We start from the raw sequence: 72,089 nt of genomic DNA on the forward strand, positions 1-72,089 counted from the left end.
CAGGATCGTCAAAAGATTATTTCTACAAAGTTTCAACAATGTACTCAAAATGTGATTTAAACGTGACAGTGGCGCCCCCTTTAGGACGTTCTTAAATGTGTTTTGCACCAAATCCGTCACTTAAGAATTACATATCGGTAATCAGTGCCAAAATTAAACTCTTGCACCAGTTTGATTCATGTACTCAAAATGTAATTTAAACGGATTTTGGTGGCTACTTCAAGCAGCGCCCCCTACGTAATGCACCAATTGGAAAACTTAAGAATGCCCATTCGGAGGTCCCCACCCCACCATCTAATGACTTTAGCTCTCAAACCTTTTGTACTCGAGATGTAGTACAAATCTCTGTTAGCTCCTGCTCCGGCCATAACAAGAGGGGGAGCACTCGGTAGAGTGCAAAACCTCTGCCGCCAATACTGCTGGGTCACTTAAGTGAACCTGATATCCGATTCATTGTAGGTCAAAACGGATCAGACGCTACTGAACCACGATTGAATAAACTAAACTAGATCAACGCGCATGTAGAAATGCGAAAAAAAAATCGATTTTTTTTTGAAAAAAAAGTTGCAAAATTTGTTTTTTTTTCCTCTAACAAATTTTTTTTGGCGGTTGGAAATCACTAAAAACATGTAGAAATACAAAAAAAATTCAAATATTTTTCAAATAAAATCGAAATTTTTCTGAAAAAAAGTTGCAAAATTTTGTTTTTTTTCTCTAACAAATTTATTTATTTTTGGTTGGAAATCACTTAAAACATGTAGAAATGCAAAAACAAAAATTCAATTTTTTTTTCAAAATGGCCGCCATATTGGATTTTGGACCAATTCCAAAATCTAATGGCATGATCCTTGGACCATACCCAATCCTCCCAACAAGTTTCATCGAAATCCGTCCAGGAGTTTTTCCGTAATACTGTTCACAAACAAACAAACAAACAGACAGGGGTGAAAACGGTAACCTCCGTCCATCTTCGATGGCGGAGGTTACATATGTTGGCCCTTACCTGATTGATAAAAAAGTCAATAGACCGACTATATAGTCCAAATTCCTGATCGACGCAAACAGAGACAATTGCATCGTATCAATATGATAAAAGAATATCATGACAGAAAGCAACCAGAAAGTGTGGACTCGGTCTCACCTGCTTTACCTGTCGTCGGTTCACAGGAGCAAAACAATATTTGTGATGAGGTGAAGCTTCACCACATTAGTGACAACGCTTGCTTGAGGCTGACCAACTCTGAGGTGTTAGTACACTGAGATAAAAAAAATTAGGTAATTTGACGTCAGAACAGTTAAGTCTCAGACCTAATTTATGACTTTGGCCACCACTTGTTCATGAATGTTCCTGGCTGTACAAACTTAGTGTATCACGATGTAAAGTTCGGTGATGTCACACCAGTAAAACAGCACCCATACAGGATGAACCCAGTCAAGTTGGAACATCTTCAGAAGGAGGTTGAATACATGCTCAAGAATGACATCATCAAACCTAGTGACAGTAAATGGAGTTCACCCTGCATCCTGGCACCCAAGCCAGATGGCAGTGTCTACTGTTGCACTGATTTAAAAAGGGTCAATGCGGTGTCAAGAACTGACTCATCCAATCCCTTGGATTGATGATTGCATTGACAGGATTGCTCAAGCCAAGTTTGACATATTTAAGGGGTACTGGCAGATTCCTCTTACTGAACAAATAAAAGAAAATCTCTACTTTCGTGTCACCGAATGCACTTTACCAGCCTAAAGTCTTTTTCGGCCGAAAGAACGGCCCGATGCCATCATTCATTCGTGCATTGACGATGTCATCATTCATTCCATGACTTGGGACGATCACCTTGAGAGAATCCATGCTTTATTTACGAGACTTACAAATGCCAAACTAACCATAACTATGGTAAAATCTGAATTTGCTAAAGCACAGGTTATGTTCTTCGGTCATGTTGTGGGTCAAGGTCAGGTTCAGCCAGAAAAGCAAAAGGGGAAGCAATTGATAGCTTGGCAGCACCTAATGGTAAAGACCTGGTGTTGGTTTAATGGTTAAGGTGCTTGGCTTAAGATCCGTTGATCTTAAGTTCAAGCCCCTGTCAAGTTGTTGAATTAACATCAGGTCGGGTTGACTCAGCTTGTCATCCTTCTGAGATTGGCAAAATGAATACCAGCGTGCTGGTAATAGGGCATTGTATCAGCAGCACAACTGTGCCCCCATAAAAATAATGCAGCCAAGCAGCCACAGGCTGCATACAAATAATAATAATAAAAAAAACCTAACAGCAAGGAGGAATTCATGAGATTCCTGGGTATGGCTGCATGGTATCAGAGATTTTGCAAAAACTTTTGACGTTGTAGTCTCTGACTGATCTGCTCAAGAAAAAGGCAAATTAGTATGGGATGGCAAATGTCAGTTGATGCTTTAACCTTATCGGTATGGCTTCAACCTTATCAGCATTTGACAAAGTTAAAGCCATACTTATGAGTCCTCTCGTTCTTGTGACACCAATTTTCCAGAAAAACTTCAAATTAGCAGTAGATGCCAGTGATGTAGGAGCTGGAGCTGTTTTGTTGCAGGAAGATGTTGTAGGCATATATCACCTGGCCTGTATGCTATTATTCGAAGAAGTTTAACAAATGCCAAAATAACTATTCCATCATAGAAAAAGAGACCTTTGATCTTCTGATAGTTTTGCAACAGTTTGAGGTACACTTAGGTACAACTACTTTTCCAGTTGTCAGCCTGGTGTTGGCTTAACAGTTAAGGTAGCTGGCTTAAGATCCTAGCTTCTTGAGTTTGAGCCTGTCATGCCACTGAAATAACACCATGTTGGTTAACTCAGCCTGTCATCCTTCCGAGGTCGGCAAAATGAGTATCAGCTTAAGGGGCTGTCACACCTTGACGATTTAGCCAGCGTATGCCGACGCATGAAAAATTTGTCTAAAACGCTGGCACACGTCGAATACGTTATGGGTAAGTTTTGTATATGTTAAGAGCACGCTGGCATTTGTCGTAGTATGCTGGCATACGTTGTATTACGCCGAGCTCGTCGACAAATTTTAACATGCTTGAAATTTTTCGACGTATGCCAGCGTACGACTCACACGTTCCGCATACGCTGGCCATAAGTTGTAGGCACGTTACGCAATCGTTGACACACGTCGACAAACATTACTTGTAAGTTACTCATAAGTCGAAACACGTCGAAGTAATCTTTAGCATACCCGAAACTTATTTCTAACCTATGAGTAACGTGTTGGAGGCACGTTATGCGATCGTTGACACATGTTGCTTGTAAGTTACTCATAAGTCGAAACACGTTGAGGTAATGTTTAGCGTCAGTGTTCCAAACTCCATGGTTTTTTTTTTCTTCTTCGGCATGACGATGATGTTGACACTTCGATTTCTAGTGCGGTTATAATATAATATAACTAATAGGCTGCCGCTCAACGATTTAAATCATAACTGCACTAGAAATCAAAGTGTCAACATCATCGTCATGCCGAAGAAAAAAAAACAAAAAAAAAACATGGAGTCTGGAACACTGACGGGTTCCTCCTGTGTGAACCCCCATTTTTATATACCAATTCCCCTAAACGCTGCCAATACGCCATTATACGGTAGCTGTAAGTTAGGCCTGTCACATTTGCCACGGCGGCCGTGGGGTCTCCAAAATCTACGGCCACTAGCAATTATACGGCGGCCGCAGTATTTCCACGGTCACACAATGTAGCAGTCACATACGTTTTTATTTTTCGGGGAGCCGCACGGTGTATTTAGAAATTGTGGAGACTGAAAACGTGGGGTTGCCGCACGGTCTTTAATTTGATGTCGCACGGTGACCTTAAGGGGGCCCTGCGGCGGCCATAGAATTTTCAAGGCAGATGCAAGGAAGCCTCAAGGTGCCCGCAAGGCGACCACAGGGGGGCCCTAAGGTGAACGTGTGGCCAGACGGATGGTAACGAGTGGGTTCATTTTTTACCAGTTTTTTTTTTTTTCGGCTTGTCGAATTGCTACGGCGAACGCAGAAATGAAAAAAGTTATAACTCCGTGTTATAATTCCACGGCGACGCCTACGGCCTGTAAAAGATAGCCAAACGGTGTAGGGCCACCCTGAGGCCACCGCAGAAACTCTGCGGCCACGCACATTTCTGTCAATTCAGAGGGCGTATGGCCGCCGTATCCTCGCCGTAGAGCAAATGTGACTTAGGCCTTAGTAACACGTTCAGTAAGTTCTATAGTCGTCCGGAAGACATCAAATACTGCCCATGATTGTGCTCCTTCGCTTCCCAATTAGCATGCCTGGGTAACCCGACGTGCCTCAAGGCATGAAAGAAATGGTTATTGGATTTATTTTTTCAGTTGTAATTTTCACAGATCACAATGCTATAACTTCCATTCATAAAAAAAGGAAAAACAAAAATCAGATTGATGAAATGGAGCTTGTCTTTACAGGAATTCAACTTGGAAATTAGACACATAAAACAGTAAGACAATGTAATTGCAGATGCTCTGTCAAGATCTGAGTAACTCGGGTATTATTCCTGTACTCTGTTGGGAAGTATTAATGAGGGAAATGTGTTGTTTTTAATTTTGTATGTCTGAATGCTACTCATGGTTGTAAAAATGTTGTTTTTTGTTGTTTGTATTTCATGTAAAGGGTAAGAAAGTTCTCACTATTCAAACTTTCTTCTTTGAATGGGGAGAGTGTGACGGACCAGTATATTCATTTAATTGTGCTTTGAAATGGTTCTCTTTTCTGTTGTCACAACCATACCACCACCAAGAACAATACGAGGAGAAAAAGAAAAACGAGGTTTAAAATGGAGAGAGAGGACTAGGACGAGGGAGAGCAAGAAGGCGTAAGGCCATGTTCCTGTGGGGACTTTTCTCCAGCGCCATGCCCTGTTTCCAGTGGTGCAATTCAATTAAATTTGACATCCACAGAAAAGGAGATTGGGGGTCTTCAGTAAGTGAACCTGTGAAGGTTTCACGACGCATAGATTCCTTTGCCACGGTGGCTCCACTATAAACTGCTGGATGTTGGTTAGTTGAGGAGATTCAGCTTATGTTCTTATGTCTACCCATTGAACTCCCTCAACTATTCGTTGGAATAGTGGGGTGGCTTAGCTGATCAATTGTGCACTTTCCCTTAAAAGCATGAAACTTGGCACATGGTTAGAGTAATACAATACAAAGATTTTTAGTGCAGGGGCCACTGGAAATTGCACCCCATATGGTGGCAATCTTGGATTTCAAAATGGCCACCAGTGTGGACCTGTTTTGTTAAATATCTCCTTAACTCGTACAGATATCGAGACAGTTGAACCGCCTATACCTACATTTTACGGCTCAAGGAAGCCAATGGTGACATAAAATGTTTGAAAATTGTGGCTGCCATCTTGAAATCCAAGATGGCCGCCATTGACAAACTATTTTGCTCAATATCTCATTAGGGAGTGAAGATATCAATACAGTTTTAATGCCTATACCACATTTTAGGGGTCTAGGAATCCAATGGTGAGATTGAATATATGGCAGCTATCTTATAATCCAAGATAGCCACCATCCAAAGGCTAACATAAACTATCATCAGTTAGGCCTAAGTCACATTTGCTCTACGGCGGCCGTACGCCCTCTGAATTGACAGAAACGTGCGGCGGCTGCAGAGTTTCTGCGGTGGCCTCAGGGTGGCCCTACGCCGTTTGGCTATCTTTTACAGGCCGTAGGGGTCGCCGTGGAATTATAACGTGGAGTTATACCTTTTTTAATTTCTACGTTCGCCGTAGAAATTCAACAAGCCGAAAAAAAAAAAAACTGGTAAAAAAAATTAAAATAAATCCACTCGTTACCGTCCGTCTGGCCGCACGTTCACCTTCGGGACCCCCTGTGGTCGCCTTGCGGGCACCTTGAGGCTACCTTGCGTCTGCCTTGAAAATTCTATGGCTGCCGCAGGGCCCCCTTAAGGTCACTGTGCGACATCAAATCAAAGACCGTACGGCAACCCCACGTTTTCGGTCTCCACAATTTCTAAATACGCCGTGCGGCTCCCCCCCCCCCAAAAAAAACATGTGACTGCTACATTGTGTGACTGTAGAAATACTGCGGCAGCCGTTTAATTGCAAGTGGCCGTAGATTTTGGAGACCCCACGGCCGCCGTGGCAAATGTGACTTAGGCCTTAGCACAATATGTGAAGGAATGAACCATCAAGAAAACATCACAAGCAGTTGGCAAAAAACCACAGTGACCGTCACTTGACTTTTCTAGTCTCTGTTGCATTCCCCATCACAAGAACAAAGTGACGTGCATGGAAGTGCAGACTTCTTACACCTGCAGCGATCAGTGCATCCTTTTGTGCATCCACACCAGATAAGTTCATTGCAGATCTTTGCGGCTTCCGGTAGTGTTGTCCAAATCGGTTTAAACTGACCGTCGGATGTTTTTTCCCAACCCCACTCACTTGGACATGGGAGTTCAGGCTGTGCATGTAATGCCTGGCCCCAGCATAATGCTCCTTGGTACACTGCACGCCTAACATGCTGCACCAGAGCATGGTGTGTTGGCGGAATCGATTCCAGAGTTCTGCCTTTCTTTATAAACAGTTTCTTTCGTGCTGTATTGATGTCACCACAGGTACTTGTGCGATCATACATCAAAATGACGAATCTTGCAATAATGCCCATACAGGACTCGGTTATATCTGTTTGTTCATGGTTGACTTCCGATAGTGCATCTGTGAACTCTGGGAACGACTCCCATACAGCCCATGCAGTTCGCTTACCACGCCCAGCAAACGCTGACACTGTCACATCCTGTCAGTGCATGAAACATGGGGAGGGCCTTAGACTTCTCAGGGCCGAGAGCAGTGACTATGTCATGTGCAGGGAGGAATTGCAAGCTCTTCCCTGTTCCAAAGGCTAACCATATCTTCACAGAAAGTCTCCGAGTTGCCATAACTGCAAGTACGACAACATCTGTATCAACGGTTCGGATTAGGATCCTGTCATTCCCTCTCTGTGCCGCATCAGCTGCATGGAGGAACATGCAGCCATCTGCCTCTTCTTGGCTGCATGGAGCAAGTGATTCTGGATTTATGCATGGTGGAGCAGTAAGAACCTCTGTTTCCAGTGTGACTACAAACTCTTTGCTCAAGTCTTCAACTGACTTGATTATTTCATTGGACAGGAAACTGAAAAGTTCTGTCTTGTTTTGGTCGACACGAAGAAAATTCTGCCATTGTCCAGGAACTGCAACTGAGGTACCCACACGTCGCCGAACTCCCCTGCCATGCTTTTCTCGGGTCATGCTCTTCAGACTTTCAGGCAGGTAACGGTCACACATCAGGTCAAGTCGGGTTGCAGATTTGTACTGGGAGAGAACAAATGGGATGAATACCTCTTTGGCATATTCCCCAAAGGTCTTCGCTGTTCCAGGCTTTAGCACTTGAATCATCGCTGCCCCATCAAGTATTACGCATGTAACCTCTGGAGCCTGTGTACTTGCCGGTGCAATTTCCTCAAAGCATTGCAAAAGATCACTCTGTTCCAGTTCGAAGCTTCCCTGCCTGGGACAGGGATGGAGGGAAAAGCTGATTTTCATGACGGAAAAAATCATCAAGGTTTCCCTCACGTGTCTGACAAGCAATGTAAAGGCGGGAAAACAATTGCACATTGCTCTTTAATGAGGCTACCTTCTGTTTGTCTTTCGGCTGGGCTTTTCCTGATGAGCTGCCCAATAATGGCATCAAAGAGGACATCATTGAGAGGTTTTTTATGCTCAATGAGCCTTTCTTGCACAAATGATTCCAAAGCCTCCTTTCCCACCTTCTGCACATTTTGCACACTGTGAATAACTGATGAGCTTGCGATGTCTTTTGTGTCGAGGACCACAATGTCAGTGGTTTCTTCAAGAAATGGATTACCAAGCTCCTCGATAACTGACACAAGTGATCGAACATCTTTGTCGAAGGACTTCTGTATGCTTTTAGTTTGGTCGTCATGCAACGTTTGAGCTTTGCCGGCATGGTGCTCCTGGGCCATCTAAAACTCACCAATCACTCTTGCAACCTCTGGGCCAGCAACCTTCCATTTTTGCAGAGCACTGGGATTGTCCATCAGACCAACAGCTCCTCCATCTCCCTTGATGCATGCATTCTTCTGCTCATGTGCCTGGTCCGTGGCAATGGAGGAAAATATGCGCTTAGTCTTTTGCACTGTGAACATGCCAGCTCGGAATTCTTCCAACACCTCATGGTGTGTCCTATGAAGGCCTAGCATATCTCGCAAGTGGACTGGAATCCATCTTGCATAGTGCGTGTGGTCAAGAGCAAAGAACCACGGGAGAAGCTCCCAGAGAGCATCTAAGTACATATCAAAGTCAGCTTCCCTCAACGAGTGCACAAAGGTCAGGATGCTAACCTCTAATGCCAATGCAAGACTCCAGTACTGGAATTGTGGACATTCTTTGGTTCTTCTTTGACACCATTCCTTGAATGATAACTGTTGATCCTTGTCAGCTGCTCTTGCATAGTCATCGTATGTGTGATGCTGCAGTATGTTCAATGCTGCAGCTGTAACCTGATGTGCGTGACGTGTGCGTGCAACATGTGCAACTCACAGGAAGGAATCTGATGTTCCAGCTGAAGCAATGTCAGCTTGCACCAAGGCTTCGACCCAGCCACTTCCTGCTAACCAGTCACCTGCTGTCTTCAGTGCAGCCAGTTCAATGTGCAACCCTCCAAACAGAATAACAAATTTATCCTCTCCATATTTCTCAGGCCATTTCCACTGAATTTATTGTGCAATTGCGAATAATGGCTGATTAAAGGCGATGACAGGAGTTTGCCCAGGATTTATATGCTGCACAGCACTCAGAATGACATCCATTGAGTGTTTTATCATGGCCACAGTGTGAGCACTCATGAAACAGTGGTAGTAGAGCCGTTACGGACATTGGACGAGCTGATTGAGACAGGTTGTGAGCATGGTAAACTGCCCAAGAAATGTTATCAGCACGAGAGGTTGTGGTCTTGTTTTCTATGTGCTCTCTTACATGCTCGAGCCATCTATCGTCACCGGACGTCTTCTCCCGGGCCAAAGACTTAAGGTATATTTCTGGAACTGGTGTCCCCTTTATGCTTGCCTTAACAGGTGGTACATTGGTGTAGTAATTTGGCAAAGCATCGAGTATCTTCGTGAGTAAGTAGATTCGACCACGATCAGTGCCAACATCAGGTTGTCTTGGGTGCTGGAATAATGAGATGCCGGTTCCATGGAAAGAGTCTTTCGCTGTTGTAGAACTCGGGTTAACATCGATATTGTCAACAGCGGATGTAGTAAACAAGTTCTGCTTCAGATTTGGTGGACATACAACCTGTTCCAATCTGTAGAGTAGGCACACATACTATTTCCCATATCAGCAGAAATCTGAATAACTCTATCATACGTGATGCTGATACCAAGCTGGGAGAGCTTCTCCATCGATTCTCTCTTCCTGGTTTCTGCATGTAGTTTCAACCCAATATAAATTGCCAGTGGGTTTCCCATTCCAGACTGTGTCTCAAATTAGTGGGTTTGTCCTTTTGCTTTCGGGCATGCTTGACTACATTGAACTTAAGAAGCTGTGCCAAGCTTAGTGCAGCTGGGTTAGAAGGTTGGTCCACCTGGTCCTTAATCCTAGGACCCTCCAGTATCATGTTGACTAATGATATAAGTGAACTAGGCACAGATTCCTCCTGACATGTTGCACTAAACATGTTGCTATACCACAGAGCATGTTATCGAGATTCTCGGTGCCCTCTTGCTCAGTTTGGACCATGGATGCATGATAATAGAGAGAGGCTAAGCACTTTGCATGGTATTTTGCTTCAAGAGCAACCATATCTCCACCACTGAGACGTCTCAGAAAGTCATCGTCTTATAGAAGTGCAGCACACTCTCAAACACGTTTGTCTGTTTTGAAAGTAGAAACCTCATGAAGTTTCTCTTTTCCAGATGACCACCCACAGAAAAAGCAGAGATCTTGTGAAATTGATGATGCAGAACTTGACCGAGTGGCGAGTGCACTTAGAAACACCAGATGTACCTTCACCTGCATAATCAGCCGGTATATCTTTAGAACGCTTCCTTGCATGTTCCAGTTTCGTATTGTTGTACGTAAGCCTGCACGACCTATGCCAACGTGCATTATGAGCAATGAAAGCTGCCTCGACACCATGACCTTCGTCCAACGTGTCAATGTTTATCGTTCTAGGCAGCAGACCGAGGTTATTAAACTCGAGGAGATTATCGGCCAATGTTTTGTACCCTGCAAGTGTTGCTTCACCTTGTTCACCTTTTATTTTCGTTGACTGGGGAATTGAACCTTTTCAGTGTTGTTCTGTTGACAAAGAATGCAGAGCTCCCACTGAGTAACTCGACCCATTTCAGCATCTGGCTTTGATGGATCCACAAGTTTGATGCGCTTTGCCATCTCCAGTTGCAGATGAACGGGCCTATGTGGGGTTGATCACTTGTGCAGTCACCATAACAATGGATGATGTCCCTGAAATGAGTAGATGCATAACTACCACCAGTTTCATAGTTTGATCAATATTTTAAAGCATCAAAAATTTCTTTGTCTCTGAAATGTGAGCATAGACCTTCAGAGCAAAATAGCTGTGGATGGCAGGATTTCAAGATGGCAGCCACAATTTTCAAACATTTAATGTCACCATTGCATTCCCAGAGCCCTAAAATGTAGTGATAGGCGTTTCAACTGTCTCGATATCTGTACTAGTTTCGGAGATATTTAACAAAACAGGTCCACAGTGGCGGCCATTTTGAAACCAAAGATGGCCACCATACGGGGTGCAATTTCCAGTGGCCCCTGGACTAAAAATCATTGTATGGTGTGACTCGAACCATGTGCCAAGTTTCATGCTTTTAAGGGAAAGTGCACAATCGACCTGTTTTTTGAAGCGAAGCCGCCCCACTAGAAGTCTATCGGACATTGCGCTTCTCTTGTTATTTCGGCCAATATATCATTGCGACTCCTTGTATTACATCGTTGGCACCATTAGGGTGATTCACATGCCACTTCGAGAAGGCGATCGGGGTGTACACTGGTGCTTACTTTTGGAGCCTATCGTCCCTCAAACCCCTCCTGTTCTTCAACCAAGTTGTCCTTTTCAGCTTCGAGATCCCGTTTTCATCATCTCCAGTACAGCTGTAACGGCTGAAGTGGGCTATGCTCTATGCTTCAGTGATTCATCTTCTGAGGACTTATTGAACTGACTGCCTGTGGCGGCTTCACCATTTGTGTGTACCCTCTGGACTTTGACCATCCCAACGGTCTCACGACCGTTTCGCTGCATTGCCTTATGTAATGTTCAGGGTCAGGTCAGGTATGGGAGCATGTGCCAGAGCAATGCGCTGCTGCGTCCACTTTCCGCCTGTACTCGAGGGCCTCCGTCTGGCATTCCACCAGGCAGATGCCTGGCCCATCCCCATTTCCTTGAGATGCTGATCAATCTGCTGCAACCACGAGGCATGTGGTCGGCCCATTGGTCTCCACCCACGAGGTTTTCTCGCTGAGAGAATCTGGTGAGCAGAATCAGCATCAGGAAAACGAGCCACATGTCCCGACAGCCGCAGCTGATGCTCACGGACTATGCAGGTAACAAACCTCATTTGAGTCTCTCTCAGCAACCACTCGTTGGACACAAAGTCCGACCAACGATAGCCAAGGATTCTCGGAAGAGACCTGGTACCAAAGGAATTAAGTTTCCATTTCAGATCCCTGGTCAGAGTCCAAGTCTCACACCCACAGAGCAAGAATGGAAGCACCAAGGACCTGAAGACTCGTACTTTCGTCCTCCCGCACAGGTACTGATAGCACCACACCCTGTGATCCAGTGAATCCATGACTCCCCAGGCCCGACCCAGACGTCTGTTGACATCTGTCTCACAGTCAGCAGAGACATGAATATCACTGCCAAGGTAAGTGAATCTCTCCACGACCTCAACATCCTCACCACAAACAGGTACAGACAGGATAGCAGCATTCAAGATGTCATTGAAAGCCTGGATCTTAGTTTTGACCAAGGAAACCCGTAATCCCAGCGGTTCCGACTCCTCATTCAGCACCTCGAGGGCCCCCAAAAAGATATCTAGTCTCCGCAAAGATGACTGCATCATCTGCGAAATCAAGGTCAGAGATCTTGACATTCACAAACGATGCACGAAAGCTTGATCTCTCCGACATCCTCCCCAGAATCCAGTTCATACAAGTGCTGAAAAGTGTAGGGGCCAGTACACACCCCTGATGAACTCCAGTAACAATTGGAAATAAGTCAGAGATGGTACCACCACATCTCACAGCACTCTCAGTACCAGAGTATAGTTCAGATATCAGATCAATCCATTTTGGTGGCACCCCACAAAGACAAAGAATCCTCCAGAGGGCGTCCTGACTCCTTGAATCAAACATTTTATACAGATCAACATAGGTTGTAAGCAACCCCTGCAGAAACTCTCGTCTGCGTTCAGTGAGGACCCGAAGAGCAAGGATACGGTCAATCGTTGACCTCTTTGGTGTAAAGCCTGACTGCTCTGGATGCTAGTGCTCAAGCAGATGGTGGCGAACCCTCTCGAGAATTATCCAAGCAAAGACCTTGCCTGGCACTGAGAGTAGCGTCACCCCTCGGTCGTTGCAGTCTTGGCGATCACGCTTCCCTTTCCAGAGAGGGACAACAAGGCCCCTCTTCCAGTCAGTTGCGATGATGCCTGTGTTCCAGGCAGAGCACAGAACTGTATGCAACGACACGAGTGCAGCATTTCCACCAGCCTTGAGAAGTTCAACATGGATGCCACAGATCCCTGGAGCTTTTCCCCATTTCAATTGGTTCACCGCAGCCTGTGTTTCCACAAACGAAGGTGGACCACAGTTGATTGGAGGGTCAGCAACAGGGATTGTAACACCGCTGACATCAATCTCGACAGCCGGTGGATCAGCCTGGTACAACCGCTCAAAGTAACCGGCGAGCCTTCACTTCGGACTTCGGCCCAGCGAGCCTTCACTTTGGACTCCTGTCAAGAGCCCACCACCCTCTGCTCTAACTGCAGTACACCGATGGACGGGCTTGGACGAACGCAATACACAAATTCCCCTGTAAGCAGGATGAGAATCACTTGACCACAGGTGAGGCTCTACCCCCTCACAGATTCCTCACGCATAGGGCTCCTTGTCCACCCTGAGTGCACATCCAGTTTAATGCCTCAGCTCCCTGAACAGCTCAGCTCTGACATTGAGCCTGGCCCTGGGACTCTGGGTAATGGTATTCAGTGTCCCTTGAGAAAAAATTCTTCCTCGCACTTCAGTGAGTTCCAAGACATCTCTCGGCAACATCAAGGACGGTGGTCTCGAAGATGAGCCACAACTCTTCAGGATCCCCCAAAGCAGCCAGACCCCCCCAAATCTCCACTCAGCCTGTTCGCAAACCCCTCAGCTACCCTCTCAGCCTTGAGCTTACCAACATCCAGCCGAGGCTGGGATAGTACCATTTTCCTGGATTGAAGGTGCAACTTAAGAGTTGCTACAACAAGCCGGTGGTCAGTATTGAGGAACTGAAAACTCCAGTAGACCCTGCAGATCTGGATTATACTCCAGCGACCAAAAACAAGCACATGGTCAATCTCCTTTTCCACACTGCCAGCATTGGAATACCAAGTTCAGCAATGAGCTTGTGGGGACTGAAACCATGAACCAGCCACCCTAAGTCCATGACTTCTTGCAAAGTCAAGGAACTTAGTGCTCTTCTGGTTTACAGTTCCAGACCCATGGGGCCCAACACATGTCTCATAAACATCCCTATCAGTTCCAGTCGATGCATTGAAATCCCCCAAGACGAGAAGTGTATTTCGCCCGGGGCACTGAACAACCGCAGACTCGAGCGTAGCATAGAATGCGTCCTTCATGGTGAGATCACTCGCTTCAGTCGGAGCATATTCAGAGACCAGGCAAATGACACCCAAGGAGTGACGAATCCTTAGTCTCATCATACACTCGTTGACTGCTGTTATCTCAATGATCATTGGATTCAGCTTATTGGACACAGCAACAGCCACTCCTTGGGCATGGTAACCATCAGAGCGATCAGACCAATAGTAGGTGTAACCACCCGCCATGATCTCGCCGCAATCCGGTCTCCAAAACTCAGAGAGTGCTGCAATACCGATGTCCAAACGCTTGAGCTCAGATGACAACAGATAGGTGATCATCCTCTCTTAGGGATAGGACATTCTAGGCACCCATCTGAAGGGACCGCCTCAGCTTAACCCAAGGAGACCGCCGTCTAGTGGACGACACCTCAGCACCACCCCACCACACTCTCCCGCAATCTGACCCGGGAATGTTACCCCGTGGTTTCCCTCATATCATCAAAGATTGGGGGCCCCGAAGGCTTCGCCGCAATCCCCTCATCCAGTGAGCTGCCCTGCAAAGGGAAGCTGCACAGGAGGTACTCCCACAGAGTGGGTTTTCAGATTTTTTTTTTCTGGAATGTTTTGCGGAATGAAGGGTTTTGTGGTGGCCGGAGTACAAATCCTGCCACCAACCTCCTCATAAGAAGTAACCCAACTGCAGGAGGATGTCCACAGACACAGTTGGGCACTAGATATAGATGGCCATTGGCTCACAAGGAGCTCCTCCGTCGTTTAACGGAGGTTCATATGTAATGTTCACACCTCTTTAATTTGGGGATTCTTAGGAAAGTCGTTTATTGCTCCATTTAATTAATATTGGTTCACGAAAAAATATTTTCACGAAAAAAATAAATGACCACTATATTCGTTATTGTTGTGTATCTGTCTGTCTGTCTGTCTGTCCCGAGCATAGCTCCGTGGGTTTTGATCCGATCCTGATAAAATTTTGGTGGGCTTTATATCATGATCTTGTTGTGTTTTCCTGAGAATGGGTGTGGTGCACCCATTATAGGCGGAGCCACGCCCAAAAAAAACGTGTTTTTAGGGGGTTGCCGATTTCAATTTGCATCTTCTCCAAAGGGGGTTTGTCTAATCTGACAGGGGTTTCGGTATTTGGTTAGCTCAATGGCACCTGCATCGCCCCACCGAGCTCGATTTTTCATTTTCATCCCAAGGTCACGAACTTAGAAAATTGCGAATTTTGACATAAAAATTTATCTTCTCCGAGGGGGTTGTCGAATCTGGCAGGGGTTTTGGTATTTGGTTAGCCCAATGGCACCTGCAAAGCCCCATGGAGCTCGATTTTTCATTTTCATCCGAAGGTCAAGGCCACAAGGTCACGAACTTAGAAAATTGCGAATTGTGTTTTTTAGGGGGTAGCCAATTTCAATTTGCATCTTCTCCTCGGGTGTTTTGTCGAATCTGACAGGGGTTTCGGTATTTGGTTCGACCAATGGCACCTGCAGAGCCCCACGGAGCTCGATTTTTCATTTTCGTCCAAGGTCAAGGTCACTAGGTCACGAACTTAGAAAATTGAGAATTTTGACATAAAAATCATATGACCGCCCAAACTTTGAGAGCTGGGATGACAATATTTTTTATGCATAATCTTGAGGTCATTCTCCACCTCAAGTCTTGAAACCATTTTGCTCTATCTCAAACACCTTGCCCGTGGCGCCCCCTTCACGTTTGTTTTTACACTGATTTCATCAAAGTATGGATAATCCGAGGAGTGCGAAATGCCATATAGCCTATATGACATTATATTGTTCCTGGAATGTTCCAGAGGAAGTTTTGCACCAAAGGTCATAATCCTTGACATTTGACCTTTAAAGTTCAAAGGTCAAATTTTCAGAGTTGTTGGAATCGAACCGGGTTTTCGACGAACTAACTCCAATAAGCTATAGCACGTATCCTGTTTCCTTATTTTAATGTCCACAACCTTGTTTTGTGACCTTTAAACGTTATGCAAAGGTCAAATTTTTAAAGTTGTTGAACGAAACCGGGTTTTCGACATTTTGTAGCTAATAACCTGTCACTCGTACCACATCATGTTGATCATTTTTATAACTTGGTCAAAAATTATCACATTGTCTCATCCTTGACTTCTGAAACAATCTACATCGTCAAATACCGCTCGTGAACCATCGTCGTCTTCAGACTTGTTTTGCTTCTGGTCGACATTGGGGATTATTAAATATTTATTATAATGTTACCCTCTGTGTCCTGTCGTTTTCACTCTAAAAAATTAACCAAGGGCACATCAGTGTCTATTTATTTGCTGCTGTGATGCCCTCTGAGTTACTGGTGCACTACAGAAATTGTTCAGAGTCTAAGTGGTCCAAACGGTTGATAGGGCTCTATAAGAGTGTGAAGCAGTCTAAATATGTAAAAGGGTATTTTCCAATTGTCGTTAGGGTCAAAGGAGCCTAAAAGGTATAAATACTTCAAAGCTCAACGGGTGTAAAGGTCTTCAGGAGTCTGAGGGGTGTAAAAGGGTTTTAAAACGTTTAAAACCGTCTCAATGGGTCTAAAGAGATCGAAAGAGTCTAATGTAATGCAGTAATCGTCACCATATTTTTTTTTTTCGAGGGGTGCCATTTTTGCCAATAATACATCAGTGTGAGAGGTGCCACACTGCTTGAAGGACCCAATAATGGCTGCTATGAGGCCCTGCCTTCACATACTCTTCTTCGTTGTGGTTAAGCATATTTGTTTGTACACTGCAACCACATCCTGATGTAGTTACGTTTCATGCTTCATATTGGAACACAGACTTGACACCATTGGGTCAATTTGATAGCATTTATAGTGAATTATGAGGGAGTGTTTTCACATCTGTGTATTAGCAGCCGCACGTCAAGGACCACACTTTCGGCCACCAGGGGCTGTGCAATGAAGAACAGAGGTCCAATGGATCTTAAATGTTCTAAGGAATATGATGCAACAGTAGCTACACAGGCCTAAAGGGTCAATCCCAAAGGGCTCGACAGAGTTTGAATCAAAAAAGTCTAAGGGTGAAGGGGTCCAAAGTGTGTAAAGGTCTTTAGGCATCTCAGGGTCCAAAATGCCTAAAGGCTCAAGGGGTCTAAGTGGCATTGAAGGTCAAAGGGGGTCTCAAGGGTCTTTCATGGTATAAAGGGTATATTCCAACAGTTACAGGTCTAAAGGGTTTATGGAGTCTCAATGGACTGAAGGGTGTAAAGGTCTTCAGGAGTTTGAAGTGTCAATGTGTCAAAAGGGTCAATGGGTCTAAAGGGTGCAAAGGTCAAAAGGGTCTAAGGGGGTATAAAAGGTCCAAGAGGCACGTTCTAATAGTCCGTAATTAATATACGTAATCATGGTCCAATAATATGTAAGTAATAGATGTAGCTCGAGTTAACTAGAGTTTTTTTGGATTAATATACAGTACAGTATATAAATATTAATATAGTCAATCTGATGAAAATTGACAATATATTTGGCCTTCACCTATCGACTTCAAAATCATAAGCTTCTTGCTTGTGACTACCTCCAAAGTGGTTAAGTTTCATGAAGATTGGAGTAAAAATGTGACCTGTAGGCAATTTACATAGAGAGACAGACATACAAAATAACAGACCAGACCAACCAATCTACTGTACTTGGAAATCTTCAATTTTGCAAGTAACATAGAGACAGACAGACAGACAGACAGACAGACAGACAGACAGAAAGACCAAGAAACAGGGGTAAAAACATAACCTCCATCCACCTTCGGTGGCAGAGATAATAACACCACGAGGCAGCTCCACTTCATCTTCTTGGACCTTGGGTTGGTTGCAAAACTGCATGGGATGAAAAAGGAAAATAAATAACAAGGCACAACTATGGCAGATTGCACGTTCAACACTTTTATTTAAACTTCCAAGTCAAGTTTGTGGGAAGGATTGGATTAATGGTGTTGCTAAACAAGGAGAGTGGTTGAAGGAATGAAGGTATGAGCAAGTTTAATGAAATGGGATTATCAATTTAAATTGTGTCCCAGAAGGAAGGAGGAATAAAGGGTGTTTTAAATCCATGGAAGTTGACGTCAACAAGGAACCACGACAATACGACAAATAAAGGTGAACATGAGCAATGGTTGATGGTTAGAGAACATGCATCAACAGACTCTTCGCTCAGGTGTTCAACCTCCTTCCTCATCACCCTCTTCTTCAAACTCGCCCTCGTCATCTGCAGTGGCATCTTGGTACTGCTGGTACTCAGAGACGAGATCATTCATGTTGCTCTCGGCCTCGGTGAACTCCATTTCATCCATTCCTTCACCGGTGTACCAATGGAGGAAGGCCTTGCGGCGGAACATGGATGTGAATTGCTCCGAGATACGTTTGAATAACTCCTGGATGGCCGTGCTGTTACCGATGAAGGTGGCTGACATCTTGAGGCCACGTGGTGGGATGTCGCAAACAGCAGTTTTCACATTGTTCGGGATCCACTCTACAAAGTAGCTGCTGTTCTTATTCTGCACGTTAAGCATCTGCTCATCCACCTCCTTCATTGACATCCGCCCACGGAAGATTGCTGCCACAGTAAGGTAGCGACCATGGCGTGGATCACAGGCAGCCATCATGTTCTTGGCATCAAACATCTGTTGTGTGAGCTCAGGCACAGTCAGTGCACGGTATTGCTGGCTTCCGCGGGACGTGAGTGGTGCGAATCCTGGCATGAAGAAGTGGAGGCGTGGAAACGGTACCATGTTGACAGCGAGTTTGCGCAAGTCTGCATTGAGCTGCCCAGGAAAGCGGAGGCAAGTGGTCACTCCGCTCATGGTTGCTGAAACCAGGTGGTTCAGGTCGCCGTAGGTTGGAGTAGTGAGCTTGAGAGTGCGGAAGCAGATGTCATAAAGGGCTTCGTTGTCAATGCAGTATGTCTCGTCAGTGTTCTCCACCAGCTGGTGCACCGACAGCGTAGCATTGTAGGGCTCTACCACAGTGTCGCTTACTTTGGGAGAGGGTACCACACTGAAGGTGTTCATGATGCGGTCAGGGTATTCCTCACGGATCTTGCTAATAAGCAGTGTACCCATTCCTGAACCTGTGCCTCCACCGAGTGAATGGGTCAACTGGAATCCCTGCAAGCAGTCGCAGCTTTCAGCCTCTTTCCGCACCACATCCAGCACCGAATCCACCAGCTCTGCACCTTCTGTGTAGTGCCCCTTTGCCCAGTTGTTACCAGCACCACTCTGACCTATGTACAAATGAAGTAACACAAACAAGTTTATGTTTAATTTAAATCTCAAATTAGTAAGATTTGTTTCATTTCTTTTTATTATGGACAGAGGTGGGGTTGGGGTGGAAGGAGAGTGGAAGTCTTGGGTATAAAATGAGAAAACGGAAATCCTACTAAATTATGGCACACACCATTTTATTGACAATCCATAATCTGTATGAGTGTGAAGACATTTTCATGCAGGGTCTCCTTGTGAATTTTTTTATTTTTTTTTAAATCACAGCCCAGAGCCCTTATTCCAATTTATCCTACCAGTTATTGAGGATAAGAATCTCTGCCATTTTCACCTAGTTCCTTCATATTTTGTGTTAGTTATTAACCTTCAATCTCTTCCCACAGTGGCTTAATTTGATTAAGATAAAGTGTAGGGAAGCTCTTTTTCTAAAACTATTAAGTAAGCAGGACAGAAAGGTGCGTTGCAATGATGATACAGGTAGGGATGGAATTCACTGAGGCTCACATACAGAGACTACTGAAATGATCAGGTAAAGCCTCATCCTGTAACTGACGGCGGCAGGCCGAAACACCTAAATTTTACTTCAAGGAACAATGTGTTTTGCAGGGAACGATGTCTAATGGACATGATACAAAAAAACCCAGTCGATGGAGACATGTTGTCGTCTGTCAGACTGCTGACTGTGGGGACCAGCTGACCTATAAACAGTGTGTTATTGATGCATGCAATACCAGACAGGATGTTATTGGCCAACAGGTCAAGATACAGGTAACGGGTTGTGTGAGTGATCTACATGTGGCAGACGCAAGATATCACGACGACTGCAGGAAGATTTTCATGTCTCCACGTTCCGTCACTGCAGAATCCCAAACGATCATCACTGAGGATCTCGACCCAGCAATTACTGCTACAATTATGACAATGAAAGCAGATCTGGCAATAATATGGAACTCCTCGAAGGTTTATGACGTTTATATGAAAAATACAGTGGTGCCTCTATCTTACTGACTGCTTATCTCCAAATTGTCTGAGATACTGTTGTGGCCAAAAATATTGCCACCCTTGCACATTTTTTCAAATAATACACCATATCTTCCAGAAAATTGTTGAAATTAAAAAAAAAAATCCTTTGGTATCCACATATGTATTTCTTTGATTTGCAGTGGAACAAAACAAAAAAGCTGAAAAAATTACCAAATCTTAGCTTATTCCAAACAGAAATCCTGAAATGGCCCAGACAATATTGTTGGCACCATTTAAAAGTTTGTGAGAAATAATTATATTTCAAGCAGGTGATTATCCTTTACCTTGGAATTGAACTCACCTGTGGTGAGTTGCAGGTGCCTGCAATATTAAAAAACACACCACTCATTCAACTAGTTTGAAGAGAGAAAAGGAGTTTTTTTCTGCCGATTTGTGTCACTGTTAGAATTGTCTGAGGTCAGACACAAGATTGCAGCTAAGTATGGACAATCTCAAGGCTACAAGTCCATCTCCAGAGACCTTGATGTTCCTGTATCCACCATACTCAATGTTATCAGGAAGTGGCCAATGGCACTGCAGCCAACTTCCCTGACCATGGCCACAAGAGAAAACTTGACCGAAGATTTCAGGGAAGGATTGTTTGAATGGTGGAGAAAGCACCTCGATCAACTCCCAAACAGATTCAAGCTGACCTTCAGACACAAGGTATGACCGTTTTAACTCACACCATCCGTCGCCAACTCAATGAAAGGGGGTTCTATGGTAGGAGACCCATGAGGACCCCACTGTTGAGAGAGACACATAAGAAAGCCTGACTGGAGTTTGCCAAAACACACCTGAACAAGCCAAAATCCTTTTGGGAGAATGTCCTGTGGACAGATGAGACCAAATTAGAGCTTTTTGAAAAAGCACATCATCTCTTGTGTTTCCAGAAAAAAACACGAAGCCTTCAAAGAAAAGAACACCTTCTCTACAGTCAAAATGGAGGAGGTTCAGTGATGTGTTGGCGTTGCTGTGCTACCTCTGGCACTGGGTACCTTGAATGTGTGCATGGCATCATGAAATCAGGAGATTACCAAGGCATTTTGGAGCACATTGTTCAACCGAGTGTCAGAAAGCTGAGTCTCTGTCAAAGGTCATGGGTCTTGCAGCAGCACAATGACCCCAAACACACTTCAAAAAGCACGCAGGAATGGTTCAAGACAAAATGCTGGACTGTTCTGAAGAAGTCAGCAATGAGTCCAGATCTAAATCCCATTGAACACCTGTGTGGAGATCCGAAAACAGCAATTGGAAGAAGGCACTCTTCAAATCTGGGAGAACTGGAGCAGTTTGCACAAGAGTGGGCCACCCTGCCAGTAGAGAAGTGTAGGAAGCTCATTCATGGCTATAGGAAACACTTGACTATAGTTATTTTGTCCAAAGGCTGTGCTACCAAATATTAAATTGAGGGTGTCAATTTTGTCAATGCCATTTCTCATTTTCTGATTTAGAAGGACACAATAAGTTATGAATCAAAAACAAAGGTTCTGTAATATTTATAGTGAAATCAAGAATTGTGGAGATCAAATACTTTTGTCAATTTCAACTTATTTTTCAAGAAAATTATGAGTTATTTTTAAAAAGTGCAAGGGTGCCAATATTTTGGGCCACGACTAATTGGCACAGACCTCCTTGTTCTCTCTGACAAAGGTGTAGCCAGTCTCCTCCCCTTTCGTAGCAGAGCATCAGCATTAATTCACCGAGTTGCCTCTGATGACAAGGAAATATATTTATGCATATTAATGGATTTTTGTAAAAAAAAAAAATGCTCAAGGGTGCCAAGGTGGCACCCAGCAGAATATTAGTCTGGGGGGGGGGGGTTCAAAGGTCATGAAACAGCAAAACAGAAAAAATTTGTGCAGATGCTAATGCTCAGTAACTCCTCCCTCTCCCCCCCAGACTGCTGGACTACTGTACTACCTAAACTCTATGATAGTTGGTACTGCTCTGTTATAATAGTGTTTGGCATTAACGATCCCTTTCGCAACAATAAAACTGCTTCCAAAGCAACAAAAACATGTCCAGGCCTCATGAAGCCTTCAGACTATTTAAAGTTGGCACAAAACAGTTTATGTCCAAGCATTCCTTCAATTTCCTCTCCACCCAGACTTGAACAATTTGTAGCTGCACTCACCTCTCAACAAAAATGCTTCCACAATTTTAAGCCCCAAGATACACACTCATTGTACCACATTGATGCCTGTATGCAGTTGCTATTTTAGGGCATCCCATGCAATGCAAGTCTCCAAATTGTATTGATAATGCCTCAAAATCCAAATGGCGCCCCAAAACCTTTTCATCACATCACAGAGATCTGGATGTTAGTTACATGACTCCATCCAACAAATCCATCACAGGATTCTCTTCCTTCTCGAGGTGATTATCGATGTTTAAGGTTTGTGTTGCCTGAAGTTTTCCATTTCGTGATGACGCAACAAGGCATGGACATTTTAGAGAGATGGTGGTGAGTGAGTCAACTCCCCTTCCCCCCTCCCCGCCCCGGTTGATTTAGGGATAAATACGATGGTTACAATTGTCTCAATGTAGATGTCCACTCTCTCACAGCCGATTATAATCATTCCGAATTGGAGCTTGTGGAACATGATATTCTGATAAATCATCAAAGAGTCTGTTCACTACATACATTGTGTCAATATTTATGATCATGTAAAACAAATGTACCTGGGAAATTCAACAACTGGAAACTTATGGTGGGGTTGTAAACCGAGACGTATGGTCAGTAACATCAGGATTTACGGTAAGATAGTGCAGGTGCAACATGCAAAATTATGTTGGTTTATCAGATAAAATATCAATATTATAGAATTTATTGCTCAAGAGTTTATTGAAAAATAATCACAGCAATGTAATATGATGCAGGCACTCACCAAAGATAAAGTTATCAGGCCTGAAAATTTGCCCAAAAGGACCCGAGCGCACCGAGTCCATGGTTCCTGGCTCGAGGTCCACCAGCACGGCCCGTGGTACATATTTTCCCCCTGCAACATTCAGTAACATATTTATCTTCAAAACAAATTGTTTTGTTTATGAAACACAAACTTTGCTATGAATGTTCACGGTGCATCCGAGTGCTTTGGGGATTTAGAATACTCTACATTTAATTTCAAAATATCTAAAAACTTAAATTTGCTTTTTATCAGAAGTAGATCTCCATCAGAATTGAGTATTATAGTTTCCCCCAACAATCTTCAAACCAATGTGAAATTGTTACATTAATTGTACGAATTGGGTCAAACCGTGTGGTTATTTTTGAAGACAATGCAAGTATCATTTCGGTAGTTCAATACCGAAATGGTGTCTCACGGCATTTGCCGAAGTATATCTGATATTTTGCTTTATATTTTTCATTTGTGTTCTTTGCAATCATTGTGGCTGTATTTGTTGCTGTTCCGGTTTCATATGACATCTTCTGCTCGCACCAGTCTTTGGAAATATTTTACTAGGTGGGTTTGGGATACCTTTTTCTGGTTTGCAGTCTTTGTGCTTGTGCACAAATTGGATTCAGTAATCTGTTGAAATTTTCATGCACTCAGCCAATCCCACAATTGTCAATCTGTACACTTGGTTGAGTTCCATGAGGCTGCTACCTCCTTCTCGTCTTGGCAGGCACATTCTTAGGATGTATTGATTTTTGTTGAGGATTTTGTGCATTGTGAAGAGTTTCCTTGTTTTGATATTATTTTTTGATTTCTCCTTGTGGCCACTTTAATATTCTGCAGCTGCACTGGAATACTGGTACTGCTAGTTACCCCATGTACACGAAGCGAAAAGCAGGGTCAAGTAATTGGTTTATACTTGGCTGTCCCTTCATCTTATCAGCTTATGATCGAGGAACAATTTATTTAAAATGAATGTTATATCTTGAACACAAATCGGAAGAGAAATCTGCCGTTTTACCATACTTTCTCTGAATTCGTCCCGATCGCACATGCGCAGAAATGAGTGGGACAAGTCTGAAGACCACAATGGTTCACGAGCGGTATTTGACGATGTAGATTGTTTCAGAAGTCAAGGATGAGACAATGTGATAATTTTTGACCAAGTTATAAAAATGATCAACATGATGTGGTACGGGTGACAGGTCGAAAACCCGTTTTCGTTCAACAACTTTCAAAATTTGACCTTTGCATAACCTTTAAAAGGTCACAAAACAATGTTGTGGACATTAAAATAAGGAAACAGGATACGTGCTATAGCTTATTGGAGTTAGTTCGTCGAAGGTCGAAAACCCGGTTTGATTCCCACAACTTTGAAAATTTGACCTTTGTGGCCTTTAAAGGTCAAAAGTCAAGGATTATGACCTTTGGTGCAAAACTTCCTCTGGAACATTTCAGGAACAATACAACGTCATATAAGCTAAGTGGCATTTCGCACTCCTCGGATTATCCATACTTTGATGAAATCAGCGTAAAAACAAACTTGAAGGGGGCGCCACGGGCAAGGTGTTCGAGAGAGAGAGCAAATTGGTTTCAAGAATTTAGGTGGGGAATGACCTCAAGATTATGCATAAAAAAGTCATCCCAGCTCTCAAAGTTTGGGCGGTCGTATGATTGTCAAAATTCGCAATTTTAAGTTTTTGACCTTGGGATGAAAATGGAAAAAAAAAAAAAAAAAAAAAAAATCAGACAAGTTTTAGATAATTCATTTTGCTATTCAAATACCGAAGAACCCATTCCATTCAGTCAATTCCCGAGTAGATTTTTAATCCGACTACCCCCCCAAATGGCTATTTTTTTGGGCGTGGCTCCACCCACAATGGGTGTAGCACGCCCTCATCCAGGAAAACACGAGACATTGATATCGAACACATAACAAAGTTTCTTCAAGATCGGATCAAAGTCCACGGAGTTATGCTCTGGACAGACAGACAGACAGACAGACAGACACACAGACATAACGAATATAGTGGTCACTCTGGCTGGCGCTCGTGAACCAATAATTTATTTACTCTGTCTGCCTGGCAGTCAAACAAAATTGAAAATAATTTCACACGGGAAACTTACTGTTTTTAAGGACATATACAACAGGCACCAATAACTCATGTACCGTATTAGATAAGGTGGTGTAATAGACACTGCATAAAACAGCAGTCAAACCTAGAATCAATTTCTTTATATGACTCACAATCTTTATATGATTTAAATTGAATTATACACTTGAACACAAATTGCCTTCTAAATACTTCCAAGAACCTCCCATTTTGCAGTACTTGGACATGTTCAATAAGATGGTGTATAAGACTACTTCAATAGCACTAAACTTCCTGTTTTTTTTATTTTAACAATCTTTAAAATAATTTTATTAAAATTGAAGTACATACTGTATATACAAGAACACAGTATGGGGTATCATGTTCTTTGAACTCTCTGGTTGATTAATGGCTTCGGTTTTGTTGCTTGGGGAGAGGTATGTTTTCAACATCAGCCTTGTTCTACATATGCATTCGTTAATTGTCTTGCACATTTGTTTGTGACATACGTGGTGGTCCTCTTATACTCAAAGATATTTGTATACTGCTTTGTTCTCTAGTTCCTGTATTTATGTTGATTTTTATGTTGTCCATTTCTGTTGGTCTACTTTGCACAAATGTGCACTGGGCACACTTATCCAAGTCAAATTCCATTTGAATGTCAGAATACCGTTTCACTAATTTTAGTTCTGCTAATTTTTGTCATTTGGTGCAAAGAATGTTAAATCATCCACTTTGTGTGTGTTGCTTATTGTGTAACAATGGGTCACTGTTGACCAGTCGACTAAACACCGGTTGTAAATGGTCGACTGTCATGTCATAGTAGCTTGCCAGTCAATTGGAACACAGCATACCTTGAGGGCCACTGCAAGAAGGCAAACAGCATGAGCTTCACTGCCGGTTAGAGTCGGTGGCACACCCACCTTTGTGCTGTCCAATCTCGGTTTGGTTGCTGACTCCATTAAAAACTTAGAGTTGAGACAGTTTATTGCATCAACAAATACACCATTTGTTGGATGGGATGGTCAATCAAATGTTAATCCAATAGCATTTGTTTGTGGATCATTCCACAAAGCCCAGAACAAGTGTCTACTCTCAAGAAAGCTAAAAAGACATTTGGCCAAATTCAAACTTGCCTCCTCAAAGATCTGGTGGTACACTGCCAAGTTTATCTCTGGTATATGCCTTCCCTCACTTTAATTGGCACCACAGCAACCTCTATTACGAGAAAGCCAAATGTATCAATTCTGTGTTGCTTCTAAATGTGGCGTAACCAACTGTTCCTGGACAGTCTTTCTCACATGAGAAGGTGGAGGAGTTTTCTGGCAAACCTTAACACCCTGATTGTGACAGACCCAGATGGCATCAGTACAAGTCCTAAAAATCTGCTCTTCACTCAATCAGTTTTCGTTTGCCTGGAAGTTAGCAAACATCACTGCAATATACAAACATGGTACAAAAAGGGATCCTCTTCACCAGAGGCCAATTATAAGAAAGATTATGGAATTGATCCTTGGAATTGACATGAAATCTTTCCTTTTCTCCAATGACCTGATCCAAGATCATTATTTTGGTTTCAAACCTGCATTTCTGATTCTCATCACAAGGGACAGAAGCCCTTGATCTCACATATGAAATTAGGGAAGTCTCTCTGGACATATGTTGAGCATTTGTTACAGTCTGGCACCCACCTTAATATCCAAACTCTGTTGATAGGAACAAAGGCCACCACCTCTCATGGCTCAATGACTTCCTCCACTCCCATTGTCAGTGTGCAGCTCCTCCTCTCCTCCTGATTGGAGTGGTGCAAGGTAATGTATTGGGCCCAGCCTTGTTCCTTATCTTTATCGACCTTTTGGATGCTCTTGGAAATCCTGCTCATCTATTTGCTGATTGCACCCTCTGCAGTATAATCCCTCATCCTTCAGACAAGCAAGCAGCAGCCCTTTCTTTCTCTGCAGAGCTTGATTGAATCAGGAGCTAGTCCAACACTTGAAAAGCATCTTTCAACCTTGACAAATCCCAATTACACACCCTGTTTCTATGAAAGGACCACCTGGCAAACCCTCCCAACTTCCTAAACAAACCACTTCAAGAGGTTAAGACACATTTGGCCTTCACCATCAGCTATGATCTCTCTTGGGCAGACTATATTTCCAAGATGGCATCCAAAGCCAACCATAGACTGGACATCTTCTTACATCATACAAGGTCTTTCCTTGGCCAATCTGAACTTTTGACAACCCCAAGGCCTTACTTTGCAGCTCAGAGTACTGCTCTCCCCTTTAGGTTGGTACCCCTGCCTCACACCTTGCCCTTATTGATGCCACAGAAAACAAGGCCCTCAAAATCATAGGAATCTCCCATAATGAAGCTGTATCTTGGCCTGTTACTTTCACATCACAGACAGGTTGGTGGCCTCGCTGAATTCTACGCCCTTCACCCCCTCTTGGCTCTATCCCTCCCCAGTTTCTGCAGGGCACACATGGTCTGTGGAGGCACCCATCTTCTTGTTAAGCTGCATAAATACAGGCTCACTTCGTCTTTTTTTTCCTCTGTTATCCCAACCAATAAATTATTATTATTATTTATTGCAGGGAGGGGGGGGAGTAATAAAAAAAAACCCCAATCAGTTTTACAAAGCACTTTATTTCATTTCAGAGCTGGGCAGGAGCAATGAAGATGCTTACGATAGGAAGCAAGTTGGGCAATACAAAAAAGTACAGCAAATTAAAAGGTTGCATTAGTGGGGGGTCATTCCATGTCAAATCATCAAAGAATCTGCCGTCATCCCTCAGATTTTTGTAAAACTTTGGGAACCAATTGGGGCCCATGAAAAACAGCAAGAACTCAAATATTTTTGCTAACAGCCTCTTAATTAGTGAGATACAGACTAACGAACTTTGGACTAATTAGCATGACGTCGCGAATTCAAATGGCCATATCTCAAAGTATAACACCTAGAGAGCTGGTTTTGGTGTCATTTTAAAGGTATTTTCATGCCCTATGAATTTGTCTGGGCAACATTTTCCTACCTCCAACCACAAAAAAGTTATCACAAAATATAAACTTCAATCGTGAATCCCCAAAAAATGTATCCTTCAAATTTCCTCAAATTCATCCCAGAGGTACCTTATGATGTCAAGAAGCTTCCACATAAGTTTTGTGATGGGCACTCCAATAGTTTCTGAGATATGAGCAATAATGTACATGTACGTATGGCATATAGGTTCGAAAATCAGCATTTGTAATGTATTATACAATCATTCTAACCTAGCCATGACAGGGAACACAGGGAACGACCATCAATTGCTTTGAAGTATCATATACTTTCATTTTCAGCTGGGCCTGAGGGGAAGAAACAAGTGCTGCTGTTGCTGCATTGAAGAGGAAATTGAAAGCCTAAGTCAGGTTAGTGAACACTGTGTACTTGAACTCACTTATTGATTGTATAATACATTACAAATGCTGATTTTCGAACCGATATGCCATAGGTACATGTACATTATTGCTCAGATCTCAGAAACTATTGGAGTGCACATCACAAAATTTATGTGGAAGCTTCTTGACATCACAAGGCACCTCTGGGATGAATTTGAGGAAATTTGAAGGATACATTTTTTGGGGATTCACGATTGAAGTTTATATTTTGTGATAACTTTTTTGTGGTTGGAGGTAGGAAAATGTTGCCCAGACAAATTCATAGGGCATGAAAATACCTTTAAAATGACACCAAAACCAGCTCTCTAGGTGTTATACTTTTAGAGATATGGCCATTTGAATTCGTGACGTCGTGCTAATTAGTCCAAAGTTCGTTAGTCTGTATCTCACTAATCAAGAGGCTGTTAGCAAAAATATTTGAGTTCTTTCCGTTTTTCATGGGTCCCAATTGGTTCCCAAAGTTTTACAAAAATCTGAGAGATGACGGCAGATTCTTTGATGATTTGACATGGAATGGACCCTGGGTCAACATACAATTTTCATGCATGAACACAATTACAAATTACTCGAGCTTTGTGTACAATATAGAATGTGCAGTGTTCACTTTGCTGGCCTTCCTATATTAGAAATTTATACGAGTAGCAGTAGAATATGGGGAATATCTACACTCTGAGAAACCTAAGTTTGGTGAAATTGTCAAGATTTGTTGAAACAAGTTGCTACAAACAAGATTGGTATACTGTATTTGGAAATGCAACAGATATGAACCAATAGGAGGCCCATCAGTTTGCCTAAAGTGTAATTCATCGGTATCCACCAATGTGCAAACTCTTGAAACCAAACGTGGTCAGGGACAACGATTTATTGAATCAAGAGATGCCAGGACCATGAGAGCATTCTTTAATAAATGTCTGGTATCAATTTAATGCCATGGAACAAGCAAGAACTAGCATTTGTTTTGGAAATCAGGTTTCCCACATCCTCAAACCCAGCACACAGTGCTCAAGCTTAGTGATTGGCTTGTGTTTGTCATGTGATGAATCAGCCACAGCCAATTCAGCAAAAACAATGAATTGGGTGAAGTGGTTAGATCCCCTAGATTCTTAGAACAAGGAAAATGATAGCATGCGTGTGAGGGTAGGGCTGCACAACCTGAGGCTTCATTGTAGTACACGTTTATTCTTTCAAGCTGCAAGTCACTGTCACCATGGTAACTGCCAGTGGGATCAATGCCATGCTCATCGCTGATAACCTCCCAGAACTGTATCAGAAGGTACAGAAAATTACAGAAGAGAAACAGCCCAAGCAATACATATTTAAATGCAAGCCAATATGATATATGATGACAGAAAAGTGTGCAACACAACTTAACTAACCACAAACCTAGCAGTCAGTTTAAGGGCCATGCTAAAGTATAAATAATGTGGCCAGAAGGAAAAAGGAGACAATTGCAGATGATGCAGATGCATGAAACCAATGCAGACAGGTGAAATAAGATCACTCAATCTGTATGCAGTCAGACAAAAGCATGCATTGTGTTTCAGTCACTTGTTAAGTGACAGTAATAAGACCCCAATGTTTTTCATCAATGATTGAATACGTTGATTTCACAAGTCTTGGACTCACGAGTACCTTATTTGTACAATTTTCAGAACGAAGGCCCCACAGAAATGCAACAGCGTATCCCCCCAAAATCAAAACAAGGAGCACTTGGTGCCAATCGCATCTTCTTTCCAGATGGAACATTTGGTCAGCAGTCCACTTCTAAACTGTGCAGATTTAAAATCCCATTGTATCCTTTTCAAACACAACCTTTAGAGCCAGAGCCACATTCCAACTTCCCTTTGACCACTAATCTTGCACAACCATGGCTCCATTGAATATAGTCAAAACAGTATGGGCACAATCTATTTGATAATTAGGCAAAGAACATCGTAGATTTATTTTCCATAGAGGGAGAGTTGGTGGAAGAGAATGAGACTTCATTGAGCAATGGACAAAGGCATTCGAGAGTGTGAGCAATTATGAATTTTGAAGGAATGACTTGGAGTGCCGGAGGATGCCCAGTCCATGATTGGCTCGAGAAGCCAGCTTTGCTATGTGGTCTTCCCAAGAGGGTCATTGCTATTGGCGAGATGGAAATCGTTACTACAATCATGACTCCTGCTCGTTCTGGGCCAATTACATCCAGACTTGCTACATAGCATCAGCATGACCCCAATTCGTGTATGGGGTGTTTTTATCTTTGCCGGTGGTCTTTTTTTAGAGGGGGGATGCAAATTCTCTTTATAATTGTGTATCACATAGCACCACTCCAGGCAGGAGAGGGTATGACAAGTCCCAAACTTTTACAGCACTGTCAAACCCTGCCAATTGTGGGGATATGTTCCTGGAAAATGCCATAAATGTTGAGGCATTATTTCAATGAGAAAAAGGGGGCGAGGTTCCCAACGATTCACAAATCAAAAATCCCATTAAAAAAACCACCAATACGTGAAGCACAAGGCCACAGATATAGGTCACATTTTATGAACTGAATACAGGGGGTTTACAAATGTCAGGGTCTGACAGTATAGTATTCCTGTCCCCACATTTTCCAGTGCAGTGAGGAATTTTGAATTATAAGCAGTAGATGTGTTTTTGCTTCTTGCACAAAACCCAGGTTATCAAGGTACAAGCCTTTCACGCTGTCTGATCTCGTTTTTCTTCCACCACGATTTTGGGGGTTTAATCCCCAACGTTCATAATCTCTGCAACTGCTGGTCGGATTGACGATTTTCACCATTGGTCCAACTACTCATGCAGAATTTTTCATGATAATGACATCAAAGGTGATGTGGTGTGGCAAGCATATTGGGAAAAATAGAAAAACTTTGGAGCCAGAACAGTGCATCACTGCATCCGCTTTCCACCAGCACTCCAGGGGCCTCTGGCCACCATCCAAGGGAAATGCCTGGCCTATCCCAATCTCCTTGAGATGGTCCATCAGCCTGCTGCAACCATGAGGTGCATCGTCAGTCCATTAGCATCCTCCACTCACAAGGGTCTCTCACTGAGAGAATATGGTAAGCAGAATCACCGGCAGGAAAACGAGCCACATGTTCAAGCAGCTACAGCTGATGCTCATGGACTACACAGGTAACAAATCTCAACTGAGTCTCTCAGCAACCACTCGTTGGGGACAGTCTGACCAGTGATAGCCAAGGATTCTCCCAAAAGACCTGGTGCCAAAGGAATTAAGTCTCCATCAGATCCTTGGTCAGAGTCCAAGTCTCAAATCCATAGAACAAGACTGGAATCACCAAGGACTTAAAGACTTGGATTTTCGTCGTCCTGCACAGTTATTACGAAGGTACCATACCCCATGATCCAGGGAATCAATGACTCCCCACATGTCCATTGAACTCTGGCTCACCATGTAGAGACATGAATATCACTGCCAAGATAAGTGAATCTCTCCATGATCTCAACATCCTCACCACAAACGGGTACAGCCAAGACATCGATGAAAGCTAGGATCTTGGGTTTGACCCAGGAAACCCATAATCTCAGTGGCTCACTCATTCAGCACCTCGAGGGCTCAAATAAGGATATCCAGCATCTCCACAAAGATGACTGAATACTCTGTGAAATCAAGGTCAGAGATCTTGACATTCCCAAACAATGCACTGTTGCTTAATATCTGACATCCAACACAGAATGCAGTACATACAAGTGCTGAAAAGCATGGGCCAGTAAACACCTGATGAACTCCAGCCCAACAACTGTAAATAAGTTGGAGATGGAACCACCATATATTACAGCACTCTCAATACCAGAGTATAGTTCATAAATCAGATTGATCAGTGTTGCTGGCACCCCACAAAGACCGAGAATATTCCAAAGGGCATCCCGATTCACTGAATCAAATGCTTTGTGCAGATCAACACAGGCTGTGAGGAGCCCCTGCTGAAACTCTAATCTACATTTGGTGAGGACAAGAAGAGCAAGGTTACAGTCCATCATTGACTTATTTGGTGTAAAGCCTGACTGCTTTGGGCACTGCTGCTCAAGCAGATGGTGGTGAACCCAATCAGTAATTATCCGAGCAAAGACCTTTCTTCGCATTGAGAGCAGCGCCACCCCTCGGTAGCTGTTGTAGTCCTGGTGATCACCATTCCCTTCCAAAAGAGGGAGATTCTTTACTTAGGGAGATGGTCAAGCTACCCTCCAAAAGCTGGTGGCCAAACTGGGCATCCTCAATCATGCAACATCCTTCCTTGGCACACCTGAGCTCCTGACCACATACAAAGCTTTCACTTGCAGCTTGAAGTATTGCTCTCCCCTCTGGGCTGGTGCTCCCGCCTCTCACCTTTATCGGCTTCACGCTGTGGAAACCAAGGCATTCAAGATCATTGGCATCTCCCACGATTAAGCCGAGTCTTTGGGTCTCCCACTCTTTCACCGCAGGCAGGTCAGTGGTCTTTCTACCTTCCAGTTTACTCTCCAGACTTGCCGCCCCCCCCCCCTCTCTCTGTCCCACCAATATTACCGCAAGGGGCTCAAGGTCCGCCAGCAACCCCCTTCTGGTAAAACTACAAAAATGAAGAATCACTGCTCACCTTCATTTCTAAACACAAGGTAAACAACATGGACACTTCAGGGACTTTCAGGAAGGGAAGCAGGGAATTTGAAGGAGGTGGGTTTGGGGTAGATGGTCTGTCTTCTACTGTACTCCCAGGGCAGGTCAAGTATGCCCTGTCTGCTCAGGGTCTGCTTGAAGTCACTGCTAGTTGGCCTGAGTGAATGCGGTGAGTGAGAGACCTAAAGACTCAGCCTCATCGCAGGAGATACCAATGATCCTAAATGCCTTGGTTTGCACAGCGTGAAGCCGAGAAGAGAGAGGGAGAGAGGGAAGGCGGGAGCACCAGCCAAGAGGGGAGAGCAATACTTGGGCTGCAGTGAAGAGTTCAGGTGTGCCAAGGAAGGACTTTGCATGACGAAGGATGCCCAGTCGGCGACTGACTTTGGAGGCCAGGTTTGAAATGTGGCTTTCCGAGGAAAGATCATGGCAGATAGTGAGACCCAGAAGCATGAATGAAAGGACTCCTTCCAGAGAATTGTTGAGAAAGTAGATTGGGGAGGGGGGAGGTTTCCAGACGGTCTTTTTGGAAGGACGTCGTGAGTTTATGCCTGGTGTTGGCTTAATGGTTAGGGTGGTGGGATTGGGATACTATTATCCTGAATTCAAAACCCACTCAGCTGTTGAATTAATACCAGATGAGATTGACTGCCTGTCATCCTTCCAAGGTCGGCAAAATAAGTGCCAGCTTGCTCATATCCTGTGTCACAATGGCGACCCAACCAGGATTGTGCCCAATAGCCAAGGAGACTGCTTCAGCAGCACCAATGCTCTGTACAGAGTACGGTCCCAATGGATGGATAGTGAATGTGAGATTTGTCAGGGTTGAAAGACATCTGCCACGTGTTGGACCAGCTTGCGATTTTATTCGGATCTGCAGAGAGTGAAAAGGCTGCTGCTTGCCGACTTGAGGGATGAAAGATGGTACGGCAGAGGGTGAAGTCATCAGCAAGGAGATTGGGAAATCCTCCGAGTCAGAGATATCATGGATGAAAATCAGAAAAAGAACAGGGCCCAGAACACTGCCTTGAAGAACTCAAGCCTGGAGAGGAAGCGGGGATGAGAGAACTCCATCAATGGCCACACACTGGCCGAGACAGGAGAGAGTCTGCGAGCCATGTGTGGAGATGTCCTTGGAGACCAAAGGAAGAGAATTTTGGTGAGCAGAGCAGGGTGCCAAACTGTGTCGAAGGCACACAATGTGTCTTGGGAGATGGCTCTGATTTCATGTCTGGCATTGAGGACCACCATCCATTATTGGGAGAGCAGAAGCAGCATATCCAGGGGAGAGTGACTTGGCCTGAATCAAAATTGATTATCAGAAATTAAGCCATTGGAGAAAAGGAAGGACTTGATGTCTGAATCGATAACTTTGCTGATTGGTGGAAAGCTAATTGGTCTGTAGTTACAGGGATCTGTTTTTGCACCTTTTATGTGCAGAGCGGTAATGTTTGCCGATTTCCAAGCAGACGGCAGATGACCTTCAGCAAATGAGAGAGTGAATAAAACAGAGAGAGGGTGAGAGCAAGAGTAGCAAAGCAGGTTTTTCGGACACGTGGGCTGATGCCGTCTGGACCGGTTGCAAATCTGAGTCAAAGTTTGACAGAAGAAAAGGACAGAGTCCAGGAACAGCTGGGTGCAACTGGGTAAGGTCGGTACAGAATGGAATGGGTTTGGGACAAGATTTAGAAGCAAACAGAGTTTAGGCATTCAGCCTTTTCATGTGCAGTGTCAGCTGTGCAGCCATTTGAAGGAAAAGAAGAGATGGAGGGGAACATACACCAGAAACAGACTTGATCAGATGCCACCAGGATTTGGAGGGGGGAGACAGTTTGAGAATTCTGAATTCAGATTTCGGATTTGAAGGATGTCGCTTCCTGGCTCTCCTGAGGGGAGACACAATTGTTCCGAGCTTTGTGGAAGGAACCGAGATTACCCTCATTTGGATTTGTCTTCCATGAGGTTTCAGGACAACCTCCTCGCCACAAGCTTCAGTGTACCATAGGCGGCAGGAAGGGTAGGGCAACTGAAGATGAGATGGGACAAATCTGTGCATGAGAGAGAGCAAGTTTCTTTGAAAGAATTCAAGACAAGTTGATGTCAGATCAGTCGAGAAGTTTGATGGCTGCTTGAAGTCCCTGTGAGTCAGCCTGAGTGAAATGCCAGACTTGACGGCACTGAGGTGGTTCTCGAACAGCCAGAGAGATGTCTACTTTATGACAGGCATGTGGTCTATGACAGGCATGTGGTCAGATGAACTAATTGGATCGGAGGAAGAACAGAAGATATTTTCAGAGAAATTGGGCAAAATCAGATTCAGAAGAGATGGAGCACCGTTGGTTGAGATCCTGGCCAGGAAGTTGACAGATTATGTCAGTCCCAATGAGTCAGAGAAGTCTTTTGCTGAGGCACCATGACAGGTGAGAGGTACCCACACCCAGCTAACTGGCATGACGACAGTTGAAGTCACCACATATGAGGAAGAGAGAGTTGGGATGAGAGAACAGAAGTTGGTCGAGGTTTTCGGAGAGTAAGAGGTAAATGGAGTCATCACTGTTTGGTGGACGGTACAACACACATATAAATACGAGGTGGGAGTGGAGGGGAAGCCGTAGCCAGAGGTATTCCTGGGGGAGTGGGGGCAGTGCATGGAGAGTGAGGAATAGTCTTTGATGGAGAGCTCCTGGTGGAGCAACATCCGCCAGGACGAGGCTCAGGTCTGTCATACCGGAGGGGGGAGTCAGAGTCATCTTGAAGGAGGAAAATTTCTGTTAAGCAGATTATGTTTGGTTTGTCACTGGCAACCTGTACGGAAAGATCCGTCAGGTTTGAGGTCCACACTGTTAAGGAAGAGGGATGGGAGGTCGTCTTGGGTGCAGGGGAGGGGAGGACAAGGGAGGAGGGGGTGGTGAGGAGAGTTACTAGATCAGCTTGCAAGATCTGAAACTCCACGCACATGAACCATTATCCTTGGGGAACATACAATGCAAATTTTAACGTCACAAGTCATATGGTCTGAGTCATGATTTTTTGAATAAAACGTTAAAAAATATCCTTCCCAAAACAGCTCGAGGAGAAACCTCACACATTCCCAAGGATTTGGGAAAACAAAGGTGTTAAAGAATAATGTCACATGGTCTGGCAGTCATGTTGCAGTGAACAACAACAAAAAAAAAACATTTCTTTGGAACTGCTTCATCATTTGACATGCAACCTCAATTGCCATCTCGTTGACATCGGAAATGTACGTTTTTAATTTAAACCTGATCGGGCCACGTGGTCTGGCAGCCAGACTTATTTATTTCATGTGAACTTTTTGAAAAAAAAAATAAAAAAAACAAGGCTCACTTGACTACACCTGGACGGTTTTATGGGTAGCGGAGCAGCAATTCAATCGATACAGACAATGGCCCCACTTAAAGGGTCCACTGCATATGTAATTGCTTTTACACAGCCTGTAATACTTGTTACATAACTCATCCATTGTCAAGACATGTGAGACCCTGTGGACCCATGATGTCCACATTTATTATTTTGTGCTCAGGTTATTTAAATGCCAATAAAATATAATCAGTGAAGGGAATACTGTACATCTCATACTTAATGGGGTTTTAGTAGGACCAAGATACTGACAAGCTCCCCATTAACCCTCAAGAGCCCACGAAATGTTCTGGGTGAACAAAAAAAATAACCCCTGGGGCTCCAGAGGGTTAAGTGCATTTGTAATAAATAGATTGAAGGCGGCATGTTACTCAATCCACAACTCATTAATCCCGCGTTGTAGAAATAAGTGTGGGGCCTTGTACGACTCAGTGGAGTTGCGGTGTACCCTCTGGACCCATGATGCAAACATTTATTACTTCGTGTTCAGGCTATCAGATACCATGTATTTCCACAGGAAAATGGGTCAACTGCGTACGTAATAGATAGATCATGGCATTTTGCTCGGTGTGAAACTCATCAATCCCATGTTGTATCAAAGCAGGACATCTTGGTATCCAGTCATACAGTGTCAGTTCTAGTTTTTAATTTTCAGGAGCGATTGAGGCAGCTGTCAGTTGCTAACCAAATAAAAAGGTATGTGTCAGAAGAACATGTATGCTTGGAACAAGGTCACATGTAGGGTTGGTACTCTGTTCGCTGTCATAAACCTTCTTCCAACAACTCCCAATAGAGATTCGGCCAAATAATAATAAATAAAACAACAGTTGATCATCCTCTCCTGCTTCCTTATTTTTGCTATGTCAAATCACAGGGAAGGGGGAGAAGGAGAAAAAAATAATTTAAACAAAACAACACAAAAGAGAAAAAAAAAAAAAGGACGATCAACTGGTAGTTTTTTACGATTATTTGGCCTTACATAATCAGATAAACCAAGTAACCTGCTCACTTGTTTTACCAATGAATGGTATTCTCCATTACCCCTCGAGTCATTCGGGGAGTGGTATTGTTGCATTAAATGTCTCTAAAGCCTTTGAAATTCTGAAACAAAGGCTTTTTTTGTCAAAACCCTCCTTAGGGAATTCTTCCAGAGGAGGGAGGAGAAAACAACAAAAAATATTTTTTTGGGTGGGGGGGGGTACGTTATTGCATTTACACAACCCAAGGGCAACATTCACCATTTCAATATGTGACTGGTGTCCTCAAGTCTTTTCACATCAACTCAGGAGTCACACAGAGGGCTCTGAAATCTCAAATCTTGTTCATGAATGACCCCTTTTGTCCTCCGAAAACCCCATCCATTAAAGTACGAGATGTACATAAAGTAGATGTACAGTATTCCCTCTCCTCTTGCCAGGATTCAGCTAACCATGCCCTTTCAAACATGAAGAATGCATGTTCTTCCTTTCCTCACACAGCTAAACTCGAGAATCAGACCACTCACGGAACACACACCACACACACACACACACACACACACACACACACACACACACACACACACACACACACACACACACACACACGTCAAGATCTCAACGAGCTCAGTCTTGCTTTCCTCCTTACTGTCGACTTCCCTTTGTTACAGGTCATTCTGAAAAGGATCTTCACCTGTCTTTATATTTAAAATAAATAAATAAATAAAAAGCCAGCTTGTAAATATCAGTAAAAGAAATGCACCACTCTGCAATACCCCACCCCCTGTCGTTTCATCAAAACGACAATCTCATTACGTATGGATTGGGGAAAAGGAAGGACAAAATATATATATATATATATATATATATATATATATATATATATATATATATATATATATATATATATATATATATATATATATATATATATATATATAAAATAATTTGGCCAAACACAGAGGTGGAAGAGTATAACATGCGTTTTTAAGCATGGTAGGTGGTTTAAAAAAAAAAAAAAAAGATTGTCAAAATAAAAGAACGAGAGGATCGAAACCACCAAATTCAATCTTTTCTATCAGGTTCCCGCAACGGCTCTCGATCTCGCGCCCCCAAGCCGACCTGTGATTGGCTAGTTGGAAGCGCAAGCCACACCCAGCAACCGTTGCCAAGCCCCCCCCCCAATAAAATAAATAAATAACCAACCCCTGGGTACCATCCGTCGTCCTTTAGACGCTTTTTGTCTGCATTCTGCCCCCAATAAATTATCCCATTCTACGCATTATTATTACCACCTGTTCCCACCAAATTAGGAACGTTTCTCCAACGGTAAAAGACGTTGATAAATGTGGAATAAGGAAAACGAGCGAGGTGGTGCTTTTGTCCGAAGGACTCGCGATTAAAATTCCAGTCACGTGAGGAGAGAAACAAACTGCTGCTGCTCGTGATGAAACGCTCGAGACGACGACGACGACGACCTTCCGAAAACACCCATCAGGGCTTCACGATCAAGGGGGGCTGCCTCAAGATCGTAAGGTCTTAAGTTCGAACCTCCCCTGTCGATCCATTAAATAACAACGGGTGGGATCAACTCAGCCAGTCATCCTTTGGAGGTCGACAAAATGAGTACCGGCTTGCTGGGAATGGGGGCACTGCATCAGCGGCGGTGCCGCACTTCCAGAGAAAAAAAATGCAATTAGCAGCCATAGGCTGCATACGAAATATAAATAATAATAATAACCCATCACGGATAAAAAAATACGTTGACAGTTAAAGCCGAACCAAGAAACCGATCGCCTCAAAACGGCGAGTTGAAAATGTAATTTATTCAAAATAAAAAAATGAATTATAATTACAAGTCGTTACCTTGGCGCCGATTTGGTTTCCGCACTGACCCGCCTGCAAATGAACGATCTCCCTCATCGTGCAGATGTCTGAGAACACGTCCGTTCACTGCACCGGGAACCGTCACTCTGAATAAAACACGCAGGCACGTCTGATTGGCTTCCGTCGCGAGGTAATTAAATAAATAACCCCGCACGCTCCTCATTGGCTGCCGCCGTGTGGGAATTTTATAAAACGAGTGCGTGGCCGTACGTGAGAAAAAAACAACAACAATTAATTGATAATCGTCACGTCAATATGACGTCATAGCACCGTGTCCTGTCATTGGTTTGATAAATAAATGGCCATAACTTGAGAAACAGCTGAAACGGATGAAGAAGAACGAGATCAAACCTTGAAAAGGCACATGCTCAGGTCCCCAGCGTCAATTGTGACGTCATATCAAAAGAAGAAGAAGAAGCAACAAGTTGCCCCCCCCCTCCCATCCACAAAGATGCCTCCATCCACTGCCCTCTCACCTCCATCTCCTCAAATCCTCAACTGCCTTCTTTCCCCTCTCTTGTCCCCCCTCTCCACCAGCACCACAGAGCCTTTTCTCCTCCTCATTCGGCCCCCTCCCCTCGCTATTCTGCAATCCACCACACTCTTTCAACAACCCTCCTTCCCTTCCCCCACCCTTGTCCGACCCTCCCCTCCCCCCCCTGCACCCAAAGCCACCTCCCTCCCTCTTCATTAAAAGTATGCACCTCAAATATCCGGGGCCTTCGCTCAAAACTTTCAGATCTTTCCATACAGGTCGCCACTGATAAACCAGACATAATCTGCCGAACAGAAACTTTCCTCTCCCAAGACGTGTCTGACTCCCAAGTATCTCTCCCTGGTTACTCCCTCCTCTGGTTTGACACACCTGAGCCGCGTCCTGGTGGAGGTGTTGCTCTCTTCATCAAAGACTCTATTCCTCACTCTCCATGCACTGCTCTCACTCCCCCACACCCCCAGGAATACCTCTGGCTACGGCTTCCCCTCCACTCCCACCTCATGTTTATATGTGTACTGTACCGTCCACCGAACAGTGATGACTCCATCCACACCTCACTATCTGAAAACATGGACCATCTTCTATCTTCTCATCCAAACTCTCTCTCTTCTTCATATGTGGCGACTTCAATTGTCATCACGCCAGTTGGCGAGGTGTGGGTACCTCTCTCACCTGTCATGGCACCTCAGCAAAAGCTTTCTGCGACTCATTGGGACTGACTCAATCGGTCAACTTCCCGACCCGGATCTCAACCAATGGTACTCCATCTCTTCTGGATCCGATTTTGACTAATTTCCCTCACAATATCTGCTGCTCCTCCTCCGCTCCAATCGGTTCTTCTGACCACGTCCTTGTCAAAGTGGACATCTCTCTGGGTGTTATCAGAGAACCACCTCACCGCCGTCGAGTCTGGCATTTCACTCAAGCCGACTGGCAGGGTCTCCGAGCAGCCCTCAAACTTATAGACTGGTCTCCTATCGCTACTTTCCCCAACATCAACTCATCCTGGGAATTCTTTCAAAGAAACTTGCTCTCCCTCATGCACAGATTTATCCCCTCTCGTGTTCAGTTGTCCTACCCTTCCTCCCGCCCTTGGTTTACTGAAGCTTGTGGCGAGGCAGTTGTCCTGAAACAACTTGCCTTTGCTTTATGGAAAGCAAACCCAACTGAGGGCAATCTCAGTTCCTTCCACAAAGCTCGGAACAAGTGTGTATCTACGCTCAGGAGAGCCAGAAAACAACATCTTTCTCATCTCAAGTCTGAACTCTCAAACCTCTCTCCCCCCTCAAAATCCTGGTGGCATCGAATAAAATCTGTTTCTTGTGTATGTTCACCATCCATCCCTCCCTTACCTCAAATGGCCGCACTGCTGATACCGCACGTGAAAAAGCTGAATGTCTAAACTCGGTGTTTGCAGCTAAATCTTGTGTCCTAAACCCATCACTATCTCTACCCACTTAACGCAGTCGCACCCAACTGTCCCTGGACTCTGTGTCTTTTTCTTCTGACAAAGTGGAGAGCTTGCTTTCAAACCTCGAGTCAGATTCTGCAACCGGTCCAGACGGCATCAGCTCACGTGTCCTCAAAGCCTGCTGTTCTGCTCTTGCTCACCCTCTCTCTGTTCTATTCACCCTCTCATTTGCTCAAGGTCATCTGCCATCTGCTTGGAAATCAGCAAACATCACTGCCCTCCACAAAAAGGTGCAAAAACAGATCCCTGCAACTACAGACCAATCAGCCTTCTCCCAATCATCAGCAAGGTTATGGAATCCATCATCGCTTCAGACATCAAATCCTTCCTCTTCGCCAATGGCTTGATTTCTGATGATCAATTTGGTATCAGACCAGGTCATTCGACCCTGGATATGCTGCTTCTGCTCTCCCAACAATGGATGGAAGCCCTCAATGCCAGAGAGGAAATCCGAGCCGTATCCCTGGACATATCAAGTGCTTTTGACACAGTCTGGCACCCTGCCCTGCTCACCAAACTCTCTTCCTATGGTACACCCAAGGATCTCCACTCATGGCTCGCAGACTTCCTCTCCTGTCGCAGTCAACGTGTAGCCCTAAATGGAGTTCTTTCATCCCCCCCTTCCTGTCCAGGCTGGAGTTCCTCAAGTTTAGCGTTCTGGGCCCTGTTCTTTTTCTGGTTTTCATCAATGATCTCTCCGACTCTTTGGAAAATCCTCTATATCTCTTTGCTGATGACTCCACCCTCTGCCGTACCATCGGGCATCCCTCAGACTGGCAAGCAGCAGCTTCTTCGCTCACTGCAGATCTGGATAAAATCACAAACTAGTCCAACACGTGGAACATGTCTTTCAATCTGGACAAATCTCACACTCTCACAATGCCTCTCCGAAAGGACCATTTGGAACCCCCCCCCCCACTTATCTACTTTCTCAACAATCCTCTGGAAGAAGTCCTTTATTTCAAGCTTCTGGGTCTCACTATCTGCCATGACCTTTCCTGGGAAAGCCACATTTCAAACCTCGCCTCCAAAGCCAGTCGACGACTGGGAATCCTCCGTCGTGTAAAGTCCGTCCTCGTCCCAGCTGAGCACCTGACCACTTACAAAGCTTTTGTCCGCAGCCTGATGGAGTACTGCTCTCCCCTCTGGGCTGGTGCTCCAGCCTCACACCTTTCTCGGCTTCACGCTGTAGAAACCAAGGCATTTCGGATCACTGGCATCTCCCGCAATGAGGCTGAGTCTTTGGGCCTCTCACTCAATCACCGCAGGTTGGACGGTGGTCTTTCTGTCTTCTACAGTCTCCTCTCCAGCCTCGCTCCCCCCCCAGCTCTCTCTGCGATTTGTCCCCACCACATTTCCGCAGGCCGCTCAAGGGCCGCCAACAACCCCCTTCTGGTAAAACCACCAAAATCATGAATCACTGCTCACCTTCACTCTTTCATTCCTCTTTTTTCCCACCTTTGGAATAAACTCCCTCACCTTATTCATTCCCATTCTTCCCTCCAGGCCTTCAAAACAGCTGTTCACCACCACCTCTTATCATCCCCCATCCAAATCCTCGATATTTTCTACCCCCAATAATCCACCAAAGCCCACCTCCTTCAAATTCCCTGCTTTCCTTCCTGAAAGTCCCTGTAATGTCCATCTTCTATTCCCCATCCCATCCCTCTCCCTTCCACAGATCTCCTAATGTCTCCGTTTCCCACTGTTTTGTCCTTCCCACTGTTTTGTCCTTCCCACTCCCTCCCCTCTTGTCTCATGCCCCCCTTGATGTGCGTTGTGTGTTAGCTCTCATACGAGCCTCGACAAGGTATACAAAAAACAAAACAAACAAAAAAACAATTATGACGTCAATCGTGCAAAAAAAAAAATATATATATATATATATATATATATATATATATATATAAAATAAATAAATAAAAGAAGAGTTGTGACGTCAATAGTGATGTCATCGCACCGTGTCCTGTCATTGGTTGATAAATAAATGGCCATAACTTGGGAACCACTTGTCCGATTAACATCAAACCTTGAAAAGGCACATCCACAGGTCCCCAGCAATATTACTGGCAAGTTTCAATTAGATCGGACCAGAGGTTGGCGAGAAACGGCGGTCGCAGACACATAGACAGACAGACAGACACACACAGAGATTGCTGGAATTATAGATAGACTAGTGCGGGCCCTACATGCGTGCCCATAGGTGCGGGCCCGTAGGTGTGCGCCCGTACGTGCGTGCAAAAAAAAAAAAGAATTGACGTTAATCGTGCAAAAAAAAAAGAATTGACGTTAATCGTGCAAAAAAAAAAAAAGAAGAATTGTGACGTCAACGAAATAACTAAATATAACTATAATAACTAAATATAACGCCTTAACTAAATAACATAACTAAATGGCCATAACTTGGGAAACAGCTGAAATGGATGAAGAAGAACGATATCAAACCTTGAAAAGCTACATACTCAGGTCCCCAGCGTCAATTGTGACGTCATATCAAACGAAGAAGAAGAAGGAGGAGAAGGAGAAGGAGAAGGAGAAGGAGAAGGAGGAGAAGGAGAATTGTGACATCAATCGTGCAAAAAAAGGAGAAAAAAGAACAATTGTGACGTCAATAGTGATGTCATAGCACCATGTCCTGTCATTGGTCGGTAAATAAATGGCCATAACTTGGGAACCGCTTGTCCGATCAATATCAAACCTTGAAAAGGCACATCCACGGGTCCCCAGCAATATTCCGGGCAAGTTTCAATTTGATCGGACCAGGGGTTGTCGAGAAACGGCGGTCGCAGACACACACAGACAGACAAGCCGGTAGGCGACATGGGTGATCGCGACATAATTGCATAGTAGTCATACAGTTTTTGACGGATCGGGCTGAAAATTTGACAAAGAGGTTGATTATAGTGCGCATAAAAGCCTGGAAACCCATTTTTGATTTTCGAAAAAATATTTTTTTGGGGATTTTTCTAAAATTTCAAAGTCCCGTTGCTAGGCAACGGTGGTGTCCATAGCAACGGTGCTCAAAAGCATAGAACTAGATCCTGGTATGAACCTACCTGTCAAGTTTCATCAAAATCGGTTGATTCCTCTGGCCTCCAGAGCTGTCCATTACATACAAACAAACAAAGAAAAAATGACGGTGAATATACACCCGATTTTTGAAGGACTACCATTTGAAAAATAAAACCGAAATCAAAAATCGGCTCGAGTAAAATTTTCTAAATATCTCGAAGTGTTTAATTCCGAAGTCTCGTTTTTCCACATTCAAAACTGTAGGACAAGTATTGAAAATACCGTACGCGGTTTTTCGGCCGCTGCATAGCAACGGGTGGTTGCTTAGCAACGAAACTCAAACGCACACACACACATATGGCACCTGTTTGCAAAGTTTCATCGAAATCGGTTTGTTGGTTTGTGCTGTGGAGCCTCGAGTTGCAGGCAGACACACACACACACACACACACACACACACACACACACACACACACACACACACACACACACACACACACACACACACACACACACACACACACACACACACACACGGAAAAATCAGCGTAAAAAATGATGAAATCAGCGTAAAAACAAACTTGAAGGGGGCGCCACGTGCAAGGTGTTCGAGATAAAGCAAAATGGTTTCAAGACTTTAGGTGGGGAATGACCTCAAGATTATGCAGAAAAAAGTCATCCAAGCTCTCAGAGTCTGGGCGGTCATATGATTTTTATGTCAAAATTCTCAATTTTCTAAGTTCGTGACCTTGACCTTGGGACGAAAATGAAAAATCGAGCTCCGTGGGGCTATGCAGGTGCCATTGGAATAACCAAATACCGAAACCCCTGTCAGATTCGACAAACCCCCGAGGAGAAGATGCAAATTGAAATCGGCTACCCCCAAAAAACATATGTTTTTTGGGCGTGGCTCCGCCCATAATGGGCGCACCATGCCCATTTTCAGGAAAACACAACTAGATCATGATATAAACCTCCCACCAAAATTTTATCAGGATAAGATCAAAACCCACGGAGCTATGCACGGGACAGACAGACATACAGAGACAGACAGACAGACACACAACAATAACGAATATAGTGGTCACTTATTTTTTTAGTGAAAATATTATTCCGTGAACCAACAATAGGTTACCCAGTCCATTGGACTGGGTACCCTAATTGGTTCACGAGTCAGTAAGTGACCACTATATTCGTTATGGGTCGGTCGGTCGGTCTGTCTGTCTGTCTGTCTGTCTGTCTGTCTGTCTGTCTGTCTGTCCCGAGCATAGCTCTGTGGGGTTTGAACCGATCCTGATAAAATTTGGGTGGGAGGTTTATATCATGATCTAGTTGTTTTCCTGAGAATGGGCGTGCTGCGCCCATTATGGGCAGAGCCACGCCCAAAAAAACATGTTTTTAGGTGGTAGCCGATTTCAAGGTACATCTTCTCCGGGGGGGTTTGTCAAATCTGGCAGGGGTTTTGGTATTTGGTTAGCCCAATGGCACCTGCATAGCCCCACGCAGCTCGATTTTTAATTTTCATCCCAAGGTTAAGGTCACAAGGTCACGAACTTAGAAAATGTCAAAAAAATCAATAAATTGGGCATCGAGCTCCTAGGGTTTTCAACTGTTTCGAATGAAAGTTGGTATGCAAGTCGTGCTCTTCGAGTACTACAACTTTCATCATTTACGTTTTTTCCCGATTCCCACCAGTTTGCCCGTGGCACCCCCTTCAAGTTTGTTTTTACGCTGATTTCATCAAAGTATGGATAATCCGAGGAATGCGAAATTCCGTATAGCCTATATGACGTTATATTGCTCCTGGAATGTTCCAGAGGAAGTTTTGCACCAAAGGTCATAATCCTTGACCTTTGACCTTTCAAGGCCACAAAGGTCAAATTTTCAAAGTTGTGGGAATCGAACCGGGTTTTCGACCTTCTTTGACGAACCAACTCCAATAAGCTATAGCACGTATCCTGTTTCCTTATTTTAATGTCCACAACATTGTTTTGTGACCTTTAAAGGTTATGCAAAGGTCAAATTTTGAAAGTTGCTGAACGAAACCGGGTTTTCGACATTTTGCAGCTAATAACCTGTCAATCGTACCACATCATGTTGATCATTTTAAAACTTGGTCAAAAATTTCACTTTGTCTCATCCTTGACTTCTGAAACAATCTACATCGTCAAATACCGCTCGTGAACCATTTTCGTCTTCAGACTTGTAATAATAATCTTTATTATCCTGTATCCAGAGAAATTCCTCTTTGTGACACTGTAAGCTCAAACATCATGAAAAAAACCCCAAAAAACATCAAAAAGGAATAAGAAAACAGAGTAAACTAGAATGGCACTCGGTAGAGCACGTACCTCTGCCACGTAATGCCTGATCCACGAGAACACATCGGGCCCAATACATTTTTGAGATATCATCGATATATAGTTTTTGGCTCCATCCCTCAATGGTGAAGAATCACTTTGACAATTAAATAATTCTCATATCCACATCCGCATTCGGATCATCACCAAAATCGAATTGATTGGTCTTTGCCACACACACAACCTGTCCACCAAGTTTCGTCCGAATCCGTTCACAATTTTTTGAGATATCCTGCACACAGACAGACAGACATGAAAACATAACCTCCTTCACCTTTTGGTGTTGGAGGTAAAAATCTGGACGATGGATTAAACGGCAAAATGGCGAAGAATTTGAATTTAACACTTGAATTGCACGTGATACAAATGACTTTTTTTTAAATGTTCTTCTTCATCGGCCAAGCACGAAAGGATCTAGCTGATGGCAGTTTTTCAAAAAGTCCCTACAAGAAGTGACTTTCATCGGTACATACGTGCATCGTCTTCCTTTTCAATGCTCGCCAACACACACTCCATGCTGGTTGAAGGGCCACCCACTTTAAATCCCGGTGTAATGACCTCTCTCGGTCTCAACTTATTCCGCACATTTAGATAACTATACCAGGAAACCAAATTCATCGACAAGACACTGATCAGCAAGGAATTGGTTGACATCCGCATCACTCGTGAGCTCACACCAAGTTAATTCAACTTCCTGAGAAGATACATGCTTTGCATCGATTTATTGTACAGTATACTGTACGAGCATTGAACATGGCGCTTCAATGACTGTAGGCCGAACCTCTCATCTTCTTTTTCTATAACGGCCACGACTAAGCCACCTTTTTCATGTGAGGTCGGCCAAGGGGAAGCTTGGCCTGAGTCTTCACGAACTGGCTGGCGAGGCCTGACGTTCGACGAGTTAGGGCAGTAATTTGGTCACGCTGACCCCGATAGCTCACCTTCTCTTTGCGAAGAATACCATGGGATCTTCAACGTCCACCAAACGAATGCGGACAGACGTATTCCCAACGCAGGCTGTTTAACATCCATCCTGGGTCTGGAATCGAACCCGATCTCGACAGCTGAGAGACGAGTGTGCATGCCTCTGATAGGGTTACCATATTTTAACTTTCAAAAAGAAAAGAAAAGAGGGCACTCGAGAGAGGGACACACCGGAGAAAAAAAAAAGGAACACTGTGGAGATGTCAGGTCAGGTATGGGAGCATGTGCCAGAATAGCGCGTCGCTGCGTCCAATTTCCACCGGTACTCCAGGGGCCTCCATCTGACCATCCCCCAACAGATGCCAGGCCCATCCCCATCTCCTTGAGATGCCGATCAACCTGCTGCAACCACAAGGCACGTGGTCGGTCCATTGGCCTCCTCCACTCATGAGGCTCCCTCACTGAGAGAATCTGGTGAGCAGGATGAGCGTCAGGAAAATGAGCCACATGTCCATACAGCCACAGCTAACGCTCACTGACGATACAGGTAACAAATCTCAATTGAGTCTCTCTCAGCAACCGCTCGTTGGACACAGTCTGACCAGCGATAGCCAAGGATTTTCCAAAGAGACCTGGTACCAAAGGAATTAAGTCTCCATCTCAGATATCTAGTCAGAGTCCAAGTCTCACATCCATAGAGCAAGACTGGAAGCACCAAGGACCTTAAGACTCGGACTTTCGTCCTCCCGCACAGGCACCGGCAGCGCCACACCACATGATTCACTGAATCCATGACTCCCCAGGCACAACCCAGACGTCTGTCGACTTCTGACTCACAGCCAGCAGACATGAATATCACTGCCAAGGTAAGTGAATCTCTGCATTACCTCAACATACTCACCACAAACAGGTACAGACAGGACAGCAGCATCCAAGATATCAATGAAAGCCTGGATCTTAGTTTTGACCCAGGAAACCCGTAATCCCAGCGGTTCCGACTCCTCATTCAGCACCTCGAGGGCCCCCAAAAGGATATCTAAAGGCTCTGCAAAGATGGCTGCATCATCTGCGAAATGGGGGTCAGAGATCTTGACATTCCCAAATGATGCACCACAGCTTGACCTCTCCAACATCCCCCCCCCCCCCCAGAATCCAGTCCATATAAGTGCTGCAAAGTGAGGGGCGGGGCAAAACACATCCCTGATGAACTCCAGTAACAACTGGAAATATGTCAGAGATGGTACCACCACATCTCCCAGCACTCTCAGTACCAGAATAGAGTTCAGAGATCAGATCGATCAGTTTTGGTGACACCCCGCAAAGACCAAGAATCCACTAGAGGGCATCCCGATTCACTGCATCAAACGCTTTACAGAGATAAACATAGGCTACAAGCAGCCCCTGCCAAAACTCTCATCTGCATTCGGTGAAGACCCGAAGAGCAAGGATACGGTCAATCGTTGACCTCTTTGGTGTAAAGTCTGACTGCTCTGGACGCTGGTGTTCAAGCAGATGGTGGCAAACCCTATCAAAAATTATCTGAACAAAGACCTTGCCCGGCCCTGAGAGCAGCATCACCCCTCGGAAGTTGTTGCAGCATTGGCGATCACCCTTCCTTTCCAGAGAGGGACAACATGGCCCCTCTTCCAGTCAGCTGGGATGACGTCTGTGTTCCAGGCAGAGCACAAAACTGCATGCAACAACAATAGTGAAGCATTTCCACGAGCCTTGAGAAGTTCAGCATGGATGCCAAAGATCCCTGGAGCTTTATCCCATTTCAACTGGTTCACCGCAGCCTGTTTCCACAAAGGAAGGTGGACCACAGTTGATTGGAGGGTCAGCAACAGGGATTGTTACACCGCTGACGTCCAACTCAACAGCCGGTGGATCAGCCTGGTACAACCGCTAAAAGTAATAGACGAATTATTTTTCGAAAAGGGCCCTGCATAAAGCTCGAGAAGCATTTTTTAGTAAAAGTTGGGAACATGACTTTTTAACACAATTAAAGTATTCTGAATTCGACTAGCCCTGTTCCCAAGCTGAATTTTGAGTTTTTGACCATCAAACTAGCATAAACAAAATGGCTGCCAAATTGACAATTTTGGGCACTTTCTTGGGACAGGCACTACTATACCAGCACAATGCTGATCTATTTTACTTGTGAACAACTGTTAAGTTGTGAAGGGCTTGTGTTGGCCTATACCAATGATTTATTCTTCTTTGAAGTCTACAATGGATCCCGTGATTAGCTTGAAGAGGCCGTCACCTGTAGACTACAGCCTGTGCATTTTCTGCTAAACGCATAAAGCCAGAAAAAAAACCTGAGTAAAGCAACTGAACATGGACTCAACACTCAGGAATGCAGCCTGTAGCAGAAAGAAGCTGAAGGACTCCAAAAATATAGACTTAATTGATCGTCTTGAGAATGCATTAGATTCTGCCACAGCCATATCTTTTGTGTGGCACAGAATGTGCTATGCCCACTTCACGGACAAGAGGGAAATAGAACGTCTTCAGAGGACTCAGGCAGAGTATTCAACAGAGGGAGCAGGTTGCAGTTCAGGTGTCCCAGGTGCTAACAGGCGTTCATTGCGAAAAGGTGTGCACCCAGTCAACTGGAGCCTTTGCATTTTCTGTCAAACTGCAAATAAGAAGGCACGAATGATCTCCGTCATGACTAAGCAAATGAGTGATCAAATAATTCAAGCCTCACATCTTGACTACAAAGTTGGCCTTTGACTGGCAGGAGTGATTGACCCAATTGCAGCTGAAGCCAAATATCATCTGCCTTGTCTTAGCACATTTAACAGGTCTACCTCCAAAACAAAGCATGAGTCAGCAAATACAGACCTTGCTATGATATTGCTTTGCCAAGAGCTCCATCAATCAGCTGACAAAGGACATGTGATTCTTCTGGATGATGTATGGGAAAGGTACAAGGAGCTAACTGAGGAATCTTCAACCATGATTCAGCCGTCCTATCAAAGCAGAAGAGGAACATTCAAGGAAAAGTTGCAGTCACAGCTTGGGGACATTTTCAATTTCTTTCAACCTCTTGACAGTTTTATATCAGAACGAAAAACCGTATTGATTCCCACTAAGTACCAGCCAACAGCAGTTTTGCAGATGAAAGCAGACACAGACGAGAGTGAGGAAAAGTTAGCCTTTCCTAAGTATGAGCCCCAGGATGACATTTTCCTTTCACTTGTTCATGTGGCTATGAAAGTCCATGGAGACATGATGGAAACTCCAAGACACAAAGCGTTCTCTGTCAGTGAAGAAGATGATATAGCATGCATTCCCGAGAGTTTATATATGCTACTGAGACTGATCGTCGGTGGCCAGGCATCCCTTGAAGATGATAGCCCTGGGAACAATGAAGAACATGTCTGGAGCAGAGTTCTGAGTGTGGCACAAGATCTTGTCTACTGCGTCAGTGGTGGCAAAAAATGGACTCCAAAACATGTTGGTCTTGCAAGTACTCAATCAAGCTACGCAGTCAAAAGACCTAGTACGATTGTTCAACAAGGCAGGGCATTGCCTGAGTTACAAACAGGTGTTGCAAGTAGACACTTCCTTGGCTGAGAGCACTCTCAAATCATTGGACAAAGCAACTGGTGCATTCATTCCACCAAACATTGAGGCAAATAAATTCATCCACTACACCTGTGATAACATCGACATCCTTGATGAAACACGATGGAAAGAATACCTTCCATGCAACTCAAATGGCAGCATGGCAATGAGGCCAAACAACTGATGCTTCTCTTAAAAAAAAAAAATCGAGCTATCCACAAGACATACTTTGATTATGCCAAATGACCTGGAGGAGCTGCATCCTGTCAGTATAACTCGTGGAAAATACAAGCTAGTATTCACAGGACCCGTCGACGAAGACTGCTTCAGCAAACCTGACGACAATGAGTATGCAAGACAAGCAAAAGCTACAGACCCAGCTTTAATCTTGTGCCGTCAAAATTCAGAGATAAAATTCAAAAAAAAATAATTCAAAATTCTTGCGCCATTCCAGACAGTTGCCTCGAGATGGTAGCCTGTGCATGTCGTAAACACTGCAAGACTCGACGCTGCACATGCCGGAATTCAGGATTACGATGCACATCAATGTGTGCATGCCAGCAACAGATTGATGATCAGACTCCTTGCATGAATACAATGTGATTTGCCTCAAAGATGTTGGGCATTCCTGAAAACTGTTTATGCTGACTGAAATTGGTTCACATAGCAGCATGATAGAACTTTGTTTCGTTTTTATGATTACAGACTAGCAACTTTAACTTCTACATTTTATTAACAAACATCGGTAACCAATAATTAAAATGCTTCAAATACGTCTTAATCATTTTTCTTGACCCTCAAAACGTAGGTCTAGACATCTCAGTTGTCAGGTTTACATGCATAGTAACAAAGTTACAGCAGAAAATAGATTATTTTTGTAATGGCGGTAGCTAATTAGCATAATAATAGATTTTTGGCATGTTACGAATTTTATTAGCCTGGAGCTTTGATCTATTGCTCAAGGGACATGTCTAAGATGGTACATGTGAACAATGTGTATGTATTTTAATGGTATAGTAGTGCCTGTCCCAAGAAAGTGCCCAAAATTGTCAATTTGGCAGGCATTTTGTTTATGCTAATTAGATGGTCAAAAACTCAAAATTCAACTTGGGAACAGGGCCAGTCAAATTCAGCATACCTTAATTATGTTAAAAAGTCATGTTCCCAACTTTTACTAAAAAATGCTTCTGGGATGCACATTTCTCAGAAATACGTCTCGTCTATAACGGGCCCAGTGGGCCTTCACTTCAGACTCCTGTCAAGAGCCCACCACATTCTGCTCTCACTTCAGTACACCAAGGGATGGGCTTGGATGAACACAATGTGCGAATTCCCCTGTAAGTAGGACGAGAATCACTTGACCACAGGTGATGCTCTACCCCCTCACAGATTCCTCGCACATAGGCCTCCTTGTCCACCCTCAGCGCACGTACAGTTTTACGCCTCAGCTCCCTGAACACCTCAGCTCTGCCATTCAGCCTGGCCCAGCGACTGGTCAATGATATCCAGTGTCCCTTGAGACAAAATTCTTATTTGCCCTGCGGTGAGTTCCAAGACATCCACCGGCAACATCAAGGATGGTGGTCTTGAAGGCGCTCCACAACTCTTCAGGATCTCCCAAAGCACCCAGACCCCCCCCACCCCCCCCCAAAATATCCACTCAGCTTGTTTGCAAGCTCCTCAGCTACCCTCTCATCCTTGAGCTTGCCAACATCCAACCTAAGCTGAGATGGTACCATTCTCCTGGATTTAAGGTGAAACTTAAGAGTTGCTACAACAAGCCGGTGGTCAGTATTGAGGAACTGACAACTCCGGTAGACCCTGCAGATCTGGATCATCCTCCAGCGACCATCAACGAGGACATGGTCAATCTCCTTTGCCACACCACCAGCATTGGAATACCAAGTCCAGCGATGAGGTTGAGGATGCTGAAACCATGAACCGGCCACCCGAAGTCCATGACTTCTTGCAAAGTCAAGGAACTTAGTGCTATTCTGGTTTACAGTTCCAGACCCATGGGGCCCAACACATGTTTCATAACCATCCCAATCAGTTCCAGTCAATGCATTGAAATCCCCCCAAGACGAGAAGTGTATTTCGCCTGGGGCACTGATCAACCAGACTCGAGCATGGCATAGAATGCATCCTTCACGGTGAGATCACTCACCTCAGTCGGAGCATAGACAGAGACCAGGGAAATGACACACAAGGAGCGACGAATCTTTAGTCTCATAATACGCTCGTTGACCAGTGTTACCTCAATTATCATTGGAGTCAGCTTATTGGACACAGCTACAGCAACTCCTCAGGCATGGTAGCCATCAGAGTGACCAGACCAATAGTAGGTATCTCGCCATCATGATCTCGCCACAATCTGGTCTCCGAACCTCAGAGAGTGCTGCAATACCGATGTCCAAACGCTTGAGCTCAGATGATAATAGAGACAGGTGATCATCCTCTCTTTGGGATCGGACATTCCAAGCACCCACCCAAAGGGACCACCTCAGGTTAATCCAAGGAGACCGCCGTTTGGTGGACGACACCTCAGCACCACTGCGACACACTATCCTGCAATCTGACTCGGGAATGTTACCCGTGGTTTCCCTCCTATCATCAAAGATTGGGGTTCCCGAAGGCTTTGCCCCAATCCCGTCATTCGGTGAGCTGCCCTGCGAAGGGAAGTTGCACAGGAGGTACTCCCACGGAGTAGATTTTCAGATTTTTTTAATGCTTCGAGAATGTTTTGCGGAATGAAGGGTTTTACGGTGGCCAGAGTGCAAATCCTGCCACCAACCTCCTCATAAGAAGTAACCCAACTGCAGGAGGACGTCCGCAGACACAGTTAGGCACTAGATATGGATGGCCGTTGGCTCACAAGGAGCTCCTCCGCCCTTTGACAGGTTTTGTTTTTAATCTTGTTGGGTGTCCATATCCAAACACCCTCCTCACCAGGAAACCTGGTGGGGGAGACGGTTTAGTCGCCGACAACCCGACTATGGAAGAGGTTAGTACAGGTTTACATGGTACCTGCAGCAAGTCACAGATCTGATCTGGCCTGACCTGAGAATCAGGAGAGGGACACTCTGAAAAAATAAGAAAAAAGGAGGACACTCCGAAAAAAATGAGGGCACCTCCCTCTATCCTGTAGCCAGTTCCCACAGGATCGAGGGAATCTTGGATTTCATAGTAACAAAACAGACAGACAGAACAATAGATGAGACCAACCACGATCAATACATGTCAATCTTCAGCTTCGCAAGTAGCATGAGAACGGCACTTAAGAGAGCACGTACCTCTGCCAGCCTGAACAGTTTACGTTTTGTATCCCACTGATAGACCGGATCTGAACTAAAAACCTCATCAGCTTGTTCTCATCACCGAATCAACTTATCTACCAAGTTTCATCTGACTCCATCCATAACTTTTTAGCTCACCTGGAATGTAGTTCTCGAGAGCTGAGGGGATGGTGCATCGTCCGCCCATTCACAAATACTTGCAACTTCTTCTCTGAAACTAAACATACGATTTCGATGAAACTACCACAACATTAATCACCGTGTGTGCATCAAAGTTTGTTCATGGCATTAAAAAAAAAAAAAACATACGGGAAGGGGGTCCACAGGGGTTGCCCCCCCAAAATAGGTATTTGCTTTCTTCTCAAAAACTACATATGCAATTCTGATGAAACTTGACCACAACCTTCATCACCCATGATGCACCAAAGATTCACACCATTAAAAAAAAAGAATGGGGGTCAAAAAGGGGTCAATGAGGGGGGGGCGGATGGAGGGGTTGCCCCACAAAAGAGGTTATTGCTTTCTTCTCAGAAACTACACACACACAATTCCGATGAAACTTGACCACAACCTTTATCACTCCTGATGTACCAAAGTTTGTTCACGGCATTAAATAAATAAATAAGTAAATAAATCCATAGGTACTGACTTTCTTCTGTTATTTCGTGTGTCGTCCATGACTATCACTGGTTCCCCTAGTTATCTTACCCAGCTGCTACCAGGTGAGTACCCAGGAGAGAGAGACAGAGACAGACAAACAAAGGTGAAAACATAACCTATGTCCACCTTCGGCAGTGGACGTAATTAAGCCTCCTTCTAGACTCTAGAGGATAGGGGGAGGCTTATATCAATTGTCAGACTTGCTTAGACAATTAGTGTCCCCAATTTTTAATGGTAACCTAAAGTTTCTTAAAACGTGAGGTGAACTAAACCACCATTTTGGTTGATTCTAATTTTTTTGGTGGGGTTGGTGGACATTTTGGTTGACTCAGATTCTGCAACCGGTCCAGACGGCATTCAGCCCACGTGTCCGAAAAACCTGCTACTCTACTTTTGCTCACTCTCTGTGTTCTATTTACCCTCTCATTTCCTCAAGGTCATCTGGCATCTGCTTGGAGATCAGCAAACATTACCGCTCTGCAAAAAAAAGGTGCAAAAACAGATCCCTGCAACTACAAACCAATTAGCCTTCTCCCAATCATCTGCAAGGTTATGGAATCCATCATCGCTTCAGACAATAAATCCTTCCTCTTCTCCAATGGCGTGATTTCCAACCATCAATTTGGTTCCAGACCAGGTCACTCAACCCTGGATCGGCTGCTTCTGCTCTCCCAACAATGGATGGAGGTATTAAATGCCAGACATGAAATCAGAGCTATGTCGTGTGCTTTTGACATGGTCTGGCACCCTGTCCTGCTCACCAAACTCTCTTCCTATGGCATCCAAAGCCATCTCCACTCATGGCTCGCAGACTTCCTCTCCTGTCACAGCAAACGTGTGGTGCTAAATGGAGTTCTCTCATCCCCCCCCCCTTACTGTCCAGGCTGGAGTTCCTCAAGGTAGCATTCTGGGCCCTGTTATTTTTCTGGTTTTCATCAATGATCTCTCCGACTCTGTGCAAAATCCTCTTTATCTCTTTGATGATGACTCCACTCTCTGCCTTACCATCTGTCATCCCTCAGACAGGCAAGCAGCAGCTTCTTCGCTCTCTGCAGATCTGGATAAAATCTCGAACTGGTCCAACACATGCAACATGTCTGTCAATCTTGACAAATCTCACACTCGATGTCTCTCCGAAAGGACCGTTTGGACCCCCCCCCCACCCCCAATATACTTTCTCAATCCTCTGGAAGAAGTCCTTTCATTCAAGCTTCTGGGTCTCACTATCTGCCATGATCTTTTCTGGAAAAGCCACATTTCCACCTGGCTTCCAAAGCCAGTCACCGACTGGGAATCCTCAGTCATGCAAAGCCCTTCCTCGGCCCACTTGAGCCCTTGACCACAAACAAAGCTTTCGTCTGCAGCCTGATGGAGTGCTGCTCTCCCCTCTGGGCTGGTGTTCCTGTCTCTCACTTTTCTCGGCTTCACGCTGTGGAAACCAAGGCATTTAGAATTATTGGTATCTCCCACGGTGAGGCTGTCTTTGGGCCTCTCACTCTCTCACCGCAGGCTGGTCGGTGGTCTTTCCATCTTCTACCGTCTCTTCTCTGGTCTCACTCCCCCACCCTGCTCTGTCTGCGATATTGTTGTGGAAATGGGCCCTTAATGGGTTATTAAATATAGGATTAGCCCAGATCCCCCCAAAAATACATGTTTAGCCAGGTTGTTTGGTAATCGGACGTTACATGTGTGTCAGGAGGTGAGCAGGCTGTTCAATGTTCACACAGTGGTGGTGTACCGAGACACCTTCTTCTTCTTCCCCCTCATGGAAGAGCTGTCTGGGACTTTCGGAATTAAATTTTGCATCAATAATGGGTATAAAAAGTATATGGGTTGACAATATGTTTTGACCTTGACTTAATTTTCATGTCGTGACCCAATTATAGACAGTTTAACATTTTTCACAACTCGACTAAGGTTCGTCCGATCAAAAATAAAAAGTCCTCTATAGATATCTGAGGCCCTAGGCCGAGGGGATAGTACATTTCCACTTGATTTATCCCTGTTATCTGATCTTTCCCTGTTAAAGGTCAAAGTCAAATGGCGATCTGAATAAAATAATGCATTGTCATCGCTCAATTTTGCCAATGCACAATTTCAAAGACCGCTTGGCTTTCAAAAACGTTCTTGCATCATAATAGTGCCCCTGCACTAAAGTTGTGCATCTGATGTTGGAGTGTCATTGACCTCTTGTTTTCAGATTACGACGTAATAAACGAAAAACCACTTCTTTTTTTTATCACAACTAGAGTAATTTTCCTCCGATTTTCATGAGTTTTATGGATAGATTGTAGATGGGCACACGTTCTTAATTTTCACACCATCCTTAAATAATGAATGTCACATGGCGGTCAAAGCAGCAGCAAAAATAAATAATATGGCCATCATTAGATCATGGGACAAATGTAAGTCGCGGACGATCGTCAAGGGTAAGCTGGGGGAGGCGAGGGAGACTTAACCTGAGTGATCATAGATATACAGTTGAATTTGGGGATTCTTAAGAAAATAATTTATGACAACATTTAATCAATATTGTGCTTACAGTCAACAGTAGGCCTTATTAAATATCTTACGTTATCCTTTTGTCTCCGGTCGTTTGTTGGTTTCACCCGAAAAGCACCACCAAGGGAACATCAATGTCGATTTATTTTCCGCTGCGACACCGTTTGGATTACTGGTGCACTCGTTGCAGTGCCCAGAGGTCGACGCATTACAGAAATTCGGGGCTCTTCAGGGATCTGAAACCAAATTGCCTCCCCCCCCCCCCGGTAACTTACCCTTGGCGATCGCAGATATCTAGTTAATGTTCTTATCTGGCCATCCTCATCCTATCAAATCTGATACCGTTCTATCAGCTGACTTGGTGGGTATATCCACCAGTTATTCACAATCTAAAACAAAAATAAAAATAAAAGGTATGTATTGCTCGACATCTCATACAGACAAAGCAAGTGTGAAGTGAAGAACTGAAAAAGAAATCATTTCAATGACCCCCTACTACACAGTTTTTTGTACACATAGTCGAGGCTCATGGAAGAGCTAGCACCAGTACACGACAGGACAACATGAATAGTAGAGAGAGGGAGAAACCCCAACAACAAAGTTGAAGGCCAAAGTAGAGGCAGACTTGGACAAATAATAATGGGTCTGGGGAGGAATGAGGGTGGAGAAGATTGATAAAAATGAAACTCAGGAGGGAAACTGGAAATTTGGAAGGAAGCAATGGGATGTGGGGGAGTGGGGTTAACGAGGGTAGATACGATAATGGTTTTGGATTGGGGACAATAAGTTGAACACAAAGGGCTATTAAATAAAGATGGGAAAAGCTGAGAGGAAGGGCAAACAGCAAATTTGAAGATTCATCAACAAAATTTTTTTGATAATTCAGAGATGAAGACATTTGGCTGAAATAAAAATAATGATGCACCATTGTGGGTGAGCATTTTATATTTCCAGACAAAAATGCCAACATCTTTAGAAGTATACAGCACCAAACGTATCGTCTTCCTCAAATTTCTCAGAACGTTTTTAGTGCCTTTAAAGCCACGTAGTCTCAAACTGAAAAAAACCAAAACTTCAGAAAAAAAATACAGTCTGCACAACTTTCAACAAATCATGTTACTTTCAAAAGTAGCATCATCTTTAAAAGGAACATGAGAAAAAGAATAACAAAACAAAGGGCCAACCAAAGCCTTTGGAAAACTTGCCAAGTGATTTGCTCTTGTACAATGGGACAAAGACCAATGGAAACGGAATTCTTGCATACGCAACATCCACACAAGCAGAACCCAAGTGGAAACATCCTCTGGGAAGCCTAGGTGGTGCAAAATCCACAAGGGAGTAGTAGAGCTGCTAAAACTGGGAATTCTGGTACACGGAAATTTGGGCGGGTTGGCACATTGAGCTATAAAGTTAGAAGGGCAGCAAAAGGACCACTTGAACAAAAGTGTCAGTCGGTTTGCCACTCAAAGTACCTTTGCAAAGAGCTCATCACATTGGTAATGAAATTTCACACACCCTACAGGTGTGAATGCTGGCAAATTAAGCCTATAGATTTGACCAATTCTTGGAACAGAAGAGTGGTATGAGGCTATGAATGAATACTGGGGAAAAGAAAAGGGATGAGGGTTCAATTGTTCAACTCGTATCCATCGTGTCTTGACTGGTAGAGGTGGCCGCATCCTTCTGGATACTTTCAAAGATAGCCGACAGCTCCGGATTGGAGCTGATCTGTGTCTGGAAGTCACTCATTGGTGGACTTTTCTCAGCTTCTGGAATGGTGAGCAAAGCAGCAACTGCCCGCATCGCTGAGCGCTTCAGTTCATCCTGTTTCTCAAACTCCTGCTTCACGGAGTTTGCTTTCACCTATGACCAGGAAAGAGCACACCGAATAACTGTCCACCATTCTTTCCAATCCACATAATCTGCAACAAATTACCTCCACAAGGCTCACCCCACCCCCCCCACCCCCAACTTCCCAAACCCTCTCAAAATTATTATACTTGTCGTACCCAAGTAAACAGCCCATCAAAATAATCACATTCCTCATGCAAGAGGAGAGATGCCAACCCTGAGAAGTGAGATGTTGGAGCAACTCCAATAGCGAGATGAAACTCAATGAACTTTGTGACAAATTGTGAATTTTATCGAGAAAGGGGAGTTACTCCACTCGTGTCGTATCTGCGCTCGCTCTCAGGAGATATTTTGTAGCCCAGGTGATGAAGGTTTGATGTGCCTGATAATATTATGGTCCTGGGAACTGATGCAAGTCGGTCAAAGTAAAACAAGATGGTAAAGATGTGCGGTGCAATTTCAGGCAGCTCTCTTCGTATAACCAGTTCAATTAATTCATATGAGCTTGGTCCGCCACACTGTCATCATGCCCAATATCGAAAGATTAGCTGAATTTGAAAAAAAAAGTTGTTCCATTTCAACAGAATAAATAAATGATTCAACAAGCTAATTTGTTGAGTTTGTGTGAGACAGCCAACATTGGAATGAAGTGAGAATCCAGAATATATTTATGGCACAAGCAAAAATCTGATGTCTTTACATGGAAATTGAGGTTAGAAAGAGGAAATGTAAATTAAGAGTTACAGTGGGGAGAACAAGTATTTGATACAATGCCGATTTTGCAGGTTTTCCCACTTACAAAGCACGTAGTGGTCTGTAATTTTTATCATCGGTACACTTCAACTGTGAAAGACGGAATCTAAAACAAAAATCCTGAAAATCACATTGTATGATTTTTAAATAATTAATTTGCATTTTATTGCATGAAATAAGTATTTGATCACCTTCCAACCAGTAAGAATTCCGGCTCTCACAGACCTGTTAGTTTTGTCTTTAAGAAGCCCTCCCATTCTCCACTCATTACCTGTGTCAACTGCACCTGTTTGAACTCATTATCTGCATAAAAGACAGCTGTCCACACTCAATCAATCAGACTCCAACCTCTCCACAATGGGCAAGACCAGAGAGCTGTCTCAGGACATCAGGAACAAAATTGTAGACTTGCACTAGGCTGGGCTACAGGACAATAGGCAAGCAGCTTGGTGAGAAGGCAACAACTGTTGGCGCAATTATTAGAAAATGGAAGAAGTTCAAGATAAGTCAATCTCCCTCGATCTGGGGCTCCATGCAAGATCTCACCTCATGGAGCCTCAATGATCATGAGAAAGGTGAGGATCAGCCCAGAACTACATGGCAGGACCTGGTCAATGACCTGAAGAGAGCTGGGACCACAGTATCAAAGAAAACCATAAGTAACACACTACGCAGTCATGGATTAAAATCCTGCAGCGCACGCAAGATCCCTCTGCTCAAGCCAGCGCATGTCCAGGCCCGTTTGAAGTTTGCCAATGACCATCTGGATGATCCAGAGGAGGAATGGGAGAAGGTCATGTGGTCTGATGAGACCAAAATAGAGCTTTTTGGTTTAAACTCCACTCGCCTTGTTTGGAGGAAGAAGAAGGATGAGTACAACCCCAAGAACACCATCCCAACCGTGAAGCATGGAGGTGGAAACATCATTCTTTGGGGATGCTTTTCTGCAAAGGGGACAGGACGACTGCACCGTATTGAGGGGAGGATGGATGGGGCCATGTATCGTGAGATCTTGGCCAACAACCTCCTTCCCTCAACAAGAGCATTGAAGATGGGGCGTGGCTGGGTCTTCCAGCATGACAACGACCAGAAACACACAGCCAGGGCAACTAAGGAATGGCTCCGTAAGAAGCATCTCAAGGTCCTGGAGTGGCCTAGCCAGTCTCCAGACCTGAACCCAATAGAAAATCTTTGGAGGGAGCTGAAAGTCTGTGTTTCCCAGCGACAGCCCTGAAACCTGAAGGATCTGGAGAAGATCTGTATGGAGGAGTGGGCCAAAATCCCTGCTGCAGTCTGTGCAAACCTGGTTAAGAACTACAGGAAACGTCTGATCTCTGAAATTGCAATCAAAGGTTTCTGTACCAAATATTAAGTTATGTTTTTCTGATGTATCAAATACTTATTTCATGCAATAAAATGCAAATTAATTATTTTAAAATCATACAATGTGATTTTCAGGATTTTTGTTTTGGATTCCGTCTTTCACAGTTGAAGTGTACCTATGATAACCAGAGTTGGTGTCAAAGCCACCCAATGCTCGCCTGTTTATACATTTATCGTTTTTAAAAGACGAGTCTAATAATTAATATTGTTAAAAGCATTGCAGTGAAGTATAATTATAAAGCAATATATGTATTTGTATTTTGTAATCAGTAACAATAGCGCAAGTGAGCACAATATACGCCCTAACAAGAAGGTGTATACAGAATTGTGCAACTACATGGAAAACAGCATCCTGGTTGCCATGACAACCACTTTCGATGACGCACGTATGGCGAGACACACCGTCTCCACAGTCTGCACCTATGTACCAAATATGAAACGTGAAAGTTGAAAACTTTGGGAGTTAGAGTGCGGACAGTAATGGATGGAAAACAGCATCCCGGTTGCCATGGCAACCACTTTAGATGACGAAGGTATGTCGCTACACACCGTCTCCACAGTCTGTACCTATGTACCATATATGAAACGTGAAAGTTGAAAACTTTGGGAGTTAGAGTGCGGACAGGAACTGATGGAAAACAGCATCCTGGTTGCCATGGCAACCACTTTAGATGACGAACATATGTTGCGACACACTGTCTCCACAGTCTGTACCTATGTACCAAATATGAAGCGTGAAAGTTGAAAACTTTGGGAGTTAGAGAGGGGACAGGAACGGACATAGACGGACGGACGACCGGTATCACATAATACGCCCCGATATATATATATATATATATATATATATATATATATATATATATATATATATATATATATATATATATATATATATATATATATATATATATATATATATATATATATATATATATATATATATATATATATATATATATATATATATATATATATGGCGTATAAAAAAATAGTGTGGTAGAAAAAAACATTAGAAAGGAAACTCGAGGGGGAGCACTCGGGAGAGTGCAAAACCTCCACCGCCAATACTGCTGGGTCACTCAAGTGAACCTATCTTATACATTAAATATGATGTCAACAGTGCTGACAGTTATAGTTCTTTTCTCCAACATTTTTTGGGGGCGGGGTTGGAAATCACTTAAAACATGTAGAAATGCAAAAACAAAAAATTTCTCTAACAATTTTTTTTGGGGGGGGGGGGACCAAGTCCAAAATCTAATGGCATGATCCTTGGACCATACCTAACCCCCCCCCCCCCACCAAGTTTCGTCACAATCCGTCGAGGAGTTTTTCCGTAATACTGTTCACAAACAAACAAACAAAAAGGGGTGAAAACAGTAACCTCCGATCTTCGATGGCGGAGGTTAAAAATAACTTGCATCAAAAAATTTAACATTTTCACACTCACGCTCATGCTGACGCGCACGCCGGGGGTATCGCTATAGCTCTCTGTTCTTCGAACAGGTGAGCTAAAAATTACAGACCTCGACTTGTTTTGTAAGTGGGAAAACCTGCAAAATCGGCAGTGTATCAAATACTTGTTCTCCCCACTGTATTTTTGCCAGAAAAAAATAAAATAAAGAAGAGTCTGCATCTTTGCAAAATCACATATGGCACAAGCAAAAATAATGTTCCGATTAATCAAAGGTAATAAATAAAGAGCGTTGCATTTTGCAAACAGCTCGAGCTGACATAAGGTTCAGAAGATGACGATGCTCCAAAGGTCACCTTGGTGGTGCAAGTGGCTCTGAGCGGTTCGACAAGCCGATCCAATCGCTGCAGAACAGCGCTGGGGCACAAGGTTGAGAGACGAACGAGCATGAGGAACGTCAACATCTGCGAAAAACATGGCAAAAGAGGAACCGGGTTTATAGAATTTACATTTTTTCCAAAACGTCACAAACCATGGGTCCAAAAGTCACTGCAATTCAATCATTTCCGTCAGATGAAACTAAATATGAAGCTAAACATTTTGCTTTGTCACCTTGATGTCATAGTGATCCTTTAGCCCGTCCTCGACATGATTCAAAAACTCAAATATGTCAAGGCGGTCAAGGCAGGTGTCCAGGAGCGTGTACATGCACTCAAAAGCCGCTTTTCTGATGTCTAGGCCATCATCGACAGTATGCTTGAAAGGACCCATCTCAACCTAAGGACACACAGAGTCATTTCTGGATGTGTTGATAGCATTCAAAATATATTCTGCTAAGCTATCTTGTGCAAATGAAAAGGAAAGCCCCAGTATCTGACAAACACACTCTCAAATGATGCTGCTTCATATCTGAAGGGAACACAAACAAAATCAATTCATGAAGTCTTTCTTTGTATACCCAGATTGGGAGAGGTTATTTGTCAAGTTTGCAGAGGTGAATTGCACACACCTACCAATTCCCATTCATGTCCATGAATGGTGTCAAATACCTCCGTGTTAGTACCATCCACCACGTGCCCATGTCCACTAAAACCCACCCTTTCTCTATGTCCCCATCTTCAGCATACCTCGACTTCATGTCCTCTCTTTTTGCATCCCCTCCCCCCCCCCGCCACTCACATATTCCCTCACCTCCCCCTCAGATTCCCAAAATCTCCTCTTTCACAGTGCCCCCTTCTCAGAATCCCCTCACCACCCCCGTCTCACTTCCACCCTGGCCCAACCCTTCTCTGAACTCCACCACCCCCTTCACATTCCTGCACCCTGCCAATACTGCCTCCTCTCGTACCAAACTGTGTGGACCTCAAACATCCGAGGCCTCCCCTCTGCTCCAACCTGACATCTCTCAATCCCGGCTGCTGCTGATAAACTGGACATCTGTTCATCTGTTTAACAGAATCCTTCCTCCCACTGGACGTACCCGACTACCCTTGGTGTCCTTCCCTGGTTATTGCCTCCTACGGTTTGATAGGACTGAATCCAGTCCCAACGGCAGAGTTACACTTTAAATGAAGAACTTAATTTCTAACTGTCCATGAAATGCTCCCACACCGCCAAACCCCCTTTGGCTGAGACTTCCTCTCCACTACCACCATGTGTGTGTGTGTGTGTGTGTGTGTATGTGTATGTGTATGTGTGTGTGTGTGTGTGTGCATGTGCGTGTGCGTGTGCGTGTACTGTCCCAAAGTGACAACTCCATTTACATCTCTGTGTCTCTGTGTTTGTCTCTCTCTCAACTTTTCAAATGTCACCACGCCAATTATGTGTGTTGGTACTTATCTCACAAGTGATGGCACTTCAGCAAAAGACTTGTATGACACCAAGACTTAATGTATGAACTTCTCCACCCAATTTCTGCCAATGAAAAATCCTCCCCCTTCTGGATTTGGTTATGACAAATTTCCCCCCTCATGTCTCCGGCTCTTGCTCTGCTCCAATTGGCTCATCTGTTAATGTGCTTCTTCGAGTCAACATCTCTCGGGCCATTCTCAGAGAGCCGCCTCTGTGCAGGAGAGTCTGGCAGTTTACTCAGGCAGACTGGCATGTACTGCAAGCAACCATCTCAGGTCAGTACTGGTCTTCGATATCTGCCACCCTTGATATTAACTCAGTTTGGTAATTCTTCCACAGACATCTGCCTTCTCATGCACAGTTTCATCCCATTTAGTCTTCAGTTATCATACCAACCCTCCTACCCATGGTATACTGAATCATGTGTTGAGGCAGTTGCTTTGAAGCAACTTGCCTTTTCTTCCTGGAAGGAAAATCCGACTGAAGGCAATCTAAGATCATTCCACAAAACCCGGAAAAAGTGTCGTCTCCCTCTTGTAAAACTTGGTGGTGCCTTGTTAAGTCCGTCTCTGTAGTTGGCTCCCCTTCCATACCTTCCCTCACTTCAAATGGCACCACAGCAAACTCCACTCGTGAAAAGGCCAAATGCCTAAATTCTGTGTTTACTTCGAAATATTGACTCCAACCCCTCACTCTCAGCACACCTACCCTTCCCAGTTGTACCCAACTACTCCTCAACCCTATTCTTGCACATCCTCTCTCTGCCATTTTCATCATATCGTTGCCCAGGATAATCTTCCATCCACTTTTAAGTCAGCCATAATAATCATATTACCTCAACAAGATGCAAACATTGATCCCCTTAACTGCAGACCTACCAGCTTTCTTCCAAGCATCAGCAAGGTCATGGAATTAATGATCGCAGTTTATAAATCATTCCTTTTCTCCAGCGACATCTCAGATCATCAATTCAGATATGACCAGGTAACTTTATGTGGAACATGTTGCTTCTGCTCTCCCAATGATGGAAGCCCTCAATGTCAGACAAAAGATCAGGGCAATCTCTCCTGACATATCTTGAGCATTCGATGCAGTATGGCATCTCATCTTGCTCTCCAAACTCTCTGCCAACGGCATCCAAGACCAACTCCACTCATGGGTTACTGACTTCTACTCTCAACGGGACTCTTTTATCTCCTCTCCCTGTCAAGGCTGGAGTGCCCCAAAGTAGTGTTCTGGCCCCGTCCTACACCTAATCTTCATCAATGATCTCTCTAAATCTCAGGAAAATACTCTCTCGATTTGCTGACGACTCCACCATCTGCCAGAACATCCCTCAGGTTTCATGTAGGCAGGCAGCATCCTCTTCCTTCTCTGCAGACCCTGATATATGCCAAGTGTGTCATCAGCTCTCAATTCTGTCTTTAAATCCTGACAAATCTCACACTCTCACTGTCTCTCGCAAAGGCCTGTCTGGCAAATACAACCATCTACTTTCTTAACAATCCTCTTGAAGACGTTCAGTCACTCAAATGTTTTGGCCACACTATCAATCATGATCTTTCTTGGGCAAGCCACACTGGGGCAGACGAGGGGGAAGCTGAAGTTGACCTTCTCTCACGATGAAGCTGAGTCTATGGACATATCACTTTCATATGGCAGAGAGGTCGGTGGTGGCCTGTTTTTCACCGCCTCCTTTCTGGTCTGTGCTCACCTATACTCTTTCTCCCTGTGGAACCAACTTCTGCATTCTCTTCAATCTCATTCTTCCCTTCAGGGCTTCAAGACAGATGTTCACCATTATCTAAGATTATCCCTCCCTTCCCATCCAAAACCATGAACTTTTATTCGCTGTTATCCCTCCACAAGTACACTTCTTTCCAAGTTTCTGGCTTTTCCATGCTTATAATTTCCAGCTATTTCCATCCTTTCCACCCCCCCCCCTCCATGCTCTCCCCAAGTACACATTCCTTATTTCTCCAAGTCTCCATCTATTTTGTCCCTCAGCCCTGCTGTTGGTGTGCCCCCCCCGGCTCTTTCTGCTTTTCCTTTTGTTCTGTTACTTCCAGATCCGTTCAATGTACAAGCTACTCCACAAGCCTCAACATTGTGCATGAAAAAAGAAAGAAAAACTCTCTTAAGAACACATACCTCTCGTATGAGTTCCTTGCGAACCTTTGTCTCATTGTACAGGTGTGGAAGCACCAAATTGAGCAGGTCACGGATAAGCGAAGGCTTGTTGTGGGCGGCAGAGTTGAACGTTACAAGGGATACACGCCGTACATTCAAGTCAGGATCTTCAAGCGTTTCCAGGAAATCCCCTGTATAGAAACAATTTATTGGATTAATTGAGGCAAATCATTAAAGAAATGAGAAGTACACAGTACCAAGAAGCAAAAATAAAAAATAAAAAAACAGTCACAAGCAACTTTATATTCAACACTTACTTTACGATTCATAATAGTGAAAACTACAGAGGGTGTGAAATACTCGATATCAAACTTTCCTGTGGTATTCCTAGGTCCAGTCATATCCTCAAGTAACAAAGACCAATAATTTGTATTCCTGGATGGATTGTGCTATAAAACCATGACAAGGCCAACATCTGAACCTTTTAAGAACAAAATAATGGATGTCCAACTTTTTCAGGAAATTTAGCAAAGTCCCACCAATACTTATCACCACTGAAGGTAGATGGAGATTGTGCTTCCACCCCAGTGAACAGGATATCTCAAAAAGTTGTGGACGGATTTGGACAAAATTTGTTGGAAAGGTTCGATGTGTGACAAGAATGAAATTATTCGATTTTGGTGAAGATCCAGATCCAAGAATTTTAAGTGATACTGTTGTGGGGCCGGATCTCGGCAGCGAGCACGACCGTGAGGGGGAGCAGTAGAGACGGCTCCACCAAACACCCGGAATTTAGGTCGTACCTTTCAGATAAATCGGAAAGGTCATGGGTCCCTTATCGGACTGAAGATCGCCAATAGGTCGACCACGTGGGATAGGGTTAATTGCCAATTTCAATATACCTAAATACCCACGTCATCCAAACTACCAGGGAAATTCACCCTCGGCAGGATCTGCGCGATCCAGGCCGTTACCGAGCCGGATCCGAGTCGTACCCTGAGCGGAGAGTACCAGAATCCTGCCGGGCCGATTGCACAATTACGGCAACAATGACCTTCCTAATCCCCAATACGCACACTGTGGCAAACCAATGGTAGAAAGGACAAGGACGAGTTGGTACATTCAACAAAAGGGGAATTTATTTACAACAATAATTGGGGAACGAGGGGAGCACGTAAGGGTAGAGTTATCCGAATATAGCAAGGCAAATAATGTACAAGGAACACAGGCACTTAACAGTTTCTACTTATCGGACGGGGCCCACGGACACACACACACACACACACACACACACACACACACACACACACACACACACACACACACACGCACACACGCACACACGCACATACACACACACACACACCCCAAAATGGACCCCGTCAGGTCTTTCTTGAAGGCTTCCAGCTCGAGGGAAGGTGAGCTGGAGACCAGAGCTAGCTTGGACCTGTCCGCCTCGTGCGGTCTTCGACGTTCTTGCTCGGCGGGACTCGAACCCGCAACAACGATGCCACTCCAAGCACCAGGGACGGAGGATGAAGGACGGATGCCAACCAGCAAGAGCGCAGACAAGGCAGCGAGCGCCAGCAGGCAAGGCCAGGCAATCCGGGACGATCCGGCAGACAAACCCCAACTGCCTCCAGTCGGATCGCGCCGATCAATTATTCACTCCCCGTCCAGGGGGGAGGGGACTCCCTATCGCAACCCGCCCCCCCCCTTACTGGACGGTTTTGCGCGCGATCCGCTCGTTGCCCCTGTGATTGGCCAAAAGGGGCGCCAAGTCCGCTGATTGGACCGGGGGGCGTGGCAGGCGTCACGGCAGATCGCCCCTCAAACAGGAAGATGAGTAATATTGTCCTGCATTGGCTCCCATTGGCCGAACGAAGGCAAACTCGCTCGCATCTTTCTGATTGGTCGAGAGAGACGCCAAGTCCTTCATTGAACTCCGCCCACCACGAGCGTTATGGTGTCAGGATGGAGCGAGGCGAAGGTGTTGTTATTGTTGGAGTTGAAAATGTAAAAGAAATCCCTGACTATCAAAATTACTCCGCAGCGCAAGAACATTTAATCACCCATTAGACACAGGGGATGGATTCCAACTATACACATATACCTAACGAAATAACTGAGCTACGGGGACCTGTCTGTTGTGTGCTCATGGCTGCCAGATTTGTAACAATACTTCACCATTGAGTGATAGGACCAAAAACGATATATAGCACAATACCTCAAAAAGTTATGGACAGATTCGGATGAAACTTGGCAGACACGTTGGGTGTGTGACAAGAAAGAATCGATTCGAATTTTTTTATTTTTTTTTGTATACCTTGGTCGAGGCTCGTATGAGAGCAAACACACAACTCACAGCAAGGGGGCATGAGACAAGAGGGGCGGGAGTGGGAGGGACAAAACAGTGGGGAACAGACACATTAGGTGAACTGTGGAAGGGAGAGGGATGGGGATGGGACGGGGAACATGGCGAAGAGAAGATGGACATTTCAGGGACTTTCAGGAAGGAAAGCAGGGGAATTGAAGAAAGTGGGCTTGGGTGGATTATCGGGGGTAGAAAAGATCGAGGATTTGGATGGGGGAAGATAAGAGGTGGTGGTGAACAGCTGTTTTGAAAGCCTGGAGGGAAGAATGGGAAAGAATAGAGTGAGGAAGTTTATTCCAAAGGCGGGAAAAAAGAGGAATGAAAGAGTGAAGATGAGCAGTGATTCGTGATTTTGGTAGTTTTACCAGAAGGGGGTTGTTGGCGGACCTTGAGCGCCCTGTGGAAATGTGGTGGGGACAAATCGCAGAGAGAGCAGGGGGGGCAAGGCTGGAGAGGAGTCGGTAGAAGACAGAAAGACCACCGACCAACCTGCGGTGATTGAGTGAGAGGCCCAAAGACTCAGCTTCATTGCGGGAGATGCCGATGATCTTAAATGCCCTGGTTTCGACAGCGTGAATCCGAGAAAGGTGGGAGGCAGGAGCACCAGCCCAGAGGGGAGAGCAGTACTCCATCAGGCAACGGACAAAAGCTTTGTAAGTGGATTTTGGTGAAGATTCAAATCCAGATCCAGATACAAGAATCATTTAAGTGTGATTCTTCACCATTGAGAGATGGGGCCAAAAACGATATACAGTACAACATATTTCAAAATGTTGTGGACGAATGACAAAACGAGGTGGACGAGTTGGTTAGGTGACAAGAAAAAAAAACGTGAACTCTTCCGCCTTGTGGAGGTATGCGCTCTGAAAAGTGCCGTTTTAGTTTTACAATGAAATCGTACAATCATTTTTTTTGTTTGAAAAGCGAAATATATTTTTTGTGTGCACATTGGCGAGGCTCGGATAAGAACCAACACACAGAACATATAACAAAGGACGCAGGAGACAATAAATATTATGATTTAACAATACGTTAAAAATTGAAAGAAAGAAAGGTCAGTATGGTTTCACTGGCACACTTTTTGGGTCATTTGGGCTAGTAACATGTATGAATGAAATAGGAGGAGGAGGAGGAGCAGGAGGTGGAGGAAGAGGAAGAGGAAAAGCAGGAGGATTGCGTGATTGATGTGAAAAATGTTCCTCACTCCATTTTGTGTGCTCCATTGAAACCGTGATGCAAAGATGCGTGATCAAGCCGTGTCTGACTGTTTCTCATTTGCTCAAAATCGACCTTGACATGATTATACAAGCTGGTCGCCTCTTCTGTAGCTTAAAATCGTATACTTTCCTCACGTGGAGTGAAAACGTCCGATGCTTCTAATCAATGGTCACCACAATTATATCAAATAAGTGGAAGTTCAATCGATTAAATGGCAGGTCTGGCATGAGACAAGCAAGCAAGAAATAAAATCAGATATATTGGTATTTATCATGTGGGTAATTGTGCAGGAAATCTCCAACAGGCACCAATTTGCATTAATGTGTGGATGCAATCCTGGTGACAAAATACTATACAGCTTGCATTTACTTCATCTGTGACTTCCAACAAAGCAAAATGGTGATGAGGCAAGCATTCAGTTTGAGCAGAACTGGCCACTCATACCATAAACATGCAATAGCAGTCAAGGATCAATACAACTGTAATATGGTGTTGGAAAGAATGAAATGAACGATTGGGAACTTGAGAGCACAATAAAAGTTTAGATTGTCTGCACAGAACAGAATGCAATACGAATAACATCTCCCTCTCCCCCCCCCCCCCCCGCCAAGAAAAAAAAAATTAGGCAACATATGAAAAGGTTACACCAGATAGTACCTGCAGAGCATTGCCGACCCACCTTTTTCAAATTGATCCAAGTGTACAAGAGGCTACTCAGATTTACTAATTTTTTTTAAAATACAAAAATTAAATAAATAAAAGTTCAAACATAAGGAACCAGCACATGGAGCCATTATGAACTGTAAATTAGTGAGGAGGTGTTGGAAAGAGATGGGAGGAACTGATGACATTCTTCATCCAATGAGGAATCAAGCTGGAAGCTTTGGACTGTTCATATGAGTGGTCAGAGGTTTCAAAAAACCCACATTGTGAATGCGATGGGGGAACATAGCATCTACGGTTCATGGCGGAACACCGTCCTACCACTCAAACTTTTAGTCTTACAAAATGCAATCTCTGGGGGATGAAGTCAAGCACCTGGGAAATAATTCTGACCAAAGCATAGCAAACGGCAAGAACGCAACACTATTGCAAATGAATGGAAAACGAAAGAGTTCGAACAACTTAACCAGAGAGAGAGAGAGAGAGAGAGAGAGAGAGAGAGAGAGAGAGAGAGAGAGAGAGAGAGAGAGAGAGAGAGAGAGAGAGAGAGAGAGAGAGAGAGAGAGAGAGAGAGACATGGGTGGAGTCTGCAAGCAGCAAGTTTAATTGATCGAGATGATATAAAATACTCTGATGATGGACAAAATATTACGGTATTTTACTTTACAAGTATTG

General features: G+C 44.2%; 3 protein-coding genes across 4 annotated transcripts in view; all 3 read right to left on the reverse strand.

The window, feature by feature from the left end:
• LOC147032707 (uncharacterized) overlaps nucleotides 1-7,592 on the reverse strand; it is a 10,578-nt gene extending 2,986 nt beyond the window's left edge. The window contains 2 exon segments of the mRNA XM_085850835.1: nucleotides 6,454-6,532; nucleotides 6,775-7,592. Of these exon segments, the coding sequence (XP_085706961.1) occupies nucleotides 6,454-6,532; nucleotides 6,775-7,592 (897 nt within the window).
• Nucleotides 7,593-17,805: 10,213 nt separating this feature from the next.
• On the reverse strand, nucleotides 17,806-39,575 carry LOC147032708 (tubulin beta-4B chain). Its single transcript, XM_085870553.1, has 4 exons — nucleotides 39,463-39,575; nucleotides 29,770-29,878; nucleotides 23,075-23,185; nucleotides 17,806-19,162 (listed from the first exon to the last, which is right to left on the reverse strand). Exons 1-4 carry the CDS (start codon nucleotides 39,517-39,519, stop codon nucleotides 18,102-18,104), a joined length of 1,338 nt encoding a protein of 445 aa, XP_085726679.1. The 5' UTR covers nucleotides 39,520-39,575; the 3' UTR covers nucleotides 17,806-18,101.
• Nucleotides 39,576-58,707: 19,132 nt separating this feature from the next.
• Nucleotides 58,708-72,089, reverse strand: part of LOC147032709 (cullin-associated NEDD8-dissociated protein 1-like) — a 97,091-nt gene continuing 83,709 nt past the window's right edge. For both annotated transcript variants that reach the window (XM_085870552.1, XM_085870551.1), the window contains exons 15-18: nucleotides 67,181-67,350; nucleotides 63,791-63,955; nucleotides 63,535-63,642; nucleotides 58,708-59,643 (exon numbers count right to left, since the gene is read on the reverse strand). In XM_085870552.1, coding sequence (XP_085726678.1) covers nucleotides 59,416-59,643; nucleotides 63,535-63,642; nucleotides 63,791-63,955; nucleotides 67,181-67,350 — 671 coding nt within the window. In that variant the 3' untranslated portion in view covers nucleotides 58,708-59,415. The remainder of the gene's footprint in view (nucleotides 59,644-63,534; nucleotides 63,643-63,790; nucleotides 63,956-67,180; nucleotides 67,351-72,089) is intronic.

Source organism: Eptatretus burgeri, chromosome 2, assembly GCF_056783735.1.
Source record: "Eptatretus burgeri isolate ZD-2024b chromosome 2, Ebu_testis_v1, whole genome shotgun sequence".
In the NCBI taxonomy this organism is placed as follows: domain Eukaryota; kingdom Metazoa; phylum Chordata; class Myxini; order Myxiniformes; family Myxinidae; genus Eptatretus; species Eptatretus burgeri.

Excerpts from the sequence above, each read along its gene's own strand:
- LOC147032708 (XM_085870553.1), bottom strand. The coding sequence starts at position 39,519 with ATGAGGGAGATCGTTCATTTGCAGGCGGGTCAGTGCGGAAACCAAATC. Across the intron at positions 29,879-39,462 it reads GAAACCAAATCGGCGCCAAG|TTCTGGGAGGTTATCAGCGA; the intron begins GTAACGACTTGT and ends CTTCTGATACAG. Across the intron at positions 19,163-23,074 it reads GCCTGATAACTTTATCTTTG|GTCAGAGTGGTGCTGGTAAC; the intron begins GTGAGTGCCTGC and ends ATTTGTACATAG.